General features: G+C 33.3%; 1 protein-coding gene across 3 annotated transcripts; it reads right to left on the reverse strand.

Moving 5' to 3' along the window:
* Nucleotides 1-20,682: 20,682 nt before the first annotated feature.
* Nucleotides 20,683-43,646, reverse strand: LOC129222115 (zinc finger protein Noc-like). Of its 3 annotated transcripts, none has more exons than XM_054856560.1 (2): nucleotides 43,428-43,646; nucleotides 20,683-23,868 (listed from the first exon to the last, which is right to left on the reverse strand). In XM_054856560.1, the coding sequence occupies exons 1-2, from the start codon at nucleotides 43,485-43,487 to the stop codon at nucleotides 22,483-22,485; spliced, it is 1,446 nt and encodes a 481-aa protein (XP_054712535.1). In that variant the 5' UTR covers nucleotides 43,488-43,646; the 3' UTR covers nucleotides 20,683-22,482. The 3 variants fall into 3 exon arrangements, with proteins under 3 accessions (XP_054712535.1, XP_054712537.1, XP_054712536.1); XM_054856562.1 differs by lacking the exon at nucleotides 43,428-43,646 and adding an exon at nucleotides 32,379-34,295; XM_054856561.1 differs by lacking the exon at nucleotides 43,428-43,646 and adding an exon at nucleotides 32,620-32,730.
* Between the last annotated feature and the right edge of the window lie 28,443 nt (nucleotides 43,647-72,089).

Here is a 72,089-nt window from a genome sequence, read left to right on the forward strand (position 1 = left end):
TTGGATATTGACTTTTTTTAGTTTAATTTCTCTGTTTGTTATAATAATTAGTATTGCAAAAAAAAAAATTCAAATATCAGCCTTTAATTTTTGATGTTTGTTTTCTTTTTAAGTTCTATTTCTTTGTTTGTAATAAATGCAATAATTAGCATTGTAGCAAAAAAATGTTTTGTAATAAGCTCCTTTAATTTTAGACGTTTATTTTATTTAAAAATAAATTTATTTGTTTGTAATAGCTACAATAATTAGCATTGTAGCAAAAAAATGTTTTTCGGATATGTTCCTTTAGTTTTTGATGGTTATTTTATTTTTAATGTTTGGTTTTATGGCGAATAATGTTGGTGTTCGCTTTGCCCTGGTAAAGAATCCACTTTACCCGGGGTGTTGGGCAAAGTGGATATTTATGCCATTTGTTGAAAACTGGCCTTATATCTAATAGTGTAATTAATATTAAGGACAACTATTACTGCATTACGTAAGTTCATTAAATGAAGAATGATTATACACAGTTGTTTCAATTTCCGAAGTAATAACTAAACGACAATAATCAAGAAAATCTTAAGGTATTCACGTTGCCTGGGTTTCCCCTATCATTTTATCATGCTCTGACATTAAATTAGATACCATTGAAAAATACTGTATAAAAATTACTCATTCTTCGTTTGTTCATGTATTTATTTATTTGTTTATTTATTACCTGTTCCAATTCGGAAAAGAATTCTAAAAACTTTGGGTAAATTTTTATTGTTATTATGTTCTACAATTTGTTCTCCTCGTTTGTTAGCTTAAATAGTATGAAAAATTGTTTGAATTTTATGTGTTTCTACCACAAAAGTTCAAAGTTATAATTTACTAAAACCTAACGTATAACAGTTAGAAAGAAAGAATTTGATCGTTTTATTTTTATGACACGTAATTCTCAAAAGTTCACAAAAAAATGCATATTTTGTTTGAAGATCTCAGTTTTAAAAATTAAAAATGTATATTTGAAATAATCTGCAGACTAAAACATTAGCGGATGATAGAAAATCGATGTTGATGTACGGGGTAGCAGATTCGTATAGTTTTGAACGAACTTCTTTCAATAATTACCCAGGTAACATACGTAACGTTTTAACGTTTCATAAACGTTTTACAATAGTTGTCATCCAACCATTGTAAAACGTTTATGAAACAAAGTGTGATTGCAAGCTGGGCATAGTTCTTTTTCGTAAGACCGTGTGTTGGGGATTATATGCTGTAAAATTTCTATGGCGGGAAAAAAGAGACAGTTGGAAGAATCAGGTGTTACAAAATCCAGGACAAAATTTTAGTTCACAGCCACTTTGATTTAAACCGCATAGTTTTTTTTTTTTTTTTAATCCCCATATTTCTCTATATTTCAGTTCCTAAAACTACTTAAACTATACTTTTTTAATTTTGACTAAAAACCTAAGCAGCTATCATAACACATAAACATATTTTTTAGCATATTGTAATATATTTGAGTGCAAAGAAATTGAAATAGTTCAAAGCTTAAAACGATGAATATTGTAACCGCTGAGTCTTATGATTAGAACGATATGGTTAGAATAAGAGTAAATTTATTGGAGACATGATGTAAACAAATCCAACTGAAAGGAATCTGGTATAAAAATTGTGTATTGAAGCAAGCATAAAAACTTTTAATTAAAAATTCGTTTAATACCCCCCCCCTCTCCCCCCCCCCCAAAATAATAATAATAATAATAATTTGTTAACTCATAACATTTCACGATGAAGTTTTGCTATAGTATCTTTTCAAAATTTTGAAATTCTCACTGCTCCAGTAATTTGAACCTAAGACGGAACATATTATTTGTTGAAACTTCCGCAAAAAAATATTAAACGCCAAAAACGCGCGACTTTGGCGATCAACAAATTTCAAACTGCGGAGGCCAGTAACCCTACTTGAAAAGTCAAAAGCCCTACAAGAAATATAACCCATTACAGCCTGCTCGCTAAGGATTAAAGGCCCATAATTTATAGTTTGCGTGCGTGTATATCAGTCAGAGGACGTAAATTAGACTAATTCTCAGAGATTTATACCTTGGATACCAAGATTTCATATTATACGACAACGGCAAAACTGAATTGGAGGCAGTTACTAGTTTTCACGGTACGAAGACTTGTTATTTGTGATATCTGTTCTTGGAAGCCATTTTATTTTGGTTTTCATGCTTGATGGTACTCGAACATGCAACACTACGATATTCGTCTCGAGCCGTGGAATTCGTTTGCAAGAGCTAAACATCTCAACTTATGCGACACGTTTTCATCGAAATAGCGGTAGAAGAACGTAGTTAATGGTTTACATCATTGTTTATGGGGGTTGGGAATATTCGAATGAATTAAGTTGAAGTGAATGGCATCATGATAGCTTTATAAATCAAGACCGATTTTATAAGGAACACTCTCGAAGTTGAACATGAGTTGAAATCAGTAGACCCAATAGGAGGAAAATGATAAATATTTTCAATTCAGTGTAATATTTTTTTAATCATAAAGATCACATTGAGTTACAGAGTTATGAAACATTTCTAAAATTTCGAATTTTTTTATTATAAGCAAAGTGCTTGATATTTCACAAAAAAATTATTTATTCATTTTTAGTGAAATTAAAGTTCAGTATCAAATGAAAAATATTTATTTCAGAAATATAAGTCTGAAAAATGAGGTCCCTCGAATTAATTTTAAAAAATTTACCATCTCCTCTCTTAGGAGCAGTATTTATACTGATACTCGAAGCAATTTAGTGTCTTTAATTTTAAATTGGGCAATCATTGCATGTAAAATAATCATTCGTAAGTACAAACCTATTTCAACATGTTTGTCACGTTAGAGCATAAATATTAAATCCTTTTTGTTATCCACCAAATAGTAATTGTTCAAAAGGTTCGTACTAATTTTAATACTAATTTATAATTCAGTGTAATTTAAGTACGAAAATATTTATTACAAAGGATGTAATCAATTTGCTGTTTTGATTTTTCGTGCTGATTGCCATTCCAAAACAAAACAAAATTAATTTTGCATACTTTTTTCGATAATACCAGTTTTTTTCCATGAAAGAAATTGTAATTACAATTTTAAACAATACACTTACTGTTTTAGATTTTTTCTTTATTATGTACTAATTAACATTACTTTAAGCATTTTAGAATAATCGAAAGCTAAAATTCTTGAGCTATCGTTCAAAACAACATTCACTTCACATTGATGTCTTTAAATATATTAGTTGGATGAAACGTTGGTTTCTCGTGTGGTGTTTGTTCTGTAACAAGAAAAACATTTAAAGTTTATTGTTTTTTTTTTTCGGACGAATAATAAAAACTAAAATATCCTAATGTATTGTTTGAATGATACTCAAATCGATATTGTAAAAGAGGCTTAAAAAATATATTTTTAAGAAATGAATTTACTATGTTTTTTGAAAGATATGAAATAAATCGAAAATTTTAAAGCATGTTGTTAGATTCCACCTTGAATGCTTCCCTTTTTCCTTCTCGAGATGATTTGACAGAATTATTTTCTAGACAATGACAGTACAATATTAATTCTTAAAATTAGTAATTTACAATACAGTGATACAGTTTTCGATTTTTTTTTTTTTTTTTAATTCTTTTTCGAAAATCACTTTGTTGGAATGAGCAGATAGTTATTCCAACTATATATATATTTGTTAATTAAGGGTGCTTACCTAGGAGGGATCATGGCGGCTACCTAGGACGGATCATCAAATTTTTAGGGGGGAGTTTTGAAGGGTATTTTTCTCATTTTGAAGGGGAGGGGGCTAATGCTTTTGGGGGGCGTGGTCTTCGCGATATTTATTAGTAAGGTAGACAAAAACTGTGTCAAGCAAGTACTACTATATACTTTAACAGCGACAAATTAATCCATATTTCTTTTTTACGAACAAGTCCTTTTTTAAAATTTCATAAGAAACAGGTACCCATTTTGAATTAGTATGCAAGTAGAAGCCTCTAAGATATTTCGGGAACAAAAGTTAAACGTAAAAAAAGACAACATCAATTCTATGTCATTTTAATACATAATAATTTTCACAATAAATGTAATTAAAATATTTTAGTTCACTGGTTTGAATAACTTTCATGTGTTTAAATACAACAGAAAGGAATTTTGTGTTGCAGTTATTGTAAGGCTTATAACCTCATTTTAGCTTAAATTTGTCATTAGCGTAGGTTCTCTTGTCCATGCCAATAACAAATAGCTCATGAAAAAAAAGTATTTTTTTTATTATGAAAATTTGAATATTTAGCTCTGCTGACAACAAGTAAAGTATACAGGACACTTTGAGAGCAAATCCTATTTTTTCAAAAAAATTTACTTTCCATAACGGTTTGACATTTTGTTTTTTGAAAAGGGTACTATTTTTACAATCGCTCAACTCATGTTGAACAATTCATTTTGCAAGAATGGGGTTGTTTCCTTCAGTCAAAAATACTACTTTTAATCACTGAAATTGATGGAATGAGTAAAAAAAATAACATGGACCCAGAAAATACTTTCATTTTCCCAACAGTTATTTTTTAATTAATTTTTTAAAATGTCGATTTTGAAAACAAGGCGTGGTCTTTATGACGTCACAAATGATGCAATTTGGCGCATCTTTCTACCACGGTTCCACGATATGATAATCAAGAAGCGAATTAAATATTCCGCTCTACGCTTGCTATCAACAATATCGTTATCCAATACACGTGAGTAAAGATGCGAAGTAAATATTTTGTTCTGTGAATGGCAACACTGAATGGCATTTCATCATTTGTGATGTCACACGACAGAAGCGTAAACAATGAAATCGCACCGATTTAAGTAATTTTTTTTAGATATTAAAGTTAAACAAAATTATTTAAAAAATGGTCAGATCCTATGTTTTTAAGCATGCTCTTTCAGAAAAAAATACTTTTAAAATTTTGGAAACGACCCCATCTGCTATTCTCTTGCATTTTTTGGTTTGTTCACTTTCTTTAACGTAACCCTCCCCCCCCCCTCTCCCTTTTTTTTTCTCCGTTTGATGCTTCAAATATTTCATAATTATGAAAAAAAAAGTTTGCATTCTTGGAACAAAAAATAAGTTCAGTATATTGCTGTGAGGGTAAGTTACTTGTCCTCACGCGCCATAAAACAGGAGCATTAAACTAAGAATGTGCTCTTCCTGCACAAAAGTATCGCAAAGGCTGATGACACGCTCCGAAAAAATGTCCACTTCAAGGTCTCACGAATTTCCTGACATATTATTTCCGGTAAAAATAAATTAAAATGAGAAAAAAAAAGCAAGTCTATTGTACCGCCTTTGCTGATGTTTCATTAATATAAATCGTGCTCTAGTGCCAGAGCCACAATAACGTAGAACAAAGCAAAGTGAAAACATGGCAGATCATTTTGGAGGAACCTGGCAACTGCGCGTCGGGAATGCGCAAACGCAGACAGACGATGTAAATGGCGGCTATTAATTCTAAACAGCTGTCAGCTATTAAGAACACTGACACACCTCCGTGACATATAAAGGAGCCGAGATGCTAAGAACACAAAGAACTCGGTACATAAATTTAAGTGAAGGAGCACTTTTTCTGCTGATATTTTTTATTTTCAATCGCGGACTGCTTTATTTATAACGTTAAAATGTGCTCTTGCTGCAACTGCTAAAAGCGTACTTTATCGCCAAGCTGTATATCAAAATATTTTTCTCGCAAATTGCAGTGTAAAAGTTTTTGACGCTTCTTGAAATGTGTTCCCGTTTTAGTAAATGACCGCTTTTGATTAAGTGATAATTGTAACTCCGCCGAAGTTTTCGCTGCCAGTAATTATATCTGTGCAGTTTCGCCCACACAAGTTCGTACTTGAGAGTATAAAAATAAAAATAAAAAAAAAATGAATAAATAAGCCAACCTAATTAAAATGACTTGCTTACAGCTGCTTGTTTATCTAGATAGGTTTTAGTTAGTAGTTCTTATTTGTCTATTCATACAGTTTATAACTTTTTAATTTTAGCTTTCTATGCTGTATTCAGTTTCAGTCTATGTTAAGGTTTTCCCCACTGTATCGCGTAAGAAATCTAAACATTTTCATCATATCCAACTTATAAATGATCATTAGTGCTTTTGAAAGTGTTTGTATAAGTTTTTAGCTTTTTTCTTTTTTTTTCCCCCTTTCCTTCTTTTTTAATTAAAAAATCATAAAATAATGATAAAACAAATACATAAAATAAAATGATTAACATTCGAAAGAATTTTTTCAATAATAGTTAAATATCTACACCTAGTAGATAATACTAAAAACACAGGAAGATTAAAATATTAAGTAAAATTAAGCATTAACAAAATGAAAAAAAAAAGACTATCAAGCTAACAAAAATGTGCAAGCGTCTCTTCTCTCTCTTTCAGTTCTGTTTTAAAAGATTCTTTCTTTTTTAAAAGAAATTTTTGCTTATTTTGTGCACTGTGCGGATACCTTACTTCAAACCTGCTTATTTTGATATGAGCTTGTGAATGAATTTTTATTTTACGAAAAGAAAAACATAAAACTGGTCTGAAAATCAATTATTTTTTATCCTCATCGCACTTTATAAATGAATTTTTGGTTTAAAGATGTTTAGCAAAAAATATATGGATAGAAGATTTTTTGAATGAATATATTTTGATCGAATCTGAGACAGTTATAATAACATTTAAAAAAAAATTAATAAATGCAAATGAGCACTGTAGAAGTTTTTTCTCCGCCTGGGTAATGTCAGTGCAAGGAAAACAACCTGCGATCACTGCATTAACCGTGGCCACAGGCAGAGCTTCAAGAGCTTGCTTGTATTGGGTTTCCACCCAAGATCTTAGGTTTCCAATAGATTTCTTAGACCTTGGGACTTGGGATTTTGTTTGAAATACTTGATTGGTTTTGAATTTTATTGATGTAAGCAATACATTTATCAAATACAGTGATAGCCGCTTATTTGAATCCAGTTTGTTCTGATGTTTTGATTCCATTCATCGGCTGATTCAATAAAGTGGCTAATTCAATAAAGCTGGATTTTTTTCTGCTTTTGGCGATTTGATTCATTAAAGCAGTTAATACAATTTATTACTAATGTAATTAAACGTCTATCCATTGTATTTTAAAGATAAAACCCGAATAGCTTGAAAAAAATATAATTTTTTGGCTAAGCAATCTATAGTCCATGCTCTTGCTGTGACAAAGGGTGCTGCCCATTCCCCCTCCCCCAGAGCAAGCCCTCTAAAAATAAAGATAAAACCACCTCTCAACCCCATTCCCTTAAAATTTTAATGGCAGTCTGCGCCATGACCCCCCCCCCCTTCCCCAAGTGGATGGCCCTGGCTATGACTATTTAAAACGATTGTATTGGGAAAATAATCTAACCCTGGATGTCATTTTCTTGTAGTACTTCTGTATATTGTATCAAAACTCGATTTTTACACCATTCTTTAAAAAAATTGTTCCGAAGACATAACTATTAAGAGATGAATTTTGGCATATATTTTCTTGACCAGCTGCAATGCAACTGCAAAAATAGTAACTTGCAGTAGCAACTGCAAAAAAAAAAAAAAGAGAGAGAGAGAGAGAGAATAAATTTTAGGAATTATTATTAATTACATCATCTCGCATTTTTTTTGCCAAGATCCTCCGAGTTTTTTGAACAAAATCTTGGATTTTGCGAAAAATCCCAACGGTAGTTCTGAAGATCACTGCACTAACAGTGGCCACAACTGCAAATAAAATTCAATATTAGAATATAACTTTAGATTATAACCTATTCCGGTTGTCTCTGCATTCATAACCCAGCTGATGACTTTAACAAAAGTTTGTTTAAGTCGCAAATGTTTTGACATCGCTAACATATTTTTAAAACCTTGAAATTTTAAGAAAAGCGATAATTACTTGGTAACCTGCCGGAGTTATTGCATTTCAGTTTAGATCTTTAAGTTTTTGAGCAACGATAATATTTGTAGGGATTTCATCCTATCTCAGCATTCAATAAGCACCCGTAAATGGGGACAAATTGCTCAGAGAAGTTGTTGCACCTTTTTTGCGTTTTTAAAGTGTTTTTCTGCGAGAATAAAAATAAAACGTTGATCTTTTCACAAAGAAACCAAATGATATGAATTCTTCCTTGGTGAGTGCTGCGAACCAACTGAAATACCATAAATCTTTTTCGTAATGAAAAAAAGGGTGAGTATGCTTTTAATCAAGAAACGAGAATATATGTAATAATTTTGCAATTTTGTGCTTCATTAACGTTCATTTTATCAATTCGTTTTAATATTTAAACTACTAAATGTACCTCCATATATTACTATTTCAAAGGTCTATTGAGCAATTAAAATAAATTTTTTATCTTATTTTGCTGTTGCTCAACGTTTCCCATTCTATAGTCTTAATGATTGTTCGATAGCGAGTAACGTGATGCATTGCCTTAAACATTTTTCATTTTATTTTATTTTTTCATTTCCTTATTTTTACACAGGATGAATTTTTTCACACCGTATTAATCCTTTTTGATTTCGTTTTATTTATTTATTTATTTATTTATTCATTCATTTTTTGTTTTATATACGACAAATCTTTTGTATCTTACTGACGAATTTTTTTTTTTTTTTTCTTCTTCTTCTTCTTCTTTTCATTTTTGCTTCAAAAATGTTATTTACTGCCGTTTGTTCAAAAAAAAAAAAAGTTTACAAAATTGAAATAAAATTGTTTCTGCGCATTTTTAGTGAATAAAAATTAAAGATCGTTTTTTTCATTTTGCAAGCATTATTTTCTAATGGGTTTGCTGTCCTCATTCGAATGTGATTTTATTTTATTTCGCTTATTTTGGTAGTGCCATTTACGCTCTTCGGACGCTTTTATTTCATCATTCTTATTATTGTTTTTAAGGTTTCTATTTAACCTTGAAACTATTTTTTTTAACTTCTTTGTTTGCTTAATTTAGTGCCTACTTTCCCTTTCCATTCCATCTCATTAATTTATTGTTACTTCTGTTTTGAGTGAAGCGCGTTACTTAAAAGATATAAGGGGAAAAAAGATATTTCTCGCTTCAGATCTACAAACTGCCGCGTCGCACGCTTGCTGGCACTAGAATACCGATCCCTCTTTCGGAAATCTATTCTTAAACTCCAAACGAAACAAATATTTCCCTTCAAAACTCATTCCGCCTCCCTCTCCATGACTAAACTGACGATTTGCTACCGAAGCTTCGGTTTCAGTCTTGGCGACGAAATGATCCGCCGTTGACAAATGCCGAGTGACAAAGACAGACGTCACGCGAGGTAAAATATGCTTCACTAGCTGATGGGAAACCTTAATTTGAATCAGCTTTTACAGGCTCATAACGAGCAGGTGGTGCATTGATTCTGCCACTTTCGGAAGGGTTGTGATTCCTAAGTGAAGAATGTCAAATATGAGTTGACTCACATAACGAGTGTCGAAGTGTCATTCAAGAAATACGTAAGAATATAAAATAACTGAAATTGTTTCTCACAAATCAAAATTTACGCAATTACTGATTGCGACAAAGTTTTGAAACATTACTACTTCCTCTCCCTCCTCCAAAATGTTTTTTTTTTTTTTTTCATTTTTATACTTCATACGGGGTAACCCCCTCCCCCCAAATACCATGAATACTCCCCCCTCCCCCCCAAAGAAAATACCCCTCAGAACTCTCCTAAAACTTTCAATGAACCAGTATACGCCATGACCTCCCCCCCCCCCCCCAGTAAGTACATTTCAGTTTATCTTCTCAGATTTTTCATTAATATTTGTTATCATAACGAAAATTTCACACTAATAAAATCGTAATATATGAAGCAATCATCAAAAATAAATTATCTGTACTGTAAGAAATGAGCGCAATTGTTATATTAGCAAGAAGTTCCATGTAGAACTTGACGAGCCTACCTTCCTGTGTACCAGTATCGATTTTCTAGCATTAGATCAATTTTTTATCATTATGATAAGATCGCAAATTGTGTCGAAGATACATTTCCACATTTAAAAGTAAAAACAAAACTGAGTATGAAAAATAATTTCTGATTCAACTGGGCAAATAGTTTGGGTTTATTTTTCAGTAAATTCTTTTAATGAACTTTATATTATTAACGGTTTAAACCAAGCAATTTGGTCTGATATTTAAGCACATAGTTTTACGATAGACAAATTGACGCGAAAAAAATAAATAGGGAACTGGAACATGTATTTACTTTTTTATTTATTTATTGATTTATTTCTGGATCAAAAACTCGCAAGAATGCAGACATTTTAAAGAAAATGTAAGATGTAAATTAGTGATGTAATTGCGGTATGACTCCCAAATTGGTGTTAAATATCCGTTATTAAATCTATTTCATTAAGTACTTGGTAATAAGAACGACTTGATTTAAATACTTATTGAAGGTAACTAGGCAGAATTTTGTGGGTAATGGAATTGCTTAGTAAGTTTGTGGTCATGATTTAAAACTTCGTTAGATATCACTCTAATTTCTAATTCTTTAAACAACATTTTCTAAGGGTGAAAATTAAAATTGAAAAAAAGAATGGTAATTCCCAAGATTTCGCCACATTAAAAACAACGACATCTTAGTTTTACCTGAGATAATTTAATCTAAATTATGAGGGGAAAATCATTTTCCAAGTGGAGTTTTTGGAGAATGTTCTCATTTCAAATTTCTATAAAGTACTCGTCAGCTAATTTTGTTTAGAATCATTTTGAAATGGAAATACAACTTCAAGGAGAATAATTTCCTTTCAAGTTTTCGTTAAGCACTCGTCAGTGAATTGTAGTTAAAGATGTAATCCGTTAAACTAAAACTTACCGTAAACGAAGCATAAATATTTTATGAGCACGAAAAAAAAAAGTGGGCGTGAAAGGAAAATAATATTTGTCCGGAAGTAGAATAGTGTCGTTTTTTGTTGAATCGGATCAAAAGCGCAATTTAAGGAAACATTCAACTTGATTGTTTTCAATTCTATCTACCAGTAGCGTAGGGGAAAATTTCCTTCTGGTTGGGGCAAAGAAAATTTCTGGATGCGCTATAGATAGATACAATTGATCGTATTCGATTCGATCGAATTCTGTTAAGAGTTCAATTCGTGATTCGTCCCCTATTCTGAATCAAGTAGGGCCTTTTGGAAAAAATAATTTTGAAATGAAATTTCAAGGAGGATACTCTCATTTCTAGTTTTTGTTAGGTACTTTTCAGTGGTATGCAATTTTGAAAGTAATCTGATAGGCCACATGAAGCTGAAACTTAACCTAAACGAAAATTTAAGATTTCAAAACAACAAAAACACATTCATTCAACGCAGTATGGCAAGAAAGGAAAATGATATTTGTCCAGCAATAGGATAATGTCACCTTATGTTTCGTCTGCACAAAAGCAGCCTTCCGTGAACTTCGCTGGCGATGGAACAATGGATAACAACACCTCACGATGTAAAAGGATGAGATTGAAGGAAAAAAAAAAGAGAAATTGACGATCGAGGTGAAAAAGTAACAGAACTGAAAGTAAAAACAAACGCTTAGTCAGCTTCAGAAAGTAACGAAAACGCTTGTGTCCCAAACAGAAGTTGAGAAGAATTGGCAGACAAAAAATAGTATTTGGAGAGTTGAGTTGAGTGATGGCGACGTAGCTATTCACAGAACACAGACAGTATCTTTTTCCTAATGACTGATGTTTCACCTGGCAACACTTCGTTTCTGTTTCGCGGGAAATGAGGCGAAGATGGTACAGTCGGTAGTCTGCCAAAAAAGACCGCCATAGACTTCTGCTCGACTATTTTTTTTTTTCCTGTTTCGATTTGTTTTTACCTTTTGCATTGTTTTGGCTGGAATTCGAACGAGTGTCCCATTTTTTTATGTCAAGACACCAAACTATGATGAAGACTGACTGACACGTTTGATTCAGCATCCGTAGAATATAATGGATTTGATAAAGATTAATCATCCAGGGACGAAGATCCCATTCATTTGGTATCATAAGCAGACTGTGGGGATGATGAATTGCAGGCATATATCACTCCTCGGACCAAAGCTATGCGAGAATTCTATTACCATACGTATCATGTTCAATGTTCATATTATGTAACTACGTACGTACATATTTTGATGTGTGAAACGAAGAATTATATTTAAGAACAATGGCAAGAGTTTTTTTTTTTTTTTTTTGATAGGACAAGAGTTACAGAAAAAACTTGATAAACTGCTCTCGAACCCAACTGAATCGATACAAATGAAACAGAGGATATATGCATAAAGGTGTATGTTCCCTACACAAATCCGCAGTTTACGTCGGATCTCAACCAAGTTTGGCAGGAGGTACTGTTTGATATTTTAAACCCCGACCTTCCTCGAATTTGCGCTTCTGATTTTATATCAAAATAGGGGAGATATTGATAAGAGAGACAACGAATGTGAGGGGATTTATTCATTTATTTATTTATTGATTTTTAATTTTATTTATTTATTTATTTTTTGTTTTGTTCTGTTTTGTTTTCCGTTGAACTCGTTTATTAGAGGTGTAGGTTAGATGTGAGGCTTTTTTTTTTTTTTTTAAGTTATTCCCCTTCCTAATCAGTAAAGCAGAAATGCTGCCATGGTGCGTTTTCTTAATCAAGCTCTCACCCCTTTTTAAAATAGAACCGTTCAACGGTGCTAGTCGCTGCTTTCGAAGTCAGACAGTACTTGGGCACACGAAAAGGAACGTAGGGGGTTTTCGAATACCAAAGAACCGAGTCGTTCGAATTTTAATTTTAGGACCCGAAAATGGTGTTTTTCTACAATATGAGGGCAAAAAAATGTTTGCAATAATTAGAATAATATATCCATAGAAACCCCCTAGTTTTTCTGCATCAGATAAAATTTGTTCCAAGTTCCAAGGTAATTAGAACGTGAATTATAACTTTTGAACAAATTTCATGCTAAAATGTAGGTAAACCTTCAATTAAGTTCATTGTTGAACAATGCATATGTTAAAACGTGTAGCGTTAAGAAAATCATCGAGAAGAAAGATCTGCTGCCATTTTTTCTCGAAATGAACAAATAAAATTCTGGCCTTTGTTTTGAGGCTTTTCCTGTAATAGGGTAATTTAAAATTTTTCCTCTTCGGTTATTTTCTGCAATCTGTCGGGAAATTTTGCAGATTTCTTTGTTCAAGCCTGATTGTTGCTGCGCTACTTGATATAACTTCTGTTTTCAAGGTTTACCGTGCAAAGCCGGCCGACGCAGATTGTGTTTAAACAAAGTAAAATTATCTGATTTAAGTAATTAGTATTCACTTTTAAATCCTGCTGTATGATTTTCCCTCTCAACTTATTGAAAAGGGTAACCTACATTCTTCCATCATAGAGCATACAGTGACATCTGTGGTCGTACGCAACGAAGAACAGTTGCCCACCTTTAGAAATTTTGCAATTTTATTAAGCATTTTTAAACTACAACAGACCACCTTAAATCAATTATGCACTAAAAAGAATTTTCTCAGTGCAGAATCAGAATAAAGTGGGATAGAACATTCATATGTTTAAAACGTTCATTAGTAAAATAATTGTCTAGAAATTTTTATTCGTCTTTGTTCCATTTTATTTCGGAAAGGGAAAAAAATAAACTTGGACTCATTTAATATAGAGCACCAAAATCAATTGTAAAGCAAAAAACCAAATTAAATCCTAAATTTAAAAGATACATCCAATCTAAAGCACAGCAAATATTGAACATATGTAGATGGAATGACTAGTAAATGACGACTAAGCGTAATTTCATAGTCAAAAACTCAGAGCATCATTAAAAACTTGCATTTGGCGCAAGACGGTACAAAACATTTCAGTTGGTATAACAGAGTTCTTTTCGAAAAGTTGGGAAAATTTTTATCGTTCGGTGAAGTTGGGGTTTTGTGGGGGTTGAAAAAAAAAAAAAAAGTGTACTGACACCCCGAACCAGTGAAGAAAGTTACTACTGCCAATCCATCTGAGAAAAAAAACTTTTGAAATATTATTATTATTATTATTATTATACATATTTTTAATTACGAGCTATTCATTCTTGTCAGATCTACCCAACCGTGTTTTTGTTGAAATACCTTATGCAGTGAAATACCGTTACAATTACAACGAATACCAATACAATTAAATTTTGCGTCCCGATTTTATTTCTGTTACATTGCTTGAATTTCACTGTATGTATGAGATAGAAAACCATAAAATGGCAAGCATTACGACGGAAAAAAATGCAAAAATTGATCGAACGGTTGCCGAGATAGCTAAATTCTTGAACCAAAAGAGAATATAATGACCAAGTAAATATTTTTTTTTCATTTAACCTTAACATTAGTTATTTGAAAATAATAATAAATACGTATACAGTAGACCCCCGTTTTCCGCGGGGGTTACGATCCACGAAAGTGCCGCGTAAATTATGACTTAATACAAGAGTGTAAAAAGAGAGATAAGGTTTTGTAGATTAAAAAAATTCTTAATTCCTAAGTTAAATACTAAATATAAATTAAGTTTAATTTTCTTTATTTCGAAACACATGAACAACTTTTAGGTTGGTTTAAAAAAATGTTTTAAAATAGGCTTAAGTTTTTTTTTCTTCATCTTATAAACGACGATAAATATTTTTTGTAGTAGGTAAAAATTGTAGAAGTTTAAAAAAAAAAAAAATCGGGAACATTTTATCGTATTTTTTTGGTGAAATAAAAATGTTTGAAGAAAAAAAAAAAGAAATGGGGGAGGGGGGGGGGGGGTATTTCGTTGTTATGATAAAAATTCGGAGATATTTACTATATTAGGGAGTTAGGGAGAAGGCATAAAAATTCGGGAGTCTCCTGAACGAATTGGGAGAGTTGGCAACTATATGAAAAGTTTCATCGTTAGCACCTGAAATCAATTCCAAGTCTTGATTAACGCAAGGTTGAACGGGGTTCAGAACCAGGGACCACCAAATTTACTTTGCTTTCTTTTTAATATAAATATTGTCATTTTTTAACTCGTATTTAACATGTTTAATTACTTTTAAATGATATTCCATATACATTTTACTTGTGTTGTAACTGTCAAATTACATTAATCATGAATTTATTCATTCTTATATTTTAGTTTACATAATTACTGCTCATTTACTTCAGCTGGATTGGGCGTACCAAACAAAAAAAAGCCCTCCAATGTATTTTCAAATTCGGGATCATTTAACAGTATCAGACCTTTTGAAACCAGGTAAATATTTCATATTTTTCATAGTTAAGTATTTTATTGCAAAAAACAAATAATTGTTAAACTGTTTTTTTTTTTCGTTAAATTAAATGCCATTTAGTAGATTTGAATTATTTGAGCCTGATATTATATTAATTCTATATTACGGTTTTTATAAGTAGAATAAGTATTAGAACAGAAAAAAAAAATTGCAACGAAAATGAATTATTTTCAGTAACCATTTTCTCAAGTGACTAAGTAATTAATAAATAAGCAAGCATTAACAAATGTTTCAATCAATATGAACCAAGTTTTCAAATTCAACAAATATGAGTTCTGTAAATTATGGTGCAATTAATAAATTTCGCCCTGCAACTCTTTAATATGGAACCCCTGCAAATATTTCTAAGTTTGAATTCAAAAAAAAAAAAAAAAAATTCGTCAATCGTCATCTGTATGTGAAAGTAAAACTTTAAAAGTGAAGTGACGATTTTACATGATACGAAACCTCCACTGTTAATTCTTTAGACTCATTCAAATTTTATGAAGAATAATATATTTTGTATACAATATTCCTTTTGCTACTGACTTTTACAAATAGAAGTCTAACTGAAATACAAAACTTAAAAAATATTTTTAGTAATTTATTTAATGGTTAAATTTAGTTGCCTACCAGGCTACTTCAAAACGGAAGTTATCTACACATTTAGCTAGATGGATGTGTGTGGGGGAATCGGCTTATGGGCAACAGGGAAGTTATTTATCCATAAATTCTTGTTGCATGAGCCGATTTGAACGATTCTCTTTATAATCGATAAAGGAAGTTCCAACTCAGGTCGCGCAATTCTGATGGACTATAATTTAGAACATAAAAAATGGATGAAAAAAGTTTCAGGCACTAAACAACTAAACTCTCAACTGATTAAAACAATGACTCGGGGTAATTCAGAGGAACTTCAATCGGAGTAAATTCAATTGCAAATGAGAATTAAAGATAACTCACTCAACCTAATTTGGTTAGTTGTAAAAAAAATAGTTCAGACTGTTTCATTCATACTAAAAAAATCACACTAAATATTAATTATCCAGGTGTTCCAGGCTTTCCTCAATTAAAGATACCGATTTGAAAGCATTTTCCCCATGTATTCGTTTTTATTTATCTCCCCCCCCCTCCACCCCTTTTGTTTCTGTTCTTTTACTTTCTACCCCCTTAAATTTTGCTTTTGCTTTGCTTAAAATTTGACTTTTATTATTTATTTTAAAGAAAATAATTTAAAAATTAAGCTAATATAATAAATTTAATAACACATATGAAGCAAATAATGCATAGATTTGTCTGAATAAAATGGATGGGGGAGAAAAAACTCAAATAAGAACACCAGTTAGAATTTCAAATAACATTTATTGTGAATGTGATCAACTGATTTATTATATTTTGAGAAATCAGTAAATGAAAGAATGAAAGACAAGTAAGCAAAGAATTCAAGTACATTTTTTCATCATAATGGACAATGATTGTCATTTTTATTGCACAACAAATTTAAAATGCATGAAATTTTTTCAAAGTATTTTTATGACTTAAATAGACATTTACTTAGTAAGAGGTGATATTTTATCACTAACAAATGCAAATATTTCATTTGGCAATTCAATTTGGCATCTGCAGATTTAATAAATAAGTTAATAAAAACACCTCAAGTAGGATTAGTTGAAATAATACAACATTGGAAAATAAATAGAATCTCTTAACAGTTGAAAACATTTTGTGGTTCATAGAAATCAAAAAGATTTATACATAAAAGCTCACTCAAGAAATTGTCAATAATATTATTAATATACATAATTTACATTTTTTTGCTGTACAAGTTTTTTGTGCTATTTACATACAGGTATAGTTGATAAACTCTGTTGGATATGTGATAAATTGTCAGAGTGCATTCAAGAAGAAAATGCATGTTTCACATACTTGACTTGATCAATATCACATAAACGAAGAAACATATCTGAACCTCAGGACCAAACTAACTTAAGTCCAAAAATGGGGATTTCCAGGTTATCACACTGCTGTTTTTAATTTGAGACATTTGAAACTTATATTTTCAGTAGGGCCAAAAATTTCAACTTGCTCAATGGAACTATGACAAATTTGCAGAAAGGAACTCCAAATTTTACCGAATTATGATAATTTTGCCGAATTCTCAAACTAAATTTGTCGAATAAGGAAATTTTTTGGAAAGTTACAGGGACCTCCTATTGGGACGCTGATGGTTGTATGTAGAATCTTACTGTGTATTCAATCATAACTATGTAACTATTTTCACAAAAAAAAAACTATCATTTATAATTATTTACCATTGTTATAAGATGGAATCCCAACCTTCATATGCACCACCTAAACGTTTCTTCTAATCTTTTGCTAAGTAGTGACAATGCAACTTATGTTAGTTTGGCTTTGAGGTACAAATATTTAAACTTTAATAAATATTCTCTATACAATTAAATTTCAAAAATTTAGCAATAAAATCTTATTTTCTTGAATTAAAATTTTAGCTCATATGTGTACTAATTAAGTAGATTTCTTTCAATTGTAATCTCAAAAAAAATAACAACGATAATAATGACTTTGTAAAAATTTAAATTAACATATAAATTCCTTTAAACAAATCAATATTTTTCAATCAATTCAATATTTTTCAATCAAACTTCATAAAAATTTAAATTAACATATAAATTCCTTTAAAAAAATCAATATTTTTCAATCAATTGATAAAATTAGAAACGTTATTTCATTTTTATGATAAGTTTCATATTTCATGGTTCTAATTCTTTCATGTGTGGAAATAGCTAACTTAATAGTTCTGATTAAAAATAATAATAAAATAAAAACAATAAGAATACTAGTATGCTTCATTTTTAAACAAAATGCTTCCATGCAAAATCATCAGTATTTCTCTTACAGTGTGATAACTTATTTAACACAGGCATTAATAAGACCCTAGAACTAACCAGGGATATAATAAGAAAACCATAATTGAACTGAATTAGGTCAACAAAAGAACATAATGAAAATTGCTACACAACAGATGCTCAGAGATTTCACATTAAGATGAAATAATTATGTACCAACTAGCAAGCACTCTGAATGATGAATAAAACCCTGCAATAGTATTTTTCAGCTTCTGCATTTTAGGATGATTCTAAAAGATTATGTTGGAGAGGCATTCTGTACAATCAACCGTATTTTACAAAGAAGGCATGCGAAGTAGTTCTTTCCTCATTAAAAGAACAAAAGCTTTCCATTTTAAAATTCAATAATTATTGGACAGGTCATCATACCTCTGAACTAAATGTAGAGTTTTCGTTCTGATGTCAACTCATGTAGAGCAAAAGACAAAATCGGTTATGTAATCATGTATTGTTTAGAATGATTTACTAGTCTGGATTAACTGCACTAAAAAGTTATTAGTTAAAATATGCAAGCATATATTAATAAGCACTGAAAACATTAAAACATGCACTAAGAATTCAAAATGTAGCTTTTAGCTACAAAGTTTTATGTGTTACGAAATTATTCAAGATCAATCGCAGGATAATTTTACACAAATATAGATTATATTTGCACACACACATACAATTACTATTCATTATTGAGTGTTCTGGTAGCAAGTTTATTTCATATTTTTTTAACGTTAGCATCCTGCACAAAAAAACTGACAATTCTCTAATCTGGATGTACTGAGACAGAATACAAACTGGTTTAGCGAAATTTTGGGCAGAAGAAACATAAAAAGGGACTCAAGAATAGAAGAAAAACATAATAGACAATTAGTTTTATATGTACTCATAACTGTATTTATCACAAAATGCTGATAGAACTAAAAAAGAAAAATAACTTTTAAATTAAATCAAATAAAATAAGTTTTGAGAATGTTCTTAATTTAATACAACACTCTAGTAGAACTACTGAAAATAAACAATTTATAAAATGGCGGCACATAAGATATCGCACACCTAATACAACACCACCACCACCAGACTAAGATAAAATGAAAAGCTTTCTGCAAACACAAATCCTAACTGGAAAGTAGAGACGTACCGAGTAGCACTTTGGCCGAGTAGCCGAGTACCGAGTACTCGGCCTTTCACTACTCGGCCGAGTACCGAGTTACCGAGTACTCGGCATTTCACTACTCGGCCGAGTTAACAAGTACCAATTATGTTTTAAGAAGAACCACTGACACACACATGATCAATTTTGAACTTATTGGAATAGTAGTATAGACCTCTTTGTCCATATAAAAGTTTTTAAAACTAAATTCCTGCTGAAATTTAATTTCGCATTATTTAAAAAAATTTTGTTTACATCAAAAATTTTACAAAAAAATTATTTTTAAAATTAAAAATAAATAAATAAAAGGTATGATTGATCAAGTTGGAATTAAGACAAACTATACCAATCTATTTCAGTTCTAGTCCGCCAAACATAAATAATTTTAAAAGCAAATGTGCAGGAACACTGAACACATGTGTTTCTGCGTTAGAAGGAACGTCTTTATCGGTGCATAAAATGTGAGCTAACAAATGTTAAGACATTCGACAAAAAAATCCGACTTTTGTCGGATGCCTTTAAATCTACAAGCTCACATTTTGTGCATTGAAAAAGGAATTTCCTGTAACGCCAAAACACGTGTCTGCAATGTTCCTGCACTATGCTTTTAATGTTGTTTTATTTCCCTTTTTTTTAAGCAAAGGAATTTTTATATTTCTTATAACTAATTTTTGTTTGTAGCAAAAATCTATTTTTTATGCAAAAATTTCATATTTTCTATACTCACCTTTTTTGCACAATTTTTAATAAATAAGTTTTATTAACTTTGGGGACATTAAAATAAAGATTTATTCCATTAAAGCATTAAAAACTTCATTATTCTCAAAATTTAAAATTGACTTGTAAAATGATTGCAGAATATTTAATATGCTTGCACTTTTTTATAAATTTTAATATCTGTCTTGGACAATATTCAATTTTTTGCAACTACTCGGTATTGGCCGAGTATCTGATAAAAATTTGGCCGAGTACCGAGTACTCGGCAAATTGGCCGAGTATGCCGAGTACCGAGTAGTTACCGAGTACTCGGTACGTCTCTACTGGAAAGTTTTCTGCAAATAATTGTTTTGCCTAATTCACCCTTGAAAAAAGAATTAAATTTATATTAAAATATGAAAGAGACAAAAAAGAGTGCTTTTAAACATTTTTGTTTTTATTTTTACAAAAGCATAGTTTGTGCTCATTTATCACCAACTGAAGAAAACTGCCAAAACCATTATTTTCACACATGTGCTTTAAAAGGCTTTTGAAAAAAGTCTTCAACAGAAATAAACTGGGATTTTCTTAAATTTCCCTTTTAAAAAAAAAAAAAATAATTAAAGTTTTAAATAATTTCTGCAGAGCCAAAACTTTTCTGCGAACGCCGTTACTGCGTTCGTCTATATTATGCAAGACTGACCATCACAAATCAAAAATTGTCAATTTTGAGTTAGATACATATCCTGGTGCATTTTTATTAGTTCTATTAAAATGCAAGACAGCAACAAATGAAAAATAAATTAAACTTTTTTTTTTGAGCAATCACAATTGCTTATTGTTATCATTTGACAGTTTTTGATGTCCGTGCCTTTTTCAGCTTAGACCAGGGGCTCTACGGCACCACCGCCCACCATCCTCTGCACGCGCTGCTCCGAGAACTGCCTCCTGGAATCAGTTTCTCCTGGTCGATGGCATCCATGTCCTACACACACGCTCATACACAAGCTTTTACACACATACACACACGCCTATGTGCATACATACAGGTCTATGCACACACACAAGCCTACACATGCATGCACATCCACACACACAACTATGCACACGTAACCGCCCAGGAGGAGGGGCAGGCTTGGGGGAACAGGAGACGTTTCTAGAAACAATAGCCCCCAATGAGCAGGATCCTGCCAAAACTCGCGATTGCGAAAAAACATAATTTGAATTCAAAATTTCAGACTTCAAGTTAACTTTCAATTTTTTTTTTTTTTTTTTGAGATGCGTCAGTGTGTTACTATAAGAATTTAAGCTAAGGCGGATTACATTCAAATTGATTTTTCTGGAAAAGTAGTTTTTGCAGATGTGGCAGTGTTGTTCTTGGTGTGTGATATATTTTGTTAAATGAAACAATATTTAGCCACTACAGCTAAATGTGACAAGATAAAATTTTAAAAATTTTACTTTAAAACACAATTTACCAAATATGTATTCACTGAGGATAAACTGTTCATTTCAGAAATCCATCAGCAGATGTACAGTTTTAATTGTTGACAACTTCATCTGCTAAAAAATTCCAAAACGCTAAAAAATAGTAAAAAGAACTAATGGGCTTCTGAAATGAACTATTCACATGCCTAACAAAACGTTAAGAAATTTTGTTTCAAACCATCTCGCAATAGATCTGGGCATCAGAAGATTCAACTAATAGCATCCAGATAGAGAATTTTCACTGCATATTATTTTTTAAACAAAATTAAGTTTCAGAGAATAAGTTAATCACTTAAATTCCTGTGCAGTAAACAGCAGCAAACATTATATTAAATAACAGTGTTAAAATAATGATCAGAGATCACACACAATAAAATTCTCATTTCAAGAATGAGTTTTGTTGCTGCTGAATAAATGTGATTTTATACAATGAAGAATGAAATGTATAACAAGGTTTTAAAATCAGGCCTCTGTATATATTTAAATAAAACATGCACTAATCATTCATAAAATTTGTTGAATACAGCCTGATGTGCATGTGTGCTTACACATTAAGTATTATTGGAACATACCTTACTCCCTTAAAGGAAAAAATGAAGTAAATTAACAAAATATCTATATCAGTATAACTGAGTGAAAGGGAAAAAAGTTGTTTCATTTTTAGGTGCAACTAAATGTAAAACTGAATTTGATGAAGTTCATACAACAGTACATTAACAGAGAATTAAAATTAAGGAAACAAATACTATTATCGTATTACAGTGAAATTTTGAATATATTAGCAACAAAATGAAATAAAATTTGCTATTTTACATAATTTAAATATTTTCACGCATACGGAATTAATGCTTTTACTTTTGTTTGTTCATAGGAATTTTACACTTCTAACAGTCAACGAAAAACAACATATTTCAACAGTATGTCACAAAACCTGCAGAGACGAACACATAACATAAGGATTATGGATGCACAGGAGGACCTAACCTTTGTCCATACAAACCATATGGATAATACATGCCTAAACTCGGATGTCCAAGTGGTGGTAAAGGAGCACCAGGAAGTCCTGAAAAAGGTGGTTTATAAGGATGGTACCGGCTAGCTGCAGACAAGGAGCTAACAGGACTCAAGCTAGTAGGATATGTCCGTCTGAGTCCAGCTGGAGATGTCAAAGATGCTGCAGAACTGTAGTGCATATGACACGCCGCACTGAGACTTGCCGAAGAGAATGCTGGTGATATGAGTGGCAAAACAGAGTCTGATAGGCTAGTATGAGTCTTAGCATGCTGTAGCAGTTCTTCAGCTGAATTAAATATTTTACCACACAGATTGTCTCCAACAACCCAACTGCAGACATTAGGTCTTGCCATCATAGAATGAGGATATGATAAACCAGGCATACCACCAGCTGCAGCAACAGCAGCCATAGCCGCAGCAGAACCAGTCAAACCAGGAACAAGTCCGTGACTTAAACCAGATAGTGAGGTACCTAATCGATCATGAGTACACTGAGTACAACCACTTGGGCAAGGGCCTCGTTGAGCACTATACATACTGAATTGACAGTTTGTGCAGTTGGCATCTCTACAAACAGGCACTAAAGTAGTACCACCAGTTGCAGTTTTAACTCGAGCATAACCAACATATGGAGATAATGCTGATGCTCCTAAAGGATAAGTACCAGCTTTGAGTAAATTACTTTGAGCACTGCTTTGGTAAGCATCCATTGGATGCCCAGGCATTGGACATCCAGTGCAATTAGATAATGGATTTAAGCCATTTAAAGCTTTATAAGCATTTAGGCCTAAGTGAGACAAACCTTCTTTGATGGGATCACTTCTTGCTAAATCTAAACTTAGACCAGATGAAGATCCATAACCAAGTCCACTAAGCGTGTTTTGACTGGAGCACAGAGTGGTAGATGTTACACTAGATGTGCAAGGTGATGTGAGAGATCTAGACACACCAATATCAGATTTGTTTACGTTATGTGCACTATTCCTTCCATTGTCAGATGTTGTTGGAGAGCTTTTACCACAGGAACCAGTGCTGATTGCAGGAGAGTTTTGATTAACAACAGATGGTGAATTTCTTTTAGAATTTGGTGTTTTTTTGCCATTAATTTCAGAAGAAATATCCTCTTTCTTTATCACAGATTCATATGGCTTAAAAGAAGGTTTGCTATTACTGAGTTCATCACTGATAACAACAGGAGATTTGTCCTTTTTTGAATCATTATCTTTTGATTTTTCAAGTCCAGAAATAATTGGCTTGTGATTTGGATTATCAGCACCAATATTACTGCATGTCTGGGCAAGCAAAGCAAGAGGGCTCTTCTTAGCATCCAACTGAAATTAAAAAAATATTTTTTAACAAATTGAAAGTTACATTATTATATTAAAAATAATATTTTATTTCGACTCCCAGTTTTCTATATGTTGTTCCCTATTTTAATGCCTCAAATTTATACTAATGTGTACACAGTAGTGTAGCGTCAACAACGAGAAAACATAACATATTGATGGTAACGACACATTGATCCAAAAACATTGAACTTTTTTAATGTAAATTCCTACATAAATTTTAAAACACTTTTTAATGATAGAACAAAATTAACCAATCTATGCATTAAGAAAATTTTTGTGTCAAAGGTAAGTAAATAATAATAACTTATTAATATTCTTAAGTAAGTAATGCAAATTGATAAACATTTAAAATGCAAGGAATTAAAATATCGATACAAATAAGTCGAAATAATTTCACAACACATTTTAAATCTTCACCTGAATATTTTTTTAATGTAAAAAACGCTGTGCCTCAAATTCAATTCCAAAGAAAACATAAAAACTTTTTTCTGCAAAATTTTCAAAAATAGAAAAAATACATAAAATGCACAGAATTATTGCTTAAGGAATAAAATTACAGAAAATTATCTCACTTTACTTAATTATGTTTTTCATTATAAGAGACATGAGCTATGCTACAAGTTTCATAAAAAAATCCTATTATTTGTGCTTTTCCCATACTTCAAACATTTACTGCTTACTTATTCCTTTTACTTTTAAACTCTTATTTTGTTCCGTGTCAACATTTTTTTTAAAGACAGAAATTGCAAAATACTGAAAATGTTCACCTCTCACTGTAAGATATTAGAGCCTATACAAGAGCTGCAGAAGGAAAAGCTTTTTACACAGATTTATGTATAAGGCTGATAAGAAACTCAGAGATTTAAAATGGTTTCTTAAGTTGCAGTTTTGCAGATCAATTTAAGCAACCGATTGCTACTCTTTCAATCTTTACTTTGCATGCTTATTATTTAAAGTAATTAATGGAGAATCAAACTGAGTTTATGCAGTACAGTACGTGATCATAATTTTGGAATTGCAAAATCTGGAATTTTTTTACTTTAATATACTTTTTTAATTTATTTTTATTTTTTCAAAAAATATTTTTCTCTATTTTTTTCAGTTTTTAAGATTTGAAAATTGTTAACTTTCGCCAATCATTTTTTTAAAACATAGTACTTTCAATTCAGCTTTTTTTAAAAAACTTTTTTGTTATCACATATTATGCGAAAATATGCATTTTGCTTTAATTGTGCAGCAATCTTTTAGCATCCACTTTCGTTTAATGATAATTTTTTTTCTTTTCATAAGTATGCAATACAAAGCCTACTGAACAAAAGTCCAAAATGATTCTTAGTAATAGTATGACTTATTTATTATATTGATTGGCACATTTCATAATAATGAAAAGCAACATCCGTGAACTATACGCCCCTGTAAATTATCTACAACTTTTGTTTTGGCATTACGAAATAAAAGAAATTTAGCGCGAACATTAGTGGAAGCAGGAAAAACTTATAATCAGACAAATATTGCAGAACGGGAAGAGTTTCACTATTTTTTGAGTTGGAATTCAAAATCTGAAAAATTTCCGAAATCCGGAAAGGTTGCGGTTGTGAGCATTCTGGCTTTGGTGTTCCATACTGTAGTGGAAGACTTTTTACCAACTATCATTGTCAGGAAATATTTATTTAGGCATATTATCTATTCAGTAAATTACCGCCATTAGCCAGGGCTAAAGCAGAAATACGTGAAATACACCGCCAGCTCAGTCATTTCCAGCCAAGGACGGCAGTTTCGTGCTTATTAGCACTCAACAGCCCGGCATAGGAAAGTGACTGAGCTGGAGATGGAAAACCTCTTAAGGAAGCCAAGAGTGCGAAACAAAGGCTTTAGCCCTGGCTAATGGCGGTAATTTACTGAATATACCTTGCCTCGCGTTCATTCTTCGAGTTGAACCGAACCATTGCTTCGGTCACTCGTCTGGTCTGCTAATTCTATATTAGCTACCAGTTTGTTTCGCACTCTTGGCTTCCTTAAGAGGTTTTCCATCTCCAGCTCAGTCATTTTCCTATGCCGGGCTGATGAGTGCTAATAAGTACGAAACTGCAGTCCTCGGCTGGAAATGACTGAGCTGGCGGTGTATTTCACATATTATCTATCATAACTAGACGAAGTGTTACTTACTCTTTGACAAGAAGAGATACATCAAAACAAAAAAAATTACCTCACGCAAAACACAACAAACAGATAGACTAACTTTTGTTGGACGAAGACAGAAGTGTCAGATTTTGTGTCATCTTTTGCACAAAAACTGAAGAAAAATATAAGCTTCGTGGAAAGAGAAACAAATTAAAGCAACATTTTGAAAGTTTTAAAACTTTTTTTGACATTTTTTATAATTATTTCATATGCAAATTTATTTGTTTGTATTTAATAGGCCTAAAATAATTTTCAAGTAAAAATAAATGGAGAAATTGTAGTAACACATTATTAGCTTTGATCGGCCGACTTTCTTTTACAACCAAATTGGACAGTTTGCTTCTTGGTTAGTTTATCCCAATAAAACTTTAACATCATATAACAACTAGAAATGGAACAAAGCTTCGCCCTGGCCAAATCATGAGCTGCGATTTGGGGATTTTACTTTCATAATTATTATTATTATATAAAATAAATCAAAGATGTACTTTATGATAAATCATAACCGATATTTTGTAGTAAATTACCGCCCTAAGCCAGGGCTAAGACAGAAATGCTTAAAAATACACCACCAGCTCAGTTATTCCATCCGAAGACTAGTTTCGTGCTTTTTAGCACTTATCAGCCAGGAATAGGAATCACCTGAGCTGGAGGGGAAAAACCTCTTATCGCACCATTGCTGCGGTCACTCATCTGGTGTGCTAATTCTACATTAGCTACCAGTTTGTTTGGCTCTCTTGGCTCCCTTAAGAGGGGACTCCCTTCATTCAATAATCAATAAAACATTTATTAGCAATGCGTTTTTATGAAAAAACATTACGATATATCTGATTTATAAATTTATTAAAAAACTTAAGTTTTAAAATGAAACGATATAAAAAAATGTACCGCATTAAACATTCTTCACATTTTTCTAGCTTCGAAACCAGTGGCGTAGCTAGACCCGACTTTCGGGGGGGGGGGGGGGGTTACTTCTTTTATATATATATATATAATATATATATATATATATAATATATATATATATATATATATATATATATATAATATATATATATATATATATATATATATATATAATATATATATATATATATACAGTCGACTCTCGATATCTCGAAGTACGAGGGACCAAGAAAAAGATTCGACATAGCCGAAGTTCGAGATACCGAAAACTAACTGTTATTTCCCTTTTGAAACAATTGTAAAAGTAATTAAACAAAACCACACATAAATGCTCAGATAGGAGAGAAAACTTGTATTAGTTTCCCCCCCCCCCCCCCCCAAAAAAAAAAATACAAAAGTGTGTAAAACTTGAAGAACATAAGCAAAAATAATATTACTAATAAAAAAATGTATTTCTTACTTCACATTTAATAAATATTGCTTTATACTTGCTTGTTTTTTGAATTAATATTTCTGCTATGTATGAAATCATTAATTTTACTCATGGCATTGAATATATCCTGTGGAACATTTTCCCCGACTTTCAATAGAACGATGAATAATCGATAGTGCATTACTAACATCTGCATTTGTTGGCAAATCATTATGTTCAGAAATTTCAATTTTCTCTTCATTGTCCGTACCATCTTCTTTAGCTGTTACTTCTGCAATAATATCTTCATTGCAAAGTTCACCGCAGGTAATGAGCTCGGAGTCAACGTTTACGAAGTCAGAAAGTTCCAATGATTGTTCTTGAAACACATCTCTGAACTCGTTGTCCAAACATTCGTTAACCTCATCAACAATATTGGGAGCACTTGAAGGAAAGAATCTGCATTTCTGAAAACAATGAGCAATTGTGTCTTGGGAAACATCATTTTGCCAGGCACTAAAAACCATTCGAAGAGCATCTAATACCGATATGGAATTTGTATGCTCTTTATTATTTTCAATATCGTTGATGAGCTTTCTAATTACTCGTTTCCTATAATGCACTTTTAAATTACGAATTACTCCCTGATCAGCTGGCTGAAGTTTTGCCGTTGTATTTGGTGGGAAGAATTCAAGCTTAATTGACTTTAAATTTTTTAACTTTGGATGTGCTGGACAATTGTCCACAAACAGCAAAACTTCTCGAGATTTTTTATGAAAACTCAAATCAAGTTTTCTCACGTATTCTTCAAACAGCTCGCTGGTCATCCAGGATTTCTTATTGCTTTTGTAATTTACCGGCAAAGATTTGACGTTTTTAAAGCAACGTGGGTTTTTCGATTTACCAATAACTAAGAGGGGTAATTTTTCTGATCCATCAGCATTGGCACCAACAAGAACAGTTAAGCGATCTTTGCTCATTTTTCCTCCAGCGCAGGACTCTCCTTTGAACATTAAAGTTTTTTGGGGAACACATTTGTAGAATAATCCAGTTTCATCAATATTAAAGACGTCTGATGCTTTGTAACCAAACAGTAGGGTGGGAAGTCTTATTCTCCATTCTTCACAAAGACTTTCCGGGACGTCTTTAGCTTCTCCATGTAAATTCCGAAAAACTATGTTATGACGAGCTTTAAACCTCTCGAGCCATCCACTGCTTGCTACAAAGTCCATGTGTCCAAGGAGTTTGCCAAAATCAAGTGCTTTTTCACGAAGGAGAATTCCACTCACAGGGATTTCAGTCCGCTTATGCTCATAATTCTTAAACCATTTCAAGAGTGCCGTTTCAATGTCGGTGTATGTGCACTCCTTAATTTTTTTACGATTAAGATTTGCAGAACCGCCCTTTGTTTCGTAATGTTCTAATATTTTTTCTTTGTTCGACATTATTGTCGATAATGTATTCGGCGGTATGCCATATTTCAGGGCCAAGTCCTTTTTCTTAACGGTAGGATTATTCTCTACATCTTTAATTAAATCGACCTTTTCTTCAATAGTTAAAATTTTTAGCTTTCTCTTACTCATTTTTCAAAACGCTGAGCATGCAATCATTTACTAAATGCTATGAGTGCTAAAAAGCTGAGATCAGCGAAGCTTCAAGTGAGCAGTTCCAAGTTCAATTGGTGGGTCACTAACTGGTTTAGCCCTCACCCAGGGGGTATTACACGTGCTCTCTTTCTTGCTAATCCCTTATCAACGTCTGGTCTATCTCCCTTTTGTACTCCTTCTAACAGAGCCACTGAAAAGAACTTATCGAAGCGTGAACAAGCAACGCGTGAACGAGTGCATTTTAGCTCTTTCTCTCGTCAAAAGAGGTGGCGACCTGTCAATTACGCCCCCGTCTTCAAAGCCCTAACAAAAGGGAGCAGGTGGTGAAAATAGCAGAATTTTCTCCGTCATTTTACGGTCAAGTTGGTTTCGCTACTGATAATCAGGACAATAAATGTTAAGAGATGTCTGTCTCAAACTTCGAGATAAGCGGAGTGAACTTCGAGTTAACGAAAAAAAAACCATTAAGAACATTAGCAGAAGTTTGGGACCATCCAAAAACTTCGACATAAGCGGAAATTCGAGTTCAGCGAAGTCGAGATATCGAGAGTCGACTGTATATATATATATAATATATATATATATATATATATATATATATAATATATATATATATATAATATATATATATATATATATATATATAATATATATATATATATATATATATATATATATAATATATATATATATATATATATGTATGTATAATCGCTTGGAATTTTTTCCTTTTCTTTTTCTTTCTCTTCTCTCTTCTTTCTCTTTTTTTTTTTTGAGACTAACTTTTCGGGGGGGGGGGTTGTCCCCAAAACCCCCCCCCTTAGCTACGCCCCTGTTCGAAACTTATATAAAATAGTGATGTTATTTATATATACGGGTGTATATACAACTAATGGGCATCATTAAGTACTTTCTTTTAAAATTACATTTTATTTAATACTTATATGTACAATATTTCAGTTTTTTAAATAGATGGATTAATCTATCAACGTATTTTAACTTGTGCATAGTTAAATCCTTCTCTAAAAATAAATACTAAATGTTAGACAAATGGGAAAGAATGTTCATTACTTTTACAAAGTCATCAAAAATTGAAACATTTTGCATTAAAAATGTTTAGATATTACATTAATATTAACACATAACTTAAATACAAGGTACTATATTATTGGATAATTCTGTGAATTAATATTTGATCATATTAGTTGTTTATTGTAAACATTAACTTAATTGTAGAGTAAGTATTCCAAATAGTGCTTTACATTCGTTATCCAAATAAAAAATGAAAACATGCTTTTCTGGTAGTACCAGTGCAAAGTAAAATCTTAACTAGTGATACGTATTAATTTTTAAAAAAAAGTCAAGCTGAAAATGTTGAAAAAATTAAGAGTAGTAAAGTATATACAACATTACATGATGTTGTATGCATTTATTGTATATTTAAATGCTAAAATGCAGCATACAGAGCAGCCGAAGCTTCAGCCATTAGTTGGCCAAAACTTAGTATCCACGCTTCGGACAAATTGCGCTTTGTGCCATTTCCAATATTAATAGGTACTTGATAAAAGTTTCATCATATACAGCAACACATAAATATTTTGAGAGAATGGGATGTTAATTCTGAGATGATTTTTTAAAAGTTTTTATCAATGATGAACAAAAAAAACCTGAAAAGAAAAACATCTTAAGGAAGAACATATTGTTTAGCCCCTCTAAATAAATACTTTTGGTTAAAGGTATGCATGTCACTTGGTTTGCCAACTTCGTTTTATTTTCCACCTTAGTGACCATAAAAAAATTGCTTAAAATGATTGTGGACATCTACAGGTATACGGCAACAGAAAATTTAGAAGTCCTTGATAGTGGCCAACGGCAAAATTTGTAGTGAGTGATAGATACATTGAAATCACAAAAAAATAAAAAAGGGAGAAAAAGTAACAAGTTTCATGTAGAGACGTACCGAGCACTCGGTAACTAATTGGTACTCGGCCAATTTGCCGAGTACTTGGTACTCGGCCAATGCCGAGTAGTTGCAAAAAAAAAAAAGGATATTGTCCAAGGCAGATACTAAAGTTTATAAAAAAGGGCAAGTATTATATTCTGCAATCATTTACAATTAGAATTTATAAGTCAAATTTAAATTTTGAGAATAATGAAGTTTGTAATGCTTCAATGGAATAAATCTTTATTTTAATGTCCCCAAAGTTAATAAAACTTATTTAAGTTAATAAAACTTATTTATTAAAAATTATGCAAAAAAAGGTATAAGTATAGAAAATATGAAATTTTTATACTAAAAATGGATTTTTGCTACAAACAAAAATTAGTTATAAAAATGCCTTTGCTTAAAAAAATAAAAGGAAATCAAACAACAATAAAAAAGCACACTGCAGGAACACTGCAGACACGTGTTTTGGTGTTACAAGGAATTCCTTTTTCAATGCACAAAATGGGAGCTCGTGGATTTAAAGGCATCCGACAAAAGTAAGATTTTTTTGTCGAATGTCTTTAAATTCTTTAGCTCACATGTTATGCACTGAAAAAGAGGTTCCTTGTAACGGGGTGGGGGTGGGGGGCAGAAACACATGTCTGCAATGTTCCTGCACATTTATTTTATCTGCTTTTAAAAATTATTTATGTTTGGCGGACTAGAACTATAACTGATTGGTATGTAATTTGTTTTAATTCCAACTTGATTAATCATACCTTTTATTCATTTATTTTTAAAAATAATTTTTTTGTAAAATTTTTGACACAAACAAAATTGTTTATATAATGCGTAATTAAATTTCAGCAGGAATTTAGTTTTAAAAACTATTATATGGACAACGAGGTCTATACTACTATTCCAATAAGTTCAAAATTCATCACGTGTGTCAGAGGTTCTTCTTAAAACATAATTGGTACTTGGTAACTTGGCCGAGTAGTGAAAGGCTGAGTACTCGGTAACTCAGTACTCTGCCGAGTAGTGAAAGGCCGAGTACTCGGCCAAAGTGCTACCTGGTATGTCTCTAGTTTTATGCATCGCTCATTTGGAAAAAGAGTAACACAATACGAAAAAATTAAGTTTTACAGGAGAAGCGTTTGAAGTTGAACTCTTCAGGCAATTTGCATTAAGAAAAATCAGTTTGCAGTGCCTTCTGGTGGTAAATATGAGAACAAAAAATCTGTTATCATTTTCAAAAGAAAATAATGTCCTTTAATGTTCTTTGAGTAAAAAAAAAAGAAAAAGAAAAATAAAGTATTGTGGCACTCTTTTTTTAAATGTGCGATATGCTTCTACAAACGACTTTTAACAACAAAGTAAAAAATTAAAAGAAAATAAAACTTAACCTGACACAATGTTTACCACATGAAGTTTTAAAATAATCAAGTATAGTACTTACCAGTAGAAATGAATTTTGTAAAGTCATTTCGTGCTCATAAGTTTTTAAAAAAATAGACATGTCCTTTTTTTAAAACAATTGTATCACATTCTTGTCATCATCACTACTGCTAATATACAGCTCGAGCTAACATGAAATATGACTGTGATCATGAGGCAGACAAATTGAGCACCAACAACATTAAAACTATTTAAAAAGCTCGAAGCTATTAGTCATAGTTTGGAATGCCATAATAACTTACATTATATTGAAGCCAATAGTAAAAGTTATTCATCAAAAATACTTCTCAGAATTGTTCTTTGAAAACATGTTTCTTCATAAAAAAAATTAATTCTTCATAATTTTAGTTTTAAAACACTTTTAACACATGAACAATTTCACAAACAACTTAACAAGATTTAAATTCTCTCTCAATCACTCAATAAGTCTCACTATTAGCAATATTTCTTAACCGTATTTACTCTTTATAACAAACTCTTGCCCGATTTCGTCGGCTTCGACTATCCTTCCCTTCATCGACACTTGGAGCAGAAGGATTCGTTTCTACCACACCCTTCTTTTTCTTAGAAATTTTAATTTTAATACTTTGTTCATCATGAGCATCTAAAATTTCGGACGTATTATAACCACTAAATGACTGATCTCCCTCCTTCGTGTCATTGCCTTCGAAAACACGATTTTTTTCAAATTTAAGTTTGCGTTTAGCTTGCTTAGGTTGAAGGTATTTTCTATCTTTATACGGTCTACTCTTGCTAGGTTTTTTGGTTGATTTTGATGCATTGGGAATTTTATCAGGGGGTGTTGAATCAATTTTTTCATCATTTTCAACAGAATCATCACTTAATAATGACTGCGCTCTTTCTATTGCTTCTGGCAGCCATACGGAGGTGACATAAGTGACCATTTCATCCTTATAGCCGCCTACGTCCCTTTCAAATAGTTTCATCAAGTGGGTTGACATGTCTTTCAAAGCTGTGAAGCTTTGTACGGGAGCATAACTCACAGTAAACATCAGTGCTTTGGTATCGACTGTTTCATCGTACACTTTTTGCCACCGACTGCTGACTTTTTTAGATCGCACTCTCAGTAAGTGCTTGTCGATCTTTCCTGACAAGACACAAGAAACAATTGCCGCAGTTTCTTCATTTGGTGATTCATTGAAATTATCACTGTCTTCTGATTTTTTAAGAAAAAAGTCCTCCAGGTCCTCCTCTGGTTCGTTTTCATCAAATGTGTCCCCCTGCTCCTCCACAGAACTGGACAAGTCACTCACCTCATTGACTAAAGGATAGTGATGAAGTACGAGATAGGGGCAATTAATGTCGAAAAATTTTGCAGGATCAATTTGCTCACCATTTGCTTTTCGTCTCATGTAATCCAAAGTCCTAAAGACGGTGCTCTCATGCTTCTGCTTCACGTTGCTGCATTCTGCTTCTTTTCTTATTTTGGCACTAATGTCGGGGCACTTAAAATTTCTAATTCGTTTCATAGGTAACTTGAAGCATTTTCTTGGCGAATCAAGGTACCAAATTGATACCTTTTTGTCTTTCTTAAAAACCTGCCTTACAAGAGCAGGCCAGTACAAATTTCTGAATTCGGCCCAAACAATATCCTTCGGTGAAACGTCGAAAACTGCATTCTCTTCAGAACCATTTATGTTTCCAAATATATCAGGTAAACATTCCAAGTCCTCGTCATGCATGTCGCTATCTTCACCCATGTTGAAATACTTCAATTACTTAGGGCCAAATAAATATTACGAGCAGTTGCTATCCGACTAGAAGGTGATGAAAATAATCAAACTTAGTCAATTACCATCATTTTTTGCTTCAATTCTGCGTCTTCGCATGATAAACAGATTAGCAAGTTGAATAGTTGAATAAATGATAACGCTGCGTACACATCCCTTACATCACTTCCGTTGGCGTCTCGTACTCTCAGTCACAGTGTGTGAGTAAGTCGAAAACGCTATCGCTAGGTGGCGCAGTGCAACGCGGAGGAGCAGCTTCGGAGGAAAGAAGGGGAGGAGGAAAGACGACAACACTTTTATTCACTCGCCAGGCATTTCTTAAGTTTTGGATGAATTCTGGACGATTTGAGATTTGAATTTTCCGCTTTCCATAGAAGGGTGCTCGAGCGCGCAGATGAAATGTGACTGATCACCCAAAAATGTCCTTTCCGGTTAATGTTGCAGATGATTCGGAAAATTTAGGGACAATTTTGTGTGACATCGAGATCATTTCTTTATTTTTATTTATGAAATTATTTTTAATGTTAATCATTGTTCCTTCTCCTTAGAAGCTATGTATGTAAAGCATCTGTGCATGCTCGCAATTTATCATTCAAAGCTCGAATTTTTATTCAGTAATTTGAGAATTTCCCCCCTTCCGAAAATCTACATTCGTGGCGCCCTTGTTTCCATAATAAAAAAAAACAGTTTATAGAATTTTAGAATTGGTATGATTCAGAGTGAATGAATTATTTCTTTTGTAGAAAAGTTAAATTACGATAATGGTTAAAAATTGTAAATTTTCGTTTTTGTTTTTTAGAGCTCAATTTCGATCAAGAGTAGTAAAATGCTTTTAAAAAAATTGAGGTCAAAACTTGGTGATAAAATCATTATTATCAAATATGTTTGGAGTAGAAATAGTATTTTCAGAAAAAAAAAGGTAATTTCTTCCTTTTCTTTTGTTTTCAAATTTTGCGCAGAGGCGCGACGAATGTAACATTTTTGTGAGGCGGAAAATCTCGATTTACCGAAAGAAATTCTGAAATTTATGGAACGAAAAGATAAAAGTATGCACATATACCCTACAGGATATCTCCCTTCCGATCCACAGAATTTTCCCTCTTCTAACCAGAGTAAAGGGGATAAAACCAATCACTCTCTCCCCTACCCCCAAGTTCAATCATATTCCCTTCGATTTATTTATTTTTTTTTCTCTCGTTTCAGCTCCAATCACTTTTTGCATGTTGAAGAGCAAAACAAGAAAATCTTGAAATGTAGTAGAGCATTTAATATTTAATAATTAATTAGATATTCCTTAAATCCTCTAAAAAGTTTTTTCAGTACTGATACATGAATCAATAATTTGAAAGAATAACTTTATCTTTCAGACAGTTAGAGGACACGATCAATTAAAATCTTATTTTAAATCGTGCACAGCCTTAATCATTAAAAACCTTTTTTTTTTTTTTTTTTTTTTTTTTCTGATATATTATTCTGCATTGAATGGCACGAGTGAATTTAAAAGACCAAGGTGAGGCGTGCAGGTACTGCCCCTGAATCATCTGAATGATGACTTAATAAGTAATTAGAATCCTGAATGATGACCTAAAAAGTAATTAGAATCTATGTAACAAGCTGGCCCGGCTCCTGGAGTAGGCGACCTGTGCCATCGTCTAAGGCAGCAGATTTTAGGGACAACAAGTTATAAAGAAGCAAAAAAGACAAAAAATAATGAAAAACTGAAGTTCATTCCTCAGTTTTTTTTTTCCTTTGCAGCTCATATTGCAGCAATACGTATGAGTATACTAGATGATTAAGATAATTATAAATATATATATATATATATATATATATATATATATATATATATATATATATAATTATTATTATTAAGAGGAAGGGGCGACACTTATCAGCATCGCCTGGGGCGGCAAAACTACTACAGCCGGCCCTCGTAAAAAGAAATGTTTGTTTGCATAAATCTATCTCATTGTCGTGATACCCTCTGCCCTTCTTGCGGGAGCGGGGGGGGGGGGGGGCGAGACCATAGAATTGAACCTAGCTCAATAGCAAAATGGGGTTACTTTGCATTTCATAACAAATAATAACAGTAATACTTCCATTAATTGAACTGAATGCCATGTGCTATAAAATTATTTCTTTTTCCCCTCGCTCCCTCTCAATGTTTCCTTCACTGTAGCTATTTAGCAAGATTAATGATTTTTAGAGAAAACATTCTAGGACTAGATTAGGTGTAGAAGATCAGAGCAGAAAATATATTTTCGATAAATGTCGGTTTGATTTAATAACAATAAAATCTATGTGTTCCATCTTCTTTTATCTTTATAAATCTTCTTTAATTTAATCGAACATTTCAATCTTTCTAAGCGATGAAACGCTTCTGAGATAATAAAAAAAAACGTCAATTAATTCTGTATAACGTACCTCAAAAAATCCTATAATATAAATATAAAGGGTTCCTAATTTCTTCAGTATAAAGCACTCAATTCAACTATGTAACATTTTAGGCCATATTTCGTGAGCGATCTGGTGCCTCCATCATTTGTGACAGAGCTTAATTTCTTACTAAAGAGTGGGAGTCCTGCAATCAGTAAAACTTGATTTTTTTTACGTAAATAGCTTGCATGTTGTCAAAGATGTTAAAATTCTCGTAAAGTTGAATAGAAACGCAAGAATTAAAAGTTCCCGTGATCTCCTACAAAAATATGGCTCTGATCGCTCTGATTAGCGATAAAATTAATAAAATTAAAGCGCTTTTTTGGCGAACACTGCTCTGTAGCAAACTAAACCGATAATATTAATTCCAAAACACATGCTTGCAGAAAATCCTAATAAAGTGCAAATTATGTTTACGGCGCAGAATGTAATTCCCAATATAATACCGATTAATCCGATTATAACATCCCTATCCTCCAAGACTACGAAGAAAAGCAAGATTATTCCCTCAAAATATGACTTTTGTAAAAGCAAGACGTTGCAGCCGAAAGATAATGAAGTGCAAAATAATAGAATCTTGTATGATACAGGAAAATTTATGATCATAGAAGAAAACTGAATGCGATTTGCTCATGAAATCGTTGTGATTAGCGTACTTTTTGTTAACTGAGCTTAGCAAGCGATTAGCTTGCTTTTGCTAACTCCTTAAAATTTTAGTCTCTTTCACAAATTCCAGTGCTACTCCAAGCAAAACTACATTTACACTATTATTACATTTAAAAGCGGTAAAATAGACACTTTTATAATTTATTTTTTATTGAAATACAACCAAGTTAAATTTAATGACATTGTATTATAACGTTGTATCCCAAAAATCACTTTTACTCACATGCAACTTTATTACACTACAATATAAAGTAGTAAATGATAATATATATTATAACATTAGTCATCTCCAAATTTCAACTAATTGTGATAGTTAAAATAATTTAATTCTGCATTATGTAGCATAAATGCATTTTCACATTGAATGGGAGAAAATCAGTAAAACTCCTTCCAGGCAATACCACGACAATAAGACACCGTGTCCGTGTCACAACAGTTTGTGTCTCATTTTTTTAAATTCTAAAAGGGGTAACGCATAACATCCTCCCGTGTATTATAACAAGAGATATAATGCTTAATAATGCTACACAACATTTTGCAACACTTGACTATTGCAAACGATGTGAACTTGAGCACTTGTCTAAATTCTCTGAATGAAATCTCTAATTAACAAGGTTGCATCTACTACATGAAATGAGATTTCATGTTTTACTTTCAAAGCTACTTTTTTTAAAAGTAAATTAGAAGTTAATTGTCATCAAACAACCTTTTTGGACAAAATGTCTGTTTTTTGAATTTAAACAGGCAAAATTAATCTGAACTCTTTTTTTTTTTTTTTGGTCGAACAAATAATTCATAAAACTATGACATCTACTTGTAGTAGGGAAAAAAGCGTTTGGGGATCTCACCAATAGAAAAAGTGATTCAAAACCGATTTGCATTTGTTTTACAATGAAAAATCAAACATTTCGGGGGGGGGGGGGGTATAATCTTTCACCTCGCCCGCATTCCCGCCTAACAACAACATCTACCCTCTAATAAGAGGTGCGTTCCCCCGTGTGAGAGAAAGTTTAGACGGCCTAAATACTTCAAGAATATCGTCCAACTATAAATGAAAATGTTTTCTCTAACGTTTCTTATTTGTTTTGAATTAAACCAAACTACTTAAAATCATTGAAATTTATATGCGAAAAACCAAATTACTCGTCTGAAGATTATTTTCCTCAAAACAAAAAAAAAAGCTCCGGCCGAATGGTTTGCAGCATTTTGATCAACCAGAAAGTTCGATTATTCGCTTTGTAAACAATAATTTACGAAAGATTGTAAAAGAGATATATGCATATATTTCAGCAGATTCTATAGATTACTTACTCAGCAAACGTTTTTCAAACTTTTAGCATTTGCGACTAAGTTTACAATCTTAATTTTTACCGCCCCCCCCCCTTTAAATTACATAAATACTAATTGCATTAATTTTAAGTATTTTAGCGCTAAAGCTACAAGGATCTTAATTAAACCGATGAAAATATTGTTAACTAAATCACGGACTCTCTCCTGCTTTCACTAAATAGTAATATATTTTAGCTCAAAGTGAGTTAGAACTCACTGCCGCTCGAGCCCCCCCCCTCCCCTTTTAGAGTTACCATGACCCCCAGGAAGGGGGAGGGGGCACGATTTACAGGTTGATAATCGCTGCATTGAAAGTTTATACAGATCATGAACTACCAGAGAGAAATACTTAATTGCATTGAGCAGTGTTTCACTGCCTTTTCATTCGTCCGGAAACCTTTTGAAAATGTTGAGTTTTAAGTTATAACGTTTATGCACAAATATTTTCTTCAAAATGTTAGTCAATACATTAAATAATATATAAGGAACACAACAAAAATTCTTTTTACATGAAACTAATTGAAAGCTGCATGTATTATGATGGCATTTAGAAAAGTATCAGAGTTTTATTCTTTCCTGCAAACTCGAATCATTTTTTAGAAAACTGCTTAAATACACGTAATTTACTGTCCAAGTCGAAAAATCTTTACACTCAATATAACCAGCATGTGGTATTTAAAATAATAGGACACTTTATTAATTCTATTTAAAGTGACCTATGGTTTAGTATTAACTTTTACTAATGACATAACTAGTACAATTATAAGACTCAATTCCTTGCGAACCTTAGGTGGAAAACGCTAGTAGACATAGATTATGCCTAAAATTTATGATAGTTTAGAATCTATACACAGGGGTGTGGTGCCCACCAAGCGCCCAAGGTGACCCAAAAAGCACAAACAGTACCATTGACATTTTTAGGGGTGTGTGGTTAAGGGGTATTTTTATCTTTTTTTGGGTGGGCTCCTTGTTCTTGAGGAAAGTGGGCACCCCCAACACATAAATTGACACTGGTGTGAAAAGCAGGGCTCAATTTCAAACAAAAGAAGTGTGGCTCTAAGTCTTCAGAACTTATTTCAATGTGTAAATAGTCTAAATTTCATTCAATATATAAAAATTCACATAAAATTGAAAATAAATGCAAGATCTGAGCTCCCGTGAGTTCGAAGGTAAGTTAAGCCCTGGTTAAAAGCAAGACATCCCATAGTGACCCCTGAAATTATAGCAGGGTCATCTTCCAGTTTTTTCAAGGTTATAAATAAAAAAAATAGGCTTTTCCAGGGTCCATTACTGTTGTAACCCCTAGCCTCCCCCATATGGAGAGCTTGGGTTGAAAACACTGGATTGAGTGTTAGCTATTTATATGACTTTATAGCACTTATTGAAAATGTGAAATTTTAGTAAGGAAATTTCTCTAAATGTTTGTCGTAAGGAAGCAAGACAACTTCCTGTATGGAGAATATTTGAAGCGTTTTTAGAACACATAAAAGTGTTGAGTCCATATATGGCAGTTATTGTCATAGCAACAAATTTTCAATTGTAGGAGGTTTTCGTTTCACGGAAATTTTACTGTGTTTGTTCCTCTCGTTTCTTTGCTGTAAAAAAAAAAAATGTGTATCCTTACTTCATAAAATCGGCAGCAGCTTAGCTGCCTCCACTGTTCTGGAGTAACTTAACTGATGTAACTTGTGTAAAGTTACACATCGCTTGTGAAAGGTTATACCATGGTAATGTAACTTTAGCGTAATGTCTCACTCATTTCTGCGTAAGGTTACACCGGAATTTTCTGTATGCTTACATAAATTAAGCTTTCATCTGACTTTCTTGAACGATTTATCAAGTTCATGATTTTTAACATCCAATGTTCATCAATCATTTATTTATTTTAATATACAAACAAGACATTTCTGTTGCACCAAGAGAAAAAATGACTTGAGTGGGGTCCGAACCCAGAACGAGAATTTTTCGGACGTGTTGCATAGCAAGAGTTTCCACCTCTCGGCCTCCAAGGACGATTTTCGCTGATAAGAGTTCATGTGTTCTATTCTATTCTATTCAGAGTCACAACTGACTTCAACTGTATTTATGTCGAGGACTGCATACTAAGTGCCTTGTCTCCATTATTTTATATACCGATAGATGTGTTCATGTGTTCTGCGCCGATTTGGATCTTTACTCATGCGCTTTGAAATCTATTGAAACCACAGTGTAAGGTTCTTCTAACAATTTGAGTTTTTAAAACAATGATGCTACAAACATCAAAATTCGTATGACGTTACACCCATTAGTACTGGGAACCTGGCACATTTTTTTAGTGTTGAATTCTTTCTCTGTCTTCCTTTTTTCCTTTACGAACGAAAACTTGTGATTGCTCTGGATTAGCCTAATACCAGCAAGCGATTGTCATAAGTACCATTTACTCTCATTTCAAGTTCAGGCACATGGTTTAGGTCTACAATTGCAGGACTTGCAGCTCTATTTGTGAAGATCGTTTAGACTAGAGATTAAGAAACATTTTTATCATTTCAGGAAGAACTTTTTGTGGAGTGAGTGCAAAAAAAAAAAAAAAAATCTATTCAAAACTGCCCATGTAACAATAGGAATTTCAAATATTACTGTTATTTCGGTCAATTCGGCGATATTTTTCTGAATAAATTTAGGTCAAAAGGGCAGTAAAATTTTTTTCATTGCGTCGTTGACTTTTGATGGACTTCCTTTGCAGTGGCTTTGGGTCCCCCAAAAAAATTGAAGTGACGAACCTGAGAGGCTTGTTGGTTACGTATACGCATGGCTCCACACAATCAAATAATACAAAGCAACCAAAATTATGCCCAGGTCCTGATGAACAAGAAAATCAGCGCGTTTTCAAAGAAATACTATAGTCTTCTACATAAAAGGGAAGAACTAAAGAAATTGCCCTTTTTTGGTGCCTCTAAAATTTTGGTGCCCATGTGCACGGACTCGTTGGACCGTGCGTTAATCAGGCCGGCACTAACTCATGTACATGCAGCACGCAGATAACTCAACACAACCGAACGGCTGTTAATGAACAAACTGGCTCAGCAATCGCCGAGTGAGCTTCTATTGCGGATGATTTTCTTTTTATATTCTACTAAACACTTGCCGAGTTGGTACAAAGAGAAATCTTTCTATTACTGTCTGATTCGAGACTTTTATTTTATTTTATTTTTATTTATATTCATTAGGCATTAAAGTTTGCTTTCTTCCAATCCGTGAACTATCAAGTAATACCATTTCAAACATCACACAGCAGCAGTGGCACAGCAATAGGGGGGAGGGGGGAACCCCAGAGCCATTGGTTTTAACATAAATGCAAATTCTAATCCAGTAGTTTATTTATATGAATGCGCTGAATTGATCAAAAAAAAAAAAAAAAAAAACCTTCATAAGGATTTTTGATCAAAAAACCCCCTCCAGAACTCATTTTTGACTTAAAAAACTCTCTAGAAGGTTTTTTTTAATCAAAAAACCTCTTCCAGAAAGTATTTCTGGCTGCGCTAGTGATTGATAGATACTTAATAGCATGCTTTTCAGGCAATTGATTTTTAAGGAGACGGAGGGGAATTGGGAAATTTTAATGTCATAAAAGAAATATAGCAATAAGTAACTTAAAAAATTAAGCACAAAGTAGTATTTTTTTTATCATACTAGTTCTCTTTTGTTACACACATGAAATCAAAATGTTTACCTAAACAAATTCATAAATTGGAGACAGAGAAAACAAGAAAGGCTAGAGCAAATAATACCAAATCATAAATTATAAATTAATGAAGTCATAAATTTAAAAAGCATATAATATGATGTGTTTGAAAACCATTTAATTGGTTGAAATTGTTCACTGCTACAACATTATCTTTTGAGGAAAATAAAAATAAATAAAATAGAAAGAACTAAAAAAAAATTTTTGTAATCACAAGCTCAGTTTCATATTTCTTTTATGGTTTTGAAACATAAGTTTTGACATTTTTTTTCATCAGAATTTAATTTTGCTTCTTGAAATGCTTGTTAACTGTTAATGAAAATATAAGTAAATAACTCTTGTTAAATTACAAAATTTCGACCTTCAATGCACTGCCCCCCCCCCTCCTCTTTTACTCGATAATTGAATTCCTTTATTTCTATGCTGAATAAGGCTGTAAAATTGAATGAAAGCATTTTTTTTAACGAAGAAAACAAACATTTGGACAAAACTTTATTCGTTTTCAAATGAAGATAATATGTACTAATTTTTAAAAAGTTACACAAAATTTTTGAAAAAGAAGCAATATTGAAATCACGAATTTTTATCGACTTTTGAACAAGGCAATATTTTGTTATGCATGACACAATTGTTTGGAACTTTAAAAGTATAATGTATAAAAACGATGATATCCAAAAATGAAAAATATTCCAGAATGATCGTTAATGCTTGAATATAAAATATTTTAGAATTTGACACCTGACAGCGTCATAAAATTTTCATACATTAAAATTTTGAATGTATTTTAAATACTAGTGAAAATGACACATTTCATGACGGATAAACATAGTTTTCATTAAGTAAATTACATTTACCTAATTGTTAGTAAACTAAAGTAATCTTAATACAAACTGTACCGATTTAAAAAATTTAACTCGAAAAATCAAAAACATGACTGAAAAAAATGTTACTAATTTTGATAACCCCCCCCCCCCTACTCAAGGGTATAAATGACAGTTCATGCAAGGTGTGAATGCACCCACAAGAAGTGAATAGTTGATTATATTTATGATTGTCAACCGAAGCACTATTCTTTTTTTTAATTCAAACACTTTAATAAAAGAGCTTTTTTAAAAAAATTTTATAATTTAGCAAAATAGATCCTTACCGTTGTCGGCAATGGTGACAAATATTCAGGCCTCAAATACTGATTGCCAGACGTCAACATGATTTTTACTTGAACCTTAGTCTGTCAGCATGTAGGAAAAAGTATAATCACTCCAAAAGAAACAGGCTGAAAAGGTCTAGACACTTTCCTATTGAAGAGATAAACCTTCGCTGCGAATCGTAAACATTCTCTCTTTTTCGCACGGAAAACTACAACGCGCACAACAGCTCACTTTCAAAAAGTCACTTCTCTCTGCGTGTTGATCCTGAAGTCTGCCGCGAAACGAACGATGGATGGTAGGGTTGCCGTGTTTATGAAGATTTCTTATCGCCAAATTGAGTGTTCAAGTGCGTTTTTCATCTCAAGTTCGATGAAATCGGAACCATTTTCGGATTTTTTGTGTTCTGCGCAAAATCGCATCCCCCCCCCCATTTTATTCCATTAATTTAAATTGCATGACGATATTTTTTTGCCAAAACACTACATTGTAAAAAAAAATAAGCAAATAGAAAAAACATAGAAATAAAAAAATAATAATAATGTTAATGTTTTAAAATTTCTATGCAATTTAGATCATCAAACAAAACATGGAAATTCCTGTTGATAAATAATTATTCACTAAAAGTTGCAATTTAAAAGGAAATGTGCAAAAAATAATGTAATTAAATTATAGATATTAAATAAAATTTCTCTGTTCATTATATTTTATTTAATTATTGGATCACATTTTAATAATTTTTGTTTCCAATTTCTTGTTAAATAATTTAACATTTTTTTTTTACTAACTCGATGGAAAATATTTTTTTTTAAGATAAAGCAACAGCTTTAAAGTTATTATGCTCTTCAAATAACCTGTTATATTTCATATCTTTGGTAATTTTTGTTACTTCGTACAACAAATTGTCAAACAGTTTATGGCCTTTTTATTTTATCATTTTTATTATTAATTGGCATTATATATTTTTAAACATGTACTGCGTAAATTTTCTGTAATCCGCTTTACTGAATGGAAAAAAACTAAATACGTAATAAAAATTAGTCTATGTTTACGCAAAAAAAAAAATAATAAATAAATAATAATAAAATACATTTGCCTTTTTATTGCTTGCTTTTTCCTTTGCAAATTTCTTAGAAAAAACCAACGTTTCTTGGACTTATTTTTAAATGTTTCGAATAGAAATTCCACTAGTTTTCGGTAAGGACCGATTCGAGTTTCGAAGTCGAAAGAGAAATTCCATTCGCTCTTGGCGATAAATGTGATTCCGGAGCCAAAAAAGCGATAGGAGAGCGGTTTTCTTTTAGAAAAGCAATTCTGAGTATAGTATGCCTGCTGTCATCCTCCAATCGGAGGGCTTGGTTTAGCGCTACCGGGTCGGCGATTGGGTCGTGACGTGTTGGTCATTAATTTGAAGGGTGGCCAATAGAATGGGGGCGTCGACTAATGACTTGGCAAGCCGCCAGCCGTCAGGGTTTACATCGCCATCCATCAAGCGGCTGTCACGGCTGCCAATCACATTTGATTTATGTCAGCTTTTGTTGTCAGGGCGGTGCCAGGGAATGGTCGCAAATTGAGATTGGCCGATAAAGTGCTTTTAGCGGTTTCATCAAATATGGATTTTGAGGGGTAACTCGTTTATGATGAATGCTTTTTGAGCACTGCCAGCAGCTCTGAACAGAATTTAAATTTACATGAAATATTAAAGATAACTTAGGACATATTTTTTGGTTGAATTGGCAATCCATTTAAGTCTTACGGAGAATTAAGAAACAATTTTAAAGTTTCTATTTTTTGAAAATTACTCTTATATTTTCATGAGCAGGAGATAGGACTTAGATATTGAATGACTTTGAATATCGATACTTTATTTGTCATTGATGTATTGACCAGTTGTCATGGTCTCCGTATTTATTGCGGTACTCCTTTGTCAGATCGTGTCACGGGCCCCATCCATTTTTTATCACAAGGTATACTAAAATAACTCTCAATTACTTTTTTTTTCATCCCTGGCCTCTGTTCACTGCGAGTGCCCACCTGGGGAGGGGGGGATATGGCGCAGACTACGCCATTGGAATTTTTAGGGGGATTGTTTGGAGGGGTATATTTCTCTTCTTTGGGTGGGAGGGCACTTGCTCTAGAGGGCTCTTCGCGATATTTAGGGTCTGCCCTTGCTTTAGGGGGGGGGGGGGGACACCAATGCACATTACTCTCTAGCATATTAAAGCGACATACGCTTTGCAACAACGACTCTTTTTTTTTTTTAATCAATAGCGAACTTCGTTGTAGGCGGCTCGTTCGGGAGGGCAAGAGGGGCAACTGCCCCCTCATTTCCAAAAGTAAAGGGGCCTTGCTCCCTCACTTTTCGCAGCTAAAACTTTATGATTGATTAAGAATTTTTTTTATAGGCAGTGAAAGAAGGTAGTTACACCACGGCACGGGAAGGGGGGCGCAAGAGGTATCAGGGTGTCCGCTCTAAAAAAAATAACACTATGTCAAAATTTGAAAAAAAAAAAATCTTACAGGGGCACTTACAAATCTTGCGGAGGGAAGAGCGCACCGAAGTCTAAGTCTATGTACGCTAACTGTTTATAGGATAGATTGAGTTATTTTACGAAAGAAAAACTAAACATTCCAAATAAATGAACTTTTCTCATCATATTTCATAAGAATGGAACTTTTAACAAGAAGGCGAGAGTCTGCGGTGACCATCCGTCCCGATTTTTGATGCCATATTCCACATCAGTGGCGTAGCTAGACCCGACTTTCGGGGGGGGGTTACTTCTTATATATATATATATATATATATATATATATATATATATATATATATATATATATATATATATATATATATATATATATATATATATATGTGTGTGTGTGTGTGTGTGTGTGTGTGTAATCGCTTGGAATTTTTTCCTTTCTCTTCTCTCTTCTTTTTCTCTTTTTCTTTTTGAGACTAACTTTTCGGGGGGGGTTTTGTCCCCAAAACCCCCCCCCCCTTAGCTACGACCCTGTTCCACATTTTTAGAACTTATTAAATCAGTAATATTAAAAGCCAAATTTTACAACAAAAAGGAGGGGGGGAGTCAGCTTTAAGGACCACGCCTCCTAACCCCTACACTTCTTCTGCTGACCTCCCACTTACGCATCTTATCATTGTTATGAAGCTGAACACTAAAAGGAGGATCATTTCAAGGGGTCATTGGAGAACTTTTATGCGTATAAAATGCCGGTTTTGACCCTGAAGCTTCTTCCCCACGCTGTGTGACGGAGTGTGAATTTTTGAATATACTCATAAATCTCTATTAATTGAGATTCCAATATTGCTTTTCTTTTTTTTTTCGACATTGAAGGATTGTACGCGCATCAGAGAAATGTGATTGAGCTAATACGCAACGAATGTAATTATTTTACAAAATTTAGTGCGCAAAAATACTCTTTAAAGGGAGGGGGAAAGTTTTCAATTTGCCGAATGAAACTACGAATTTTACTGCATAATAAATCATGAGCACATGCATTTAATGAGAGAAACATTAATCACCATTATCTATATTTTTCAAAAATTACAGTTTCGCAATGCTGTCTGTATGATTCCCGAATCATCAGACAAAATTTGATAAAAATCATCAGACAAAATTTGTCGAATAAGAAATTTTTTGGGAGGTCGCAGTGACCTCCCATACGGGCTCACCTGCACACATACAAAGTTACTTGTACACATTTACATTTGTTAGACTGAAATTTTCTTTTGTCGAATCCATGGGATTTTTATATTACTGTATCATCGTAATTAGGAATGCATATATTATGGTTAAACTTATGATAGTCAAAATTTTTGCAAATTTTTGCTCTCACAATCTTGCATATTGTTAGTAAACGAACCAGGCTGGAATCAAGTTTTGTTATATACGTTAATGATAAGACGCAATTATCGTAGCTGCAGCTCATTTAAGCTATATTTTTAATTTAAAAAAAAAAGTGTTTTGAATCTTCATGCATTTAAAAAAAGATTTTAAAGTCTGCATCTCAAATTCATAGTTTTTAAATAGATTTTCAGCCACTCTCCTACAATGTAGAAAAGTATCTCCTACAATGTCTCCTAGAAAATGTAGTGAACTTAGAGAATGGTACTTTCAAATTTAAAGTAATTTTAAGTTCTGTTGGCTGCTGAAATCTGAAACTACAATAATGAATTGAAACATCAATCCATCAGAGCAACAGTAAGACATCCTATCCCAGGAACTGCTTTAAGGCTACGATTAATTTAAAAAAAAAAACAGTAAAATATAATTTAAAACTGCAAAATGACTTGAAGAGCATTTAAAGTACGCTCACTTCCCAGTTCGTTGTGTACTGAAGCAGGAAAGAGCGTTTTACAGAGACAGGTGACAGCAGATAATCGCATAGTCGGCGATGATGGGGTTCTACCGGAAAACGCATCAAATATCGTGTATAAATATCGCCAAGCCGCTATGCCTGCAGGGGCGTGCACGGGGAGGGGGGGAGAAGAGACACCTGTTGGCCCGGGCCTGAGCCTGAAGGGGCCCAATATTTTTAAAATGAGGGGTGAAATATAGGAGTAAAAAAATGACAGGGGGCCAGTAAAAGTCATTTGTGCAATCCCAAACTTTCTGTGCCCGCTCCTGTATCCCTGTATCTTGCACCTAATTTTTGACGATAAGTTTGGCGAGCATGGTAGTCAATTAATGACGTCACTTCCGTTTTAAATTGAAATTTTACCATAATCGTTCCAAAAGAGGAAACTGTTAAAAATGGCGGTCGGAAGTCCTTTCAAATTGCTCGAATTTTCGAAAATGTCCAAGAAAGCACCGTTTAGGAAAATAGTACGTATGTAATTTAATCAAATAAACTGGTTATTCAATTTGTTTGAACATAACATACAATACTGTACATGACGCTAAGATATGCAGTTTCATTTTTCAACAAAATTTAACAAAAATTACCTATATTATAATTTATTGAGCAAAAGGGAAAAGAAGGAAAACATTTACATTACTGTATATGTACTCTGTGAGGAACTATTAGACAGCAATTAAAATGAAAAAAATCGAATGAATTTCTGGAAAGTACACCGACTTCACAAAGAAAGATGAATAATTTCTATCAGGAAAAACTTGCTTGAACTCATGTTAAAAGGGACACTGAGAATTTTTAACTTTTGGTATTTGACGTTTTCGATTTTTGACTTCAGGATTTTTAACATTCTACTGTAAGAGGTATTGTGGCGAACCCGCATAAAAATTAGTAAGTCTTCAAACGGGTGGTGTCCCAACAGCTGACCTTTTCTTATGAACTAAAGTTTAACGTTATTATTGTATGAATGACCTCTAAAATATTCGAGACATGACCTCGAAAATCGGGACAGATGGCCAAAGTAGACTCCTTTCTTTCAATTTCAAGCTCCATGTAAAATAATAACTGGAGAAAAATATAAAACCCATACTTATTAAGTCAATTTATTTTTCTTTGAACACGTGTATAGATCAACTGCATCATTTTTTTTATTGATCGTTGATTTTGAACTTAGAAAAGTGGAGAGGCAAAACCCCTTAATTTCCCCGTCCTTGATGGGACAAATATTTCTTTGCAATGAACACTAATTTGCTATGTTACAAAACCGCAATTTCCGATTTAAATTAAGGGCGCAAACTTGTAAAAGCTTAACCAAATGAAATCTTCTATTTTGAAAACATCCCCCCTCCCCTCCTCCAAGTAACTTTACTACTTCAATCATAGGCGGCTAGTATGGGGGGGGGGGCAAGGATTCAACTGCTTAGTTCAACCCCTGAAATTGTTAATAATTATAAAGTGATTACATTTATCAAAAAGTTACAACAGCGTATACTAATATGCAACATGATACTAATTCAAATTTCATAAATTGTGATAAAAATAACAAAAAAAACATAAATAGATAAATAAATGCAAAGATCTTACATCATCACATGATTCAAAGATGTAACAGAAAATAATCTTACCGTAGAGGAAGACGAAAACAATTCTCAGAAAACGAATTCCAGAGTTTAGGTAAAGCTCTTAGAAAGAACGTCCCTAGACACAATATTGAATTTAAAGACCTTGTGCTGCCATCTATGGGCAAATACACGTTTTATTACGTTGCCCTACAAGTGCGTAAAAATCGGGGCTGCGGAGTCGGAGGAAAAATGGCTGACTCCAGCTCCGGTTCCAACTCCTTTGGACCCCAAAATCACACCGGCTCTGACTCCGACTCCGAAAGCATTAAAAGAGTTGCGGACTGAAAAGAATATGACCGCTTCCGACTCCGACTGTTGAAATTTTACGCCTTCGACTCCGACTCCATTACCCCAAAATCAGCTAGACTTCGACTCCACGGACCACATGAGAATATTTTTGACATCGTAAATGAAGTTACAGTGGGACAATAAAATTCCAAGTCCCTTTTGTTTAAAAATGTACTTATTTTTTTCTGGAAGCATTGTTATAAACCATAAGAAGAAATTACCTTTACCCTTTGATATTTATTCTGAGAGAGGGAAAAAAAATCCACAGTTCTGACTGGAGCCTTTTTTTTTTTTTGACAACTGCTGGAGGGGGGGGGGCCGAAAAATTCACTCTATTTTTGTGTTTTTTCGTTGAAACCTAATATTAAAAACTTGAAGGAAGATGGGTATGGGCGGAACGTAAAAGTTTTTGCCTCAAAATATTCACAGCACTGACTGGGGAACCCTATTTTTGCCAACTACTTGGGGCATCAAATTAATCCTATTATTGTGCTTTTCCGTTGAAACCTGACACAAAAATTTCAAGGAAAACGAGTAAGGATGGCAGTTTTAAGTTTTTGCCCCAAAAACCCACAGCAATGACTGGAAGTCATTTTCTTTTTCTTTTTCTTTTTTTTTGCCGACTGCTGGGAGCAACAAATTTACGTGATTTTTGTGCTTTTCTTCGTTGAAACCTGATATAAAAACCTGAAGGAAGAGGGGTAAGAGTGGCAGTTTCAAGTTTTTGCCCCGAAAAATCCTTAGCAATGACTGGAAGACTTTTTTTTTTTTGCCAACAAATGGGGGCAGCAAATTTACCATATTTTTGTACATTTTTTCTTTGAAACCTAATAGAAAAACTAGAAGAAAGATGGGTAAGGTTGGCAGTTTCAAATTTTGCCCCAAGTCAGAAAAATCAAAGATTTTGCACATTGAGAGATAAGCCTTCTTACGTGTAAAATCACCATAATAGATTTGGGTATATGCAGTGCGGTAGCTGGGAAAAAATATTTCGGGTAACTCATTTTGAGATTTGGGATGACTCACCAAAAGAAAGGAGATTTGAAATCGATTGGTATAAAATTTACATTATGTTATTGAGTTAAAAAAATAATATTTCAGGGAGCATGGTCCTAACTCTCCCGCTCCCCTCCCCCCTCAAAACAAAAACTACGGCACTGGTTATCAGTGTTAAACTCTAAAGTTAGATGGAGGTCGACCCCCCCCCCCAAAAAAAAAAAAAAACTCATTTCCCCTCATCAGAACTGTGACCTAAACTTCTCAAACTTTTCATTTCTTCTAAAAAATAAAAAAATTATTTGGAAACTGGAGGTAGCAAAAAAAAAAAAAAAAAGTGTAAATTATGTAATAATTATACATGACAGGGGTGCCCATCCCCCCTAAGCTCAATGGCGCAAAATCCCCCCCAAAAATTTTCTCGCTTTCGAATTGGGTTAAACATAACAGTTTTTAGAGTGTTTAATTTCAGGTCAAATTCACGGGGGGGGGGGGAGGGGGGAGCTCTAACAAATACCATTTTAACTGAAATGTTGTTGGATTGTTGACACGCCTTGCTTTCCCTAATTTTGAAACGTGGACCTTAAGTAAACAAATTTTGGGTACCCATGAATTTTGCTACACCTTTTTTTTTTTTTTCAAACGTATGAATGATTACAGGGACAACTTCCTGGCTTGGGATGGAGTCATTACAAGATGTATACAACATGAACCGTGAAACGGAAATTTATTGTCAATTAAATAGGGGGTCCTGGGAGTTTCTCCCCCAGAAAATTTTTGAAATTGTAATTTTAAAACCAGTTTTATGCGATCTCTGGTGATGTTAGGAAAATAAAAGGTTAGGTGGCCCCTTCCCGGTAATTTTTCAATATTGAAACTTTAAAAGCGCAATTGTAAATAGTCTACCGTTGTGTTAAGGAGGACTTTCCTTTGTTTTCAAAATTGTAGTTATAAAAACGCAGTTTTAGACTATCTGTGGTAATGTTACGGAAAGAAGAGATCCTAGGGCTCGCCCCTGGAAAATTTTCAAAATTAAGGTCTTGAAAACGTTATCTATGGTTGGGAGACAAGCAGTTTTCTGAAATTGAAGTTCTAAAATCGCAATTGTAGCCACCTTTGTGACGTTAAGAAAAAGAGTTTTCGAATGCTCTCCCGGAATTTTCTCGCTATTGAAGTCCTAAAAACCAAATTTAGGACGACTTTTTAATAATGTTAACGAGAGTGGGGAGGAGGGAGAGGGGCGTTCCTCTTAAATTTCCGAACTTGTAGCTTTAGAAACACTTTTGATATCTTGGATAATGTTAGTGGGAGGTGAATTTCGGTGCCATTCCCCCGGCAATTTTTTGAAATTGATACTCCAAAAACGCAATTCTAGACTTGTCTTTGATCGTGTTAAGGAAAGAGGGGGAATCAGGTGCTCTCTCCTATAAATGTTTCAAAATTGCATGACGAGAAACGCAGTTTTAGATGACTCTTGATAATAAAGAGGATGTCATTCTGGCGTTCAAATCTTCTGATCCAACTTTGAAATGGACACCAACTCCATGTCGTCTGTGATGCTCCTTTCAATGAAAAAGAGACACGGTCATTAAATTTTGGAAAGAGCACCAGGGCTGTCGCTATTTCAAAAAAACTGGGGGGGGGGGTTACGCTTTCTGCGGCCCCTTAATTTTTTCAAACGCATGTTCGAATGTGCAGGGAGAGAAGATTTGGCTTCTGGTTTAGCAGGGATAGTCATATTACTAGACCTTAGTGCTAGCAATATAAATAATCGTTAGGATAATATTCAATCAGAATTAGGGGGTGTCGGAGGGCTACCTTCTCGCATTATTTTGCAATTTGAAGGTATGAAAACGCAGTTTTAAACTATATTTTAAGTTTGGGAGGAAGGGGAGAAGAGTTCCAGAAGATAGCATCTCCCGATAATTTTTCCAAATTTAAGTTCCCAACACAATCGTACGTTATATTTAATTATGTTCAGAAGAGGGGTCCAGGGGCTCTCCCTCGGGAATTTTCAAGACTGTTATTTGAAAAACAGTTTTAGACGATCTATGACGATGTTAAGGGAGGAAGAGACTCGAGGTCATCATTCTATAATTTTTCAAAATGCAAACTTGAAGCACGCATTACCAATTGTGAATTATTTCTGATTGTGACACGTAAAGGGGGGTCGGGGGGCTCTCCCCCGAGAAAAATTTGAAAATTGTAGATCGAAAAATGCAGTTTAAGACAATCTATGGTGATACTAAGGGGATGAGAGATACGCCCTTCCCCATCGAAATTTTTTGAAATTTTGAAGTCTTAAAAACGCGATTGTAGACTTTTTTGTTAAAATTTAGTGCACCGCCAGTTTCTTGAAATCAAAGCTCCGGAAACGTAATTTAAGCCAACCTTCGATTAAAGGGGGAGGGAGTTTTGAAGGGGCTCGCGACCAGAAATGCTTCGTAAATGATGCACTAAAAGCGAGATTTAAGACATTTTTCGATGATGTTGGCGAGAGAGAGAGAGAGAGAGGTATTCTCTCGAAAAAAATTTCGATCCGTAGAAACCGCAGTTTTAGAAGATTTTTGTTAACGTTAATGGGTGGAGAGATTCGGAGTCCTCCCCCGGCAAATTTTCAAAATTGAAATTCAGTTAAAGTAATCGTAGACGATTTATTAATACTGTTAGAGGGATAGAAGGTTTTGGAGATCTCTCCCCTGAAATTTTTTCTAAATTGAAGCCTTAACAATGATACTTTTGAGGATCTCCGGTAATATTTGGAGGACGACAGTTTCGGAACAACTCAGGGAGTTTTTTTTTAAATTTAAGTCCAAAAGATGAAATTTATTCCACCTTGAATGAGGATGAATGATTAATTGAGAGGGCATTTCTCGGAGGTTACGTTGGGAGCACTCTCATGGTTTTTCGACGGTACCGTGGAGACACAGAACCCTTCCTGCCTAAACTAGCCTGAAATCGACTTCAGTTTCTAAAAACAGTTCGTGAGGGCACATTGAACCCCCGGCCACTATTAGTTCCATCGTTGTCAAATAATGCCTAAAATACGTTTTTGGGACTTTAATTTCTAAAAAATTCCGGAGGAGAACTGCTTGGCTTATGTAACTTTTTACCGCACCAGGGCACACCCATCAATCGTCGAGGTGAGGTGGGCAAAAGTCTATAGTTGTATTTTTCAGATATTATTATCGAAAAATATCCGTAAGATCCGCCGAAGCTTCTCATAATCGTTAACACGTCACCAAAAATAGTATAAAATTGCGCTTTTAGAAACATACGCTTGGGAGCCCCAAAACCCTTCCTTTCTAAAAAATAGCCTATAATGGATTTTAGTTCTGAAAAATATTTCGGTTTGGAATATTTTCACGTTTCTCCTATTGTTTTTAAATATAGCCAAAAAATGGGTTTTTGAAACAATAGTGCCGAGAAATTACCGGAGGAAAGCCGCCAGATCCCCTACAGTCACCAAAGACAGCCTAAATTTGCATTTTAAACTTCAATTGCGAAAACCTTCGATGGGAGACGATTGAAACTCCCACTCTCTAGTAACGTCAACAAAAGTAACCCAAAATTGCGTGTTTAAAACTTCAGTTTCGGAAAATTTTCGGGAATAGCGCCGATCCTTCTTACGCTACGGTCACAAAAAATAGCTTCAAACTGATTTCAATTTTGAAAGAATTTTAGGAAAGAACATCAACATTACTATCTCCTTATACCCGACTCTTTTATCCTTGCAACCGAACACAACTAAAGATTAACTAAAACTATTTTTCATAAGCCAATTTCGATAATTTTCTTGGAGCAATCGCCCCTCCCCTGATTCCTCCCCTCCGCTTCCCCCTCCTCCGTTCTTCCTCTGATGTCACAGAAGACAGACTATAAAATGCGTTTTTAAGACTAGTAAATTTTGGTATTTATTGCTTTCTTCAAAAATATAAATTGTACCTAAGGAGTTTCTTAATATAAAACTTTTCTTCTTTTTTATAGGTTCATCATTCTTCTGTTTTTTTCCCTTTCTTTTTTAAATTGGAACTTGGTATAGAAATTTGAAGAAAGATTTATACGGACGTTAAAGATTAGTCAAAATATGCGAATTACTCTTGAGGAGCGGCGCAAAAGTCTTTGCACGCGGGCGGCCGACACCCTAGGATCGGCCCTGTGTTCAGAAGAGGGGGTACAGGGGCTTTCTCTTGGGAATTTTCAAGACTGTTATTTGAAAAAGACAGTTTTAGACGATCTATGGTGATGTTAAGGGAGGAAGAGATTCGAGGTCATCGTTCTATAATTTTTCAAAATGCAAACTTGAAGCACGCATTCCCAATTGTGAATTATTTCTGATTATGACACGTAAAGGGGGGCTCTCTCCCGTGAAAAATTTGAGAATTGTCGATCGAAAATGCAGTTTTAGACGATCTATGGTGATATTAAGGGGATAAAAGTTGCGCCCCCCCCCCCCCCCCATCGAAATTGTTTGAAATTTTGAAGTCTTAAAAACGCGATGCAGACTTTTTCTGTAAAAATTTAGTGCAACGCCAGTTTCTTGAAATGAAAGCTCCGAAAACGTAATTTAAGTCAACCTTGATGAAAGCGGAGGGGACTTTTGAAGGGGCTCGCGACCAGAAATATTTCGTAATTGAAGCACTAAAAGCGAGATTTAAGACATTTTTCGATGATGTTGGCGAGAGAGAGAGGTAATCTCTCGAAAAAAAATCGATCCGTAGAAACCGCAGTTTTAGAAGATTTTTGTTAGTTAGTGGGTGGAGAGATTCGGAGTCTTCCCCTTCAAAATTGAAATTCAATGAAAGCAATTGTGGTCAATTTATTAATACTGTTACAGGAGTAGAAGGTTTTGGAGATCTCTCCTCCGAAAAATTTTCTAAATTGAAGCCTTAACAATGAAATTTTTGAGGATCTTCGGTAATATTTGGAGGACGACAGTTTCGGGACAACTCAGGTAGTTTTTTTTTTTTTTTTAAATTAAAGTCTAAAAGACGAAATTTATTCGACCTTGAATGAGGATGAATGATTAATTGAGAGGGCGTTTCTCGGAGGTTACGTTGAGAGGTCTCTCATGGTTTTTCGAAATTGCAGTCCTAAATACTCAGGTGTAGGCCATCTTTAATGACGTTAGGCTAAAGGATGGGGTTTGAGAACATTTTTCCGGGATTTTTTCAAAACCTGAATTTTAAAAACTCACTTTCAGGTCAGCTTTGGGGACGTAAAAAGAAGGGTTTTGAGTTCGCCACGATTCCTTTCAGTTTGGCTACGTCCCTCCTACCTTCATTGTCAATTTTAATTACTGATAAACATATTGTGGTAATATTTACTTCCAATTTTCCTTCGCCAAACACGATTATTTTTGCTCGGATTTTCCATAATAAAACTTTTAATTATCCCCCTAATATTTTTGCTTTCTTGCAATACATGCGTTTGCGGCCTTGGAAAAGGACTTTTTTAAAGGACTTTAACATTTTGAAAGATGTGGTAATTTTCTGCGATACCTTAGATCTCTATTCCACTTCATTTTATTTTAAATATGCCACCTGCATCTCTGCTTGATTTAGCTGCGACTTAATTACGATTTTTACATTCAAAAATTTAGAACTTTTGGTGTGAGTATTTATTACAATACATTGATTCTCTCTTTGCATTTAACTATTTTATTATTTTTTTCCTCCCTATTTCGCATTTATTTCGGCGACCCATACATTTTTCTCCACTTAGTAATGATTTTCAGGACAATATTTTTCATCAAAAAAAAAAAAAAAAAAAACCATATAGGAATGTTTCGGCGAACCGTATCCTATGGGCTGTTCTAATGAAGCTGTCCTATTTATTTATGTTTTTTTTTTCTTTTTTTTTTTTTTTTTAAACTGAAGAACCATAAAGCAGAATTTTGTATAACCAGGGCACAGTCGAGAGACAAGGCGTGCACCATGTTAGTTTTGTCGCCTTTACTCCCTCCCATTATACTAGTTTTACTCTCTGCACAATACTTTAATTTGAGTCAAGCCCATAGTTTCCGACTAGGCAGACATACCTACTTTGCGGCCTAGTGAAGAGTGTAACTGAACTGAATACTTTTTTTTTGGTTAATAAAAATGTTTGAAGCGTACATTTCCGCGACTCTTAATAAAAGAGAATCATGGATGTTCCCAAATTGTATTTTAAGATTACATTTTCCATTCAAATTTTACAGAAAAAATACTTTTTGTTACTATTATTTTAATTGTTCATTTATAATTACCATTTTAATTTTTTAAAACAGCGAAAAGTTTCCCTTTCTCTTTTGTTTTCATCGCTAAAATGAAATTGGCGGCCCCACTTCTGAAAAACTGGGAGGTGTAGCACCCCCCCCCCCCCCCCGTCTTGGCGACGGCCCTGAAGAGAATGTGAAAAAAGTATTATTAATGCATCTATTTCTTGTTCAGTAAGTTTAAATATTTTTTGTTTCTAAAATTCAAGAATTTCATGTTCTAAAGAAAAAAATGTTCTGGAAAAAAAAAATCCCCCCCAAAAATTTTGATGGCGCAACTTGCGCCATAATCCCCCCTTGTGGGCACCCCTGATACATGACGTTATTCTGCTGTGTTTAAAGCATGCAAAAATGCATAAGACACAGAAGTCTGAAAATATTTTTAAATTCTCATGGATTTTTATTGAAACTTCGTAAATGTGCTTTTGATTTTAGTGAAAAAAAACTTAGTAAATCACAGATTTAATTGTGGAGATGGAGATTTTCAGTAGAGAACTTTTCCGTATCATTCAATTTACATTTACAGATGTAATTAAGATTAAAGATGAACTAAAGTATGCCTATAATATAGCATTGATGCATATTTATGTACATTCAAATTTCAGGGGATGCACTGTTTAAAGCAAAAATTTTTCATCCCCCGATTACAGGAAAAGCCTCAAAACAAAAGCCGAAATTTTATTCGTTTATATTCGAGAAAAAAATGGCAACAGATCTTTTTTCTCAGTGATTTTCTTCATGCTACAAATTTTAATAAAAGCAATGTTCAAAAATGACCGTGATCAACAATGAATTTTTGATTGAAGGCTTACCTACATTTTTGCATGAAATTAGTTAAAAACGCTTTTATTCGCGTTCTAATTACCTCGAACAGTTTCATTTGATGCAGAAAAATCAGAGGTTTCCATGGACATTTTATCATAATTTTTGCGATTTTTAATTTGCATTTTTCCGCCCTCATATTATAGAAAGGCGTCATTTTCGGGTCCTAAAATTGAAATGCGAACGGTACGGTTCTTTTTTGGTGTTTGAAAACCCCCCTACGTTCTTTTTCGGGTGACCAATTACCTCCCTGCCAGATTTGGTCAAGATCCGACGTTGTTTGGGGATATTTTGATGGTTGACATTTTAACCCTAACTCTAGTGGATTAACACTAAACTCCAGTAGATAATGTTCATTGTTGACCACTTTTTCGTTTCTTCATTCTCCTAAAAGGACAGTCTTACTAGGAAAACAGTTAAAATATCGAATCCAGTTCAGCCTCGTCAAAGTAAGCATTTCCCTGCATGTCAAACTTCACCAAAAAATATTATCAAATTAACATGTCATGGAGAGAGTTTCTTTATTGATGACGTCAGGAGCGTTACTTGATCACTCGCTATTATACAATATGAGGATTACTTTTATTTCTAACATTTCATACAGCACTTTCAAATACTACTTAACTTACGTCAACGAAAGTATTATCTTTTAAAAGACTTATTCTAAGTATAAGAATCTTAGACGTCTCGTCTGAGACTAACCCGAAAAGTTTCTGATATCAACAGCTTAACTTTTCCTGCGTTTGTAAAAAATTTAATCATGGTCAGAAATCGGTCAAGTTTTCCAAAGACATTTTTTCTAAGCAGATTTCCGCCTTATACCAAGTCTGGCAAGGTAGTTTTTTTTTTTTTTTCATTGAATCCCGTATTTTAGAAACTTCATTTTATTCAGTCAATAACCTCGTCTGCTTCGGAGGCAAGGCCACCCAGAGAGCCTGGCGAGGGGGGAAATCTCAGTTTAGAGGAAAGAAATGATTGTTCGTGAATTGGATGCGTGTCGCACACTATTAGCGTTACCCCCAGGTGTGTGGAATGATTCTTTTATGCACACGCGCGCTCACACATCCCCATCCCATACCTTCCTTCCTTCCGAACCACTTCGTTTGGGAATGTTTGGCGGTGGTTGAAAGTTCAAATTTGGAATAAATCACACGCTAATGAGGATATTATTAACACTCATTGCAATCTGTCATGTCCGATGGAGCAACGTCTGTTATTTCTCAAGAAGGTGTAACAATTCTCTGACGAGCTAAGTTGACTTCGCTTATAACGAACTGGTATGGAACCAGACAATTAGTACATTATAACCGAATCACGTTAAGAGCAGCATTGTTAGATAAATGGTGCATAATAGCCAGGGTCCGATTTATATATCAGGGGACCCAAGACTTTTGAACAAGATTTTTGGGGAACCTTGAATTGAAACTTAACAATTTCAGCATTTGGATGGAACAATTTTAGCCATTGACAAAAACAATTTTTGCCATTTGGGCTAAACCAACTTAAAGAGTGGGAGCCCTAGGCCACGGCCTATTCAGTAAGCAGCCCCTGGTAATACCATTGGCACTTATATGCACTTTAAATTGTTTGTTTTCCTCAACAGAAAGTAAAAACGCAAGCGTGCTTATTATGTTTATCGTTCGTTAGAAATATAAACTTATTTTGAGAAAATAATGCACTAAAACAATATTTCTCACATATATAATCGAATTTTACATGACTGCCCAAATTAGGAATTTCTGCGAAAGTCTCAACCATTTTTGAGGCGATTATAAGCGAAAATATTTAAATTAAATTCATCACTCACTGCTTATTTATTTAGGCTGATTATAACTAGCACTGACGTTCACAAAACTCAAACCGCTTTGAAGCGATTAGTGCGGAAAAACAAGTAAGTGCTTGTGTTCGTTTAGGTTCTCTTGCATACCAAATTTTCTCCGAATCCTCTTATTATTTTTTTCTTGCATTAACTTCCTAAAAAAAAAAAGAGGTAGTAACAAATCACACATTTTAAGAGAATTGTGTTTTTTTTTTAAATTCTTAAGCTAAAAGTATGTGATTATGTATATTTCTACGTGATATAGTGCAAAGTAGGGGACAGGAGGATCAACTGACCCTGAAGCAATAAAACTATGTTTATACATACATCCAAGCTTGCTTATTTTTTTATCCCCCCCCCCTAAATGTTTCGCGCTATATCACTGCGTGATAAATTAGCGCAGCTACAGAACTCCGCTTGACGTCATAACTCCTCCCCCTCAGCAGTATCGCAGTCAGAAATTAATTTCTGGGTGGGGTTTTTAATCATAAACGCTCTAATCTTTACCTTTATCTTTATCTTCACTAATAATAAAGCTGAAAGTCTCTCTGTCCGGATCTCTCTCTGTCTGTCAGGATCTCTGTGACGCGCATAGCGCCTAGACCGTTCGGCCGATTTTCATGAAATTGGCACAAAGTTAGTTTGTAGCATGGGGGTGTGCACCTCGAAGCGATTTTCGAAAATTCGATGTGGTTCTTTTTCTATTCCAATTTTAAGAACAAAATTCTCATAAGATGAACGAGTAAATTACCAAATTATCATAACGTGGAACCGTAACATGGGCACAAGCCAATTGGCGAGAAAATTCATCACACATTATTTGTAAATATATAGACGAACCAAAATAGCTTTTAATTTTCTATTACGGGCAAAGCCGTGCGGGTACCACTAGTATGTATATAAACTACCTCATTAGGATTGTCAATATATGCCAAAACCAAGGGTTCTAGGAGAGGTTTTTAACTCGAAAACTGCCCCCAGGCTGCGCCACTGCCTCAGCAGTCTCTGGTTGTGAAATATCTATTTAGAGACAGTTTGAAGGAACAGACGTGACGTGACCAGAGCCTGCTTACTGAAGAATAGGCCAAGGGCCCCGGCTTTTTAGGCTCCCCAAATTGCTAAAATTGCTTTAGCTAAAGACTAAATTGTTAGATTTGGCAACGGGGGGCGCCCAAAAACTGTTTGGCCAAGGACCTTCCAAAATATTTTAATCGGGCCCTGGTTGTGACATTATTCCGAAGTGTAATAATGCTGCCGATTTTTGGTTCCTGAAATAGATGCATTTAAATATCTTTACTTCTGCTGGAATTTATCTTAAAAATGCGTGTTAGTTCTTGTACTTTTTCTGTATAACTCAGAACAGAGGTTCAAAGTTTCAGTTAACTTATCCCTCATCCCTGTGGACTAGGTGTTTGTCTGTTCTGCACTGCAGGTTCTTTCTTGCGGATTTAGTCCTGGATTAACTCATCTGTTTGGCGACGCACTGATGCAAATGAACCCCAATAGCTCTGTTTCATTGAGATTGAGAACAATCTCCACCCACTGTCAAAAGCAGGATTAGGGAACATAAAACTACTCAACGACCCTGATCAACACGCCCTCTTCAGTAAAAGAACCACGCGATACGCACAGTAAAAATCTGTCAACTTACTTTAGCTTTGGAAAAGGAACAAATAAAGGTACCGCCATTTTCTCCCATCTTCTGAGGATGGGTAATACCAATACGCGTGACCAATACACATGACTGGATTCTTTTATCATTGCTATCAGGAACACAGGACCTGACATGTAGGAGCGAAGGTGAGGATGCTCTGAAGGAGGTTTACTTTACAACACCTGTCACTTGCTTCCCTGCATGGTCTATCTGAATCGAATCTTCTTTTATTTGGCTGTTTGCTATTGGGAAAGAAAAGTGGTGTTCTGTTTCTGGAGTTGATGGCTATCTCTTGGGTCTTTGGAATCTCTTTAAAAGGAAGAGGGAAAAACGAAAACATTTAGTCATTTTGTTCAAAAAAAACTAGGTTCTTTGCCTAAAACATTGTTATCTAAAAAAAAATAATTCAAACAATAGTTGGAAATTTTTCTGAAATTTTAAGAAATAAAATTTATATAATTAAATCATTTTTTAAAGATATTATCAAATTAATTTTAAATTCTACCTATTAAAAAATCAGTGTTTTGGATTAAAAACAATAAAACTGGTTTAATAAGATGTTTGATATATATTATACGTTTTCGAAAAAAAAAAATGCCAAAATTGATTTATTTCGCTTAAATTTCATCATCAATCCATAAATTTAGTGCAAAGCTAACTATTTAATATTTCAAATCCGAATGTTCTATTCTGATTTTTTCAAGAACCTATTTCAATCAGAATGTTTATTTCTGATAAAATGCAATGGACCTGATACAAACGCATTTGGTACGGTCGTTGGATGTACACCGCGTGACGTTTAAAAATGAGGTGAAATGAGTTAACCGTCATATTTTGACCCGAGCAATCAATTCTGAAATCAATACTCCTGTTGGATATGATAAGATAAACAAGGTTGAACACATCCTATAACCAGTGCTGTGGTTGGAAAAAATATTTATGAGGACTCATCCTGGGGTATGTGGGAGAGGGGGGACTCACCCACTCACCGAAGGGAAAGGACGCTTGATACCAATTCATATTACATTTACACTATTTTCAACTTAAAAAAAAAAATCGGGGCACAGAATCAGCACTTTTAAAAGAAATCTCACTCGAAAAATATTTCGATGCGGGACTTCCTCGCGATTTTGTCACTTCTGTTAAATTGAAAAAGCGACATTCCACGGAAAATGGTCATTTTGTCCCGCATGTGATACCTCATATATTTCATTCATTACAAATAATATTTTAAAGTATTAATGAAAAAAAAAATCTGCTTAACAAATTGCAAATTTATGTGTGATTTCTTAAGCAAAAAATTTCGTAATTACCCTTTTAAATTATTATCTTTAAATGAAATACAGTCGGACCTCCATATATCGAACTTCCATATATCGAAATTTTCTATATATCGAAATCCTAGCACATTTCCATGTTCATTACATAGAACAATGAAGATGTATGAAGGCGCAAAGGTGTAATTTCTGTTATATTTTCAATTCTTAACTTTCGTTTAATCCGATGCTCAAATAAATTAGAAATAGGGTTTCATACAAGAAAATTAGCTTTAATTTTAATGTTTTAGGAGATTTTTTATGATAAAAACAGGTTGTTTCTATATATCGAAATTTCTATATATCGAATTTTTCCCCGGCAATTTGCTACTTCGATATATGGAGGTCCGACTGTATATGAACCGTTACGTGAGGGACAAAGGACTTTTGTACTTTTCGTAAAATGGCCCATAGTAAGATTTTTTTAAAAATCTCTCTCAAAAATCCCATTCTAATTTCAACCGAGGATGAGATTTTCTCATCACATTTTTCCCTCTAATGCAGTGGCGCAGCAAAGGGGGATGAGGGGGGTAAAATATCCCCCAGAGGCATTAGTTTCAACATAAATGAGTGTTCTAATACAGTAGTTTAAACATATGAAAGGACTGTGTTAACACCCGTAGGAAAGTACTTTTGACCAAAAAACCAACCCTAGAAGATATTTTTGATCAAAACCCCTTCCTGAAGGTTTTTCTGACTGCACTAGCGCTCTAATGGGAACCCTGAGTAGTTTTAAGGACCTAAGGATTCCTAGAATCGAAGTTTAAAAACCCGGTTTCCTTATCCCTATATTTATGTAATTAAGATCAGCAGTGTGATACTGGCATAGCTGAATATTGAATAAGACAGCGTTTTTTTTTTTAAAAAGTCGTTTGTCGTTCAGCGTAAATTAGACTAAATGACGGCAAATGAATGATAATTATACTTAATTGCATTAAAACATAGTTACTAGCTAATAAAGTAAGAAGTTTGGTAATTAATGTGTTAGTGATGAAGATATTAACTTGATGATTTATCTCATGATGGTCAAGATCTTTTCTATGAGTTCAAGTAACCCCTTTTTGCCATTCTATAACAATAATTCTTACTTTATTGATCTTGTCAATGATCGGGCATAAATAATCCTGTTAAATGAATAAGTAATAATTTATTATCATCGAAGAGTAATAATTATTTTGCAATCAAGTTTTTTCTGGACAATGTATAACAAATATTAGTTAAAATGAAAGTGATATATGTCGAGTAATTATTAACTGCATAGTAAGAAAATATAATTTTGTTGCATGAACCCTGTAGTCGAGAAAAACTGCATTGGAGCACAGTCATGTTAAAAAAATATTAAAGGTTAATCACAAAATAAGAATGCAGCATAGTCCATTTAAACAACATTCTCTTCATTTAATGCAAGAAAATGTAAAAAAAAACAGTTAAATTTTCAACTTAAAAAGGTAATATATGTTTGAGAAACTTGTCATTCTCCTCCCCCCAAAGAATTTGATATAATTTTCTCATTTAATTAAATTTTAGAATCTTTCCTATAAAATTTAAACCTCTCTCTCACTGCGCGTATGCATGTGAAAGTTTAAGCAAAATTCCAAATTTCTCCACGGAATAAATGAAAGAATATCCTTTAAAAAAATGTTTTTTTGTTTTATTTATTAATTTTGGTTTGCAACAAGATCATTACAGTCCTCAGTCATGGATGCTGCAGTAGAGTCGGAGTCAGGGCCAGATTTAGACTTAAGGGACCCTAAGTAATTTCAGATATGGGAGCCCTTTTGTAGTTTGAACAACTTACTGAGGGTCCCTAATCTGGGCAAGTCACTACTGTGACAGGAACAGGGAACCCTCGGGTGTGATGTGATGTAGTTTGAACAACGTTTCTCTCATTGGTGTAAGAGGCATTTTTTTCCCCACGTGAGGGTGCGTTCATAAAGTCTAACGAAATTTATTGGCTTAACGAACGATAACTCTTCGGTTTTCCGTTACCCGCGTTCACTTTTTGAACGATCAGTTAAAAATAAAGATGGCGGACGTTAGGTTAGCAGACGACGCAGATCATTGCTTTTTCGGAGGATATGTTTTTTGAAGTTAATGATGAAAAAAAATGTCTAGAGGATTCTTCTTTTGAATAAAATAAAAAGAAAAAAAAAAAAAACAAATTTCAAGATTCCTATCAACTTAATTCTATTTTAATTAAGATGATTTTTTAGATTCCATCATTGTTTCTTATCGCAGAACAACAAATAGTACATTTATTAAAACAGAAAAAAATATGTTCACACATTCTATTTTCTACCCCACTGTTTGCAAATACTGTTAATTTCTAGAAAATCTGAAAAAAAAAAAGTATAGAAACAGTCTCTTGTTTACTCTTAAATTGGTGTATCTCCCGGTATATGCGGAAAATAAGTCAGGCCCAGTGGTTGGAAAAACTACATTTTTTTTGTAGCGAACTACAACTACAACTACTTTGTTACAAATGTAGTTAACTACAACTACAACTACTTTTTTCAAAATGTAGCAACTACAAACTACTTTTGAAATGTAGTCGCTACTTCGCTACTTTCTAAAAAAATAAGTAAATAAAAAGCATACACAATAGTTTGTCCCTCAAAAAATGAAAGTCAATATTTCAAGTCGTACACCCTCTTGTATTTTTCCTCTTGTGTCAAAACAATCGTGAGAAAAAGTTTCATATAATTTGCACAACGGCAATCCGTGCCGACTTGCACCTGAAAGTGTAAAACAGTACTTGTATGCTAGGCCAAATCGAAAAAAAGAAAAAAAATTTTTTTTAGAAACTCGAAATTTCTGTTGATAAAACGTTTCCCCTGTACCCGACACCCCACATGTACCAAAAGAACATTTATTCAAATTAAAAAACATTTAGATATGTCACACTTGACCTAAAATTTATAATTTTATTTAAAAAAATGATTTTTTTGTCAGTTATCTTTTAAAAAATTACATATAAATTTAAATAGAATATCAAGTTCAAAAATTACTGGCGAACACATTTACAAATCAACAATTACAAACGAATAATAAATACATAATATAGTATTTTAAATGAAAATTTTAACTCAACCTGGAAAAAATCCATATCTTTGAGTACTATGTGGGAGACTTAAAAATTGCAGGAAAACAAAAATTTCTATTTAACGCTAATTACCCACTTTTCTATTTTACTGTATTTTTTTCTTTTTTTTTTTTCAGCTTGATAATTTCGTAAAATCTTACTTTTCTGAAAATGTGTATCAAAAACTTAATTTTTTGATGAAAATTATAAATGTTAGGCCACGAGTGGGATATCTAAATGGCTTTTAATTTAAATAAATGTTTTTGAGGTGCATATGTGGGGTATAGGAGCAATGTTTTATCAACATAAATTTTTAGTTTCTAAAAAAACATTTTATTTTAATTTTGCCTAGCATTACAAGTGCTGGTTCTCACTTTCAGACATAACCGGCACTTGTTGCCGTTGTTCAAATTTTATGATTTTTTTTTTTTTACGTAAAAGGATAAAATATAAGAGTGTGCGACTTGAAAAATCAACTTTCGATTTTTTTTTGGGGGGGGGGGACACCCTTACACACACCGTAAGAGGTTTGAACAAAAAACGATTGATAAATTAACTCATCAGAAGAAGACACTCTATGAAAAATACCCGTTATCATACTCTCATACACTGTAATGCTGGTATTTATTGTAAGTCCTCCAGAACAGTTCAATTTTTTCTTTTTCTATAACATTTTTAGTCGCTTCTTTTTATTAGGTGAATACTGTCGAAAATTTAAGCCTCGCTAAAATATTTTTATTTTACAATCTTCGGTCTGTTCATATAAAATTCACAAAATTTTCAACTTGCGAAATCACCGCTATCTTCATTTTTGCGAAAATAAGTGCTTTTTTCCATATAAATATTGGTGAAATATGAAAATTACGATGACAAACTAATGGCGTCAAACATATAGAACGTATGGCGTCAAAATGAAATGCCTGAGGTCAGCTGGTATTTTTATGAGTCTTATTTCTCATTGCATCTGATGATGTACCTTGTGTAAAATTTACGCCAGTTAAATTCGTTTGAACCTTGATTTTTTTTTTTTTCAGTTTATTTAAAAGTAGTTTCCAGAAATCGCTACAAACTACTATTTTTCGTAGTTAACTACTCACTACACTACTTTTTTTAAAAAGTAGTGCGCTACACTACAAACTACTAAAAAATGTAGCTACTACAGTAGCGTCGCTACTTGTAGCGCGCTACTTCCAACCACTGGTCAGGCCGATGTGTTTTGGATAGAAAACAGTTCACTATACCTACTAACTTTTATAAAATCAGATATGACCTGACTTAAACAAGGTATTTTGAATTATTTCTTAATGAGTTACAAGAAAATGCAAAGTGTGTTTTTAATTTAAAATATCCGACGCATCTCCCGTTAAGAAATAGTAGGCAAAGGTGTATTTAAATTATTTGACTAAAAGTAAAGTACAATGCATTTGTAAACGCTATTAAAATTCAAAATGCATTATTATTATTATTATTATTATTATTATTATTATTATTATTATGTTTATTGTCAGTTGTCTAGAACAAATAAATAATTAAAGTATTTATTTCGATTTCTTTTATTAAAATTTTCGTAACCCTGCAAACCCTGATGTTTTATCGCTACAAGATTTCATATGCTCAACAATGAACTCATTATAAACCGCACATATATCGCATTTAAAACATAAACATTGCATGCACTGGGCGCCGCCATGTTTTCTAACTGAGCAAACCACCTCTTTCCTTCGTAAGCTTCGTTAAGAATTTCGCTTCACGAAACAAACCGAGTTACACTTTCTGAACGACCAGTTAGCTAACGCGTTCTCTTTTTGAACGCCTCGTTCGGTTAACTCGCTTCACTCGTTAAACGCGTTCGACTTTATGAACGCACCCTTAGTCTTTCCTCTGATACCATGCAGCAATACTTTTACTTTTTACTTCCTTTTACAAAAAAGGAAGTATTGTATTCGCGAAAAAATTTTCACTCAAAAATCGCCCTTAATTTCCATTTTGCTCACCCCCAAATGAATGTTGAGTTTTTTTTTCGATTCGACCACATGCGGAAAAGTGCCTAAGAATGTATAGACACGCGAAATATCCATTTTGACCATCACCGAGGTAATTACAACGACTTTTCTCGTGACGTCTGTATGTATGTGCGTATGTGCGTATGTGCGTATGTATCTCGCATAACTCAAAAATGGTATGTCCTAGAAAGTTGAAATTTGGTACATAGACTCGTAGTGGGGTCTAGTTGTGCACCTCCCCTTTTGGTTGCTTTCGGATGTTCCTAAGGGGGTCTTTTGCACCTTTTTGGGGGGAAATCATTTTTTTTTTTTTTTTTTGGTTTCAATTTGGCCATTGTTGGTGATATTTAGAGAATAAATATTGAATCACATTAAAATAGCGAATAATGGGGAAATGACATTAAATTGGAGTAAAAGGAAGTCATGTGATTCACACATCAGCTCGTTTTATTTGTGTTTTAATGTGTTTTCCTCGCGTGATGTCTTTTTTGGATTGACCTTAAGAGGGGAAATGGTATCAAGAGAGTGACTCAGGACTCTTCTTTAAGTGGAGTACAAGATATTCCCAATGGGGTTGTTTCCTTCAGTCAAAAGTACTACTTTTAGTCACTGAAATTGATTAAATACGCAAAATAAATAACATGGACCCAAAAAATTCATTCATTTTCCCAACAGTTATTTATTAATTAATTTTTTTTAAATGTCCGATTTTTCAAGCAAGGCGTGGTCTAGATGACGTCACAAATGATGCTTTTTGGCGCATCTTTGTACCACGTTTCCATTTTATAATAATCAAGAAGCGAATTAAAATTGCGCTCTACGCTTGCTATCAACCCTATCGTTGCCAATACACGTGAGTAAAGATGCGAATTAAATATTTTGCTCTGTGAATGGCAACACAGAATGGCATTTCATCATTTGTGATGTCATCAGCAAAGAAATGTAAACAGTGAAAGATCACCGATTTAAGTAGGGTCAGGTGGGGTAAAATGGGTAGTCAAAATATATGGTTTTAAAAACAAATATTTTAAATTAAATTTGCATTTTTTTGAGTGAGACATTATACTTGGCAGTTCTGAATTCTGTTTCACAAAATATATTTTTCCAATAGATTATTTTTTAGTGAGAGGTAACACTTTAAATTGAAGCAGATAAATTCAAGCTACATGTTGTCTGCTTAAACTTCTATCTTCCAGCTCCTGATTTTTGAGAAATTTTTATTACTGTGTCGTAATATCTTTAGTTGGACATTTTTGTTGCTGCTTCAACTTACAGGGAAGAAAAAAAAATCTATTTTTAATCTCATATTTTGAAAATGGGGTAAAATGGGTATATGGTTAGGCTTATCATTCCAGCAAGTTGTTTTAAAAGATACAACAGCATATTTTCCTTTAAATGAATATTAATTCATTTGTGGTTAATTTAAAATAATTGAAACATAAAAGTATGCAATGTCATGACTTTATAAAATAAACTTCGCTCCATCATAACAAATAATAAGAAGCCAGCGGTATACTTATTTTAGAGTTTTTGTGCACTTGCGCACAAAATAACAATTTCCTTCAAATAAAGATTTGAAAAGTGCAATATTGTCTGCAATTTTAACAAGAGCTTCAGATTTGACAACTACCTGCATGAGTTATTTAAAACAACTTAAATGTATGCTGGCAAATACAGGAAGTATTGGCAAAGATATTTCAGGAAGGCTAAGAGTTGAAAGTGAAAAAAAAATAATGAATTAAAAAACAAGAAAATAAAAAATAGTGGGAAAAGAAAGTTTCCATTCAGAGGAAGTATCTGAAATAGAAACTGCTAAAAATATGCTTATGAAGCAAAGTTTAACCACAGGTGCCTGGGTATAAATATTATACTTAGAAAACAAGCCAGAAAGAATTTATTGGCAAATATATGGCTGTTGAGAGAAATATTATGAGATGAAATATTTTTAAAAAATCCGAGATGGGGGATTTTTATTTTTCCTGATATAGACGACATGGATTTCATTGAAAAACATCAAATAATAAAAAAAAATTAATCCACAATTTAACAATATACAGGCCATTACTTTTTTTTAAAGAATGACAAGTATGGATATCATCCACTGAAAGAAACCTCATTAATATTTTGTCAAATTTACTGTTTGCACTATTTTTTTAAAATTAAATAGTAAAACTTTGTTAACTGACTCTTAAGTCTATTTTATCACACAGTATTGAACAAATGGTATGCTTTTTTTATCACTTCTTAGAATTCAATACCCATTTTACCCCACAGGCTACCCATTTTCACCTGCGTGGGGTAAAATGGGTATAGAAAACATATAGTCATAAACACTCCTATCAAAAATAACTTTGTACCAAATTATGTGTGAAAATCATTTAATTCTACTCTCAACATATGTAATTTATACATAAAACAAAAATAAAATTAGAAACAAAATATTTTGACAAAAATATTTGAGTCAAAATCCAAAAGTAGGCTATTTCATACCCATTTTACCCCACCTGACCCTTTTTAAAAAAAAAAAAATATTAAACTTAAACAAATTGTTTAAAAAATGGTTAGATCCTATGTTTTTAAGCATGTTTTTTCGGAATAAAATACTTTTAAAATATTGGAAACGACCCCATTGTAGGGGGTTCGGGGTTTTTCCCCCCGGAGGAAATTTTGAAAAAAAGATATAAAATTCTGCATTTTGAAGGGCATTTTGATTATAAGATGTAGTTGGAACTACAAAAATATCAGGACAGAAATTGGCAAACAAAACTTTTTTAAAGCTATATACTATTTCGCAAATTAAAATAGTACACAGTAGAAATTGTTTTTCATTCGACAAATCAATGAAAGCAGTTGACCGAGAGAAAAAGCTCGGGAAGAGAAAAGACAATTCATTGTTACTTGCTCAACATTGGCTTGCGGTACATTTAGTTTTTAATCACCCCTCCACCCCTCCAACCCACCAACAAATACAACAATGAATTAATATAAAATGATCAATAGTAAAAAATACTTTGAAAGAAATGGCGTACAGACTTAGAGAATAGGTAACAAGAGAGTAACATACTGCCCGTTTGAACAATTCATAATTTATGCACTTGTTAAGAAATAAAATTTGGGCTCACTTTTCTTAGGATTTTCAATGGTTTATCCAATTATTTTCAAGGACTCTAGGGCAATTAAAATTATTTAACGCACTTCATTTGTACTTTTCAGTCTCTGATATTTTAGTACCTGATTGTAAATTTTACTGTTCTGTTCTAACTTTGTAAGAAACAGCTATTTTAAATTTAAAAGAAAAAAGAAATAATAGATTTCTCATGACAACTTTTCTTCATTTGCAAGTGGGGCAGAAAACGGAAAGGAATAGAGGTAGTGTTTTTTTCCCGTGCTAAACAGATTCACAATATGCAGAAGAAGTAAGATAAAAGCAAGCAATAACGAAAGAACTTCCAAAATACTGTATTCAGAATTTATAAATAGCAAGATATGAAACATGCGAGTCACAAAAATTTGTAATATGTTTCAGAAATGAGAGAACCATGGTTTTTACATTTTTTTCTGCAAGATGTAGCAAGGAGCTGAATTTGACACATATTGGCATTCCTTCTCCCTACCACCTCCCATTTGTGGTTTGTAGCCACACTTTTCCAAATTTTCAAGGTTTTCAAGCACTAAGAAATAAAATTTATTTTTTCAAGTATTTTTCTTTTTTTGGAATGAATCATGCTAATTTCGGGGAGTTGGGGGCCCTAAGCTATAGCTTGCTAAGCTTGTATGTAAATCCAGGTCTGGTCGGAGTCGGAGGCTTTTAAGTTCCAGAAGTCGCTAGTCGAAGTTGGACAACTCCTCACGCTAGATAAGACTCCTCAGTCTTATCTAATTTCTTTTAAGAAAGTGAATGTATACAAAAATCGAAACAAATATCGAAACAGGTAATAAAGGATGTATATTCAAATTACCTAACTAATGTAAAGAACGGGAAGTGAAATATCCGAAAATCAAAAGGGAACACCGATAAATAAATTTTTAAAAAAAAAAAAGCAACGAAAATAGTACATTACAAACAGTAGCAGATCACATTCTCAAATTTAGTTTTAATGTAATGCCGTGTTTTTCGAACGTAGTCTGTTACTTTTTTTGCAAATGTTTTGTAGGTAGTTTTCGAGCACTTTTCTACTATTCATTTCTTCTTACACACACAGAACATTTCTTCGTTATCGTCGTTTCCCTACATAGTTCTAGTTCTAGTTTCTTGTTCTTGGTGTTTCTCTCTGGTAAACTCTGGAGCTTCGTATATAGTTTTTATTTTTCATTAGGGGCAAAAACCGATGCATGGCAAGAAATTGACCTCCTCCGACTTGGCGTTTTAAATCCTCCGATTCTCATTCATCCCGAGACTCATTCACCCTGAAACTTCCAACTCAGACTT

Source organism: Uloborus diversus, chromosome 5 (genome assembly GCF_026930045.1).
Source record: "Uloborus diversus isolate 005 chromosome 5, Udiv.v.3.1, whole genome shotgun sequence".
Taxonomy (NCBI): domain Eukaryota; kingdom Metazoa; phylum Arthropoda; class Arachnida; order Araneae; family Uloboridae; genus Uloborus; species Uloborus diversus.

Coding starts and splice junctions, on each gene's coding strand:
- LOC129222115 (XM_054856560.1), bottom strand. CDS start 43,487: ATGTTGACGTCTGGCAATCAGTATTTGAGGCCTGAATATTTGTCACCA. Junction 23,869..43,427: donor TGTCACCATTGCCGACAACG/GTAAGGATCTAT, acceptor TTTTAATTTCAG/TTGGATGCTAAGAAGAGCCC.